At 47.1% G+C, this 71,382-nt stretch overlaps 1 protein-coding gene and 1 long non-coding RNA gene across 3 annotated transcripts; both read left to right on the top strand.

The window, feature by feature from the left end:
- The first annotated feature begins 30,471 nt into the window (after positions 1–30,471).
- Positions 30,472–34,303, top strand: FOXA2 (forkhead box A2). The gene is made up of 2 exons (XM_054985622.1): positions 30,472–30,558; positions 32,197–34,303. The coding sequence occupies exons 1-2, from the start codon at positions 30,472–30,474 to the stop codon at positions 33,478–33,480; spliced, it is 1,371 nt and encodes a 456-aa protein (XP_054841597.1). The 3' UTR covers positions 33,481–34,303.
- Positions 34,304–40,133: 5,830 nt separating this feature from the next.
- On the top strand, positions 40,134–63,738 carry LOC129333748 (uncharacterized). Of its 2 annotated transcripts, XR_008597447.1 has the most exons (4): positions 40,134–40,381; positions 45,344–45,556; positions 47,931–48,110; positions 63,007–63,738. It is a non-coding gene; the product is annotated as an uncharacterized LOC129333748 (long non-coding RNA). The 2 variants fall into 2 exon arrangements; XR_008597446.1 differs by lacking the exon at positions 47,931–48,110.
- Positions 63,739–71,382: the final 7,644 nt, after the last annotated feature.

Below are 71,382 nucleotides of genomic sequence, written 5' to 3'. Positions count from 1 at the left end.
ATGTTTGCTTCATTTAATTGCACACACATCCCATCTAAGATGCTTTCTCACTCTGAGAAAGAATCCCTTTAAATGCAAAGAATTTTTATTTGAGGGAACTCCTTGCTACTTCAATCGGGGCTGTTTGCTCACATGAATGAAGATCCAAGAGCCACGACGAACCATCTTTTGCTTGAAAATAGCTGCTTGCTTTCCTTGGGTATTCTTGGATACAGCTCCATCTCTGAGGCCTTTGAGATTCATTTGCAGGCAAACACATATGACAGCCTCCGAGCCCAGGACCAACCAGGAATGCCACAGCTGCGTCCTGCCCGGGGAGGCATCCCAGTTCCCTATTTGGTTGAGGAATGTTTGCCATCACCATGGGCTGTCGGCAGCAAAAACGATAGTGCGGCCTGACCTAAGTCAAAAGTCTTTGCCATGAATTTCACACAGGCCAAGAGAAGCTTTGGTGGGTCCTACCCTGACAGATTGATTGATAACCTGCTTGTTGGACAAAATTGGCTCCCAAAAAGGCCTACCAAGGATAGCTTCAGCAACAGTAGTAAAAATCAAGAACACAAGGTGTACAGAAAATGCAGGGCCCAGCCATACATAGTGCTGTAAAGGAACTCCAGATGTGTAATGTAACACTTCAAAGTTACTGTGGTGGTGGGTGCATGTGTGTACAGGGGCGGCGCAAGGGTTTACTACACTCGCGGCCAGCCGGCCGGGCGCCCCCACGCGCGTGTGAGCGCGTGCGCGCACAAGCACTCACACCGGCCTGCATGATGACGTCACACGTGACGTCATCGTGGGAGCGCACACACCGCCGCCAGCCCGATTGCTGCGGCGGGCAGCGTCCAAGCTCTCCCGCTCGGTTGCCTGCACCGCCACAGATGCCTGCCTGTGGTGGCTGCGCCTGGCTGGGGGCTTGTGCTGGCGGCGGCAGTGGCGCGGGGTGGGAGGGATAGGAGGCTGGTGCTTTGTGGCGCGCGCTCCCGCCCGCCGCGCCTCCTCCGGCACTCCCTCCGGCACCCCGCACCTGTGGCCACTGCCTACCTGGCCTCAATAGGCCCGCCGGCCCTGTGTGTGTATACGTGGAGGGAGGGAGACCTGGACTTATGACTAAATCTGGAGGGGAGCCCCACTGCCATTTGGAGTTTGGCCCTTGAAGAGCAACAAGTAAGAAAAGAGTTTAAGCCGTCTCATTTGCAAAAAGAACAGATGTGTCAGGCTATGAATGACAGGATGCAGCAGACAGATCTCTGGACCATTTGCAGTAAGACACAAGTTCTTAGTCAAATGGCTTTTATTCAGAAATCAGATCATTTCCATATGCAGGTACATAGGACTACTTAGAAGCAAGTCAGACATCTAAGCAGCATGAGTAGAAGTTGACAGGAATGACATCATGTGAGAGAGACTTCTCTTTTACCCTTCTAGTTTACTCCTTTCTCCCCCCTCCCAACCGTAAACAATACTTTGGCGTTCTCTTGGTATGAGAATGTTTCACATATTTGTGATATCACGATGAGTTACTAGGAAGCAAGACACAGCACTGTCTGGGAATGAGCACAAAGTCATAAACACTGGAAGCTGTTACAGTCCAACAGATAACCACCTGTGAAAGCCTGAGAAAAGAATAGTTATGACACTAGCAAAGTGAAATTGAGCTATAGCAAGATACACTGTGTTCAGCAGAACATAATCAAAATTGGCATGGATGGAGTTCAGACATGACAAGATGGCTGTGTTGGTCCATTGCAAAATCCACAACCTCCCAACAAAAACCATCTTTCACAAGAAGCAAAACACGGAAGCCCTCTCACTGAACATATAAAACCCCAAAGCGAATCAAATGGCTCTGCGATGCCAAATGGAATGCACAAGTCTTAAAAAGTTGACAGCAAAGGAAAAGTGTAGCAATACCACCCTTGGAAGAGGGGTTTTCCATGTATACCACCCCTTCTTCCACACAAGTCAATGGCAAAATATTTGCGAGGGTTTGCAATCAGGAAATGCATAGATTTATTTACTTCATTTATAGCACCTGTTTCTACACATTGGGGACCCAAAGTGACCTACAACATTCTTCCTTCCTCCATTTTATCTTCAAAATAAAATAGCTTACGTTGAGAGTGCACGACTGGCCCAAGGTCACCAGCAAGCTTCCATAGGAGATTTGTACCTGGGACTCCCAGGTCCTCGTGTAAGCACTATAACCACACTGGACATACTGGTGGCTTCCCTACAAACGGAGGTATTTGTTACCCTAACTCCTCTGTCAACTGGAGTAAGGCGGGCTTTGGCTTAAAACTTTCAGATGGTTTCTGGTTTGTTTTGACTTTTCTTACAGGCTATTTGTAGAACATGTGGCAGAGCCAGAGAGTGTCCTGGCAAAGCACTCCTCTCGCAAGCAAAGCAACAGATGACCTTGTCCACTCTCCCGCTGCCAGGGATTAATCCTAAATTCAACTTGAGAGTAAAACTGCAGGGAAAGCATGTCTGGGCTTCAACTTCTGAAAGCCGTCAGGGCATAAGAATGACCTAGGAATTGGGACCATTGTTCCGCTTTTGGAAGTGACGAGCTGTGCGGCCCTGAGTTGTTCATAAGCAGGATGTGAAGACAACAAGGCATCAGTGACTCAGATATATGGCCTATGATCATGGAGGTTCCATTCAGCTGTTAGTCACTGATAGCCTCTCCACCAGGTGTAGGGAGCAATGTGTAGGAAGACACTTTACACGGGGGCACTCAAGGGTAGAGAGATGCAATGTTAGCCGGGAAGCATAGTCCAATTTCACCTCTCTACATGAGGGTAATTGTCAGTTTATGGAATTCAAGTTACTCTGATTTCATCTCCCACCCCTTGCTGCAAGAACTCCAAGGTCTCTTGAGTCAAAAGGGTCTTTATTGAAAGATTATATTCACAGTACAGGTGTCCATAATAAATCCAAATGCTAGAGAGCTTCTGGCTGAACACAAGGCTTTGTTGAGAATGACGTGTTAGTTACATGTTACAATATATCAAAACCTCCTTTTCATTCCCCCCCATCTGCCCAGTCATAGCAGAGGCCTGGGAAGGCGAGGGAAGCTCCTCCAAGGTCGGTGGTTAGTTCAGATAGATAAAGCCGCTCTGGGAACACAGCTGCCTCCTGTGAACCTGTAGACAAACAACTCTGGGAAAGTACAGTTGTGAGATACATCAGAAAAGCTATATGGTCATACAGTGGATAGTATGTCTGACAGTAATTTTAAAAGACAGAGCGGGTGGAGATCGCTCCTCAAAGGGGAGGTGAAATTGACAGAGCCTTCCGGGAGGCGAAGATGAAATTAACAAACCCTCTGAGAAGCAATCTCCGCCAGCCCAATCTTTTAAAACTACGTTTCCCAGCTAACATTGCGTCTCCCTACATTTGAGCGTCCCCGTGTAAGATGTCTCATGTAGAGAGACTCCATGAATTAGTGTAATCCATTAGCAAGGAAGAGACTTTCAGTGTAATCCTAAAAAGATTTGCTCCAGTCTACGCCCATTGATTTCAGTGGTCTAAGACTGGAGTAACTCTATTTAGGATTGCACTGTTAAATGAAGATGAACGCTGGAATCCTCAGCATTCTTAGTTATTTATTTAGAAAATGGGGGTCCTGCCGACCCAGACCTGCTTGAGGAAGCTCACAACTAAAACATTAAAACAGAAAGAAGCAAATAATAGCAAAAACAATAAACTACAGATCGTATCAATACAAACACCACTACCCCAATCAATAAAAGCATGTGAATAAAGAGAGTCAATCAAAACAAGCCAGGGTATAAAATCACATAAAGAGAGTCATCTAAAATGATGCTGATAAACTGTCCTCAAGGTAGGAGTAGACTATAAACAACTAAAATAGATGGAACCTTGTTGGGATTTGAGCAAATGACCTACAATCAGTCATGAAAAAGTTAAATTGTTGTTCTGTTTAATTAGTTAGTCAACTAGTTTGCATAGGACCACTTAGCTGTCAAGTTAAGCCATAGAAAGGGGAGTCTTTAGGCTTAACGAAGAAGATCTGGGATTCACTGTTGGGCAACCAGTTTATTGGGGGGCAGCTAACTAGCTACTTATACTGAAGGTTTATTGCTCTTTGTTCAGAGTCTTAGAGCCAAGCTACAAGTGACGAATGACACTTGAAGGCAAGTGAACAGACTCAGCTGTATTCCTCCCTGTTCACTTGCACTCCGCTTGGGTTCCACTTGATCATGTAGTGATCAAGTGGAGCACAAGTGGAGTGCAAGTGAACAGGGAGGAATACACCTGAGGACCAAGCTACAAGTGACGAATGACACAGGTTGGACACTTGTCAGCTTCCCTCAAGTTTTGATGGGAAATGTAGGCATCCTGGTCTTGCAGTTTGGCTCTCCAACTAATGTCCAATAGACTTTTCAACTGTCATTTGTCCAACATTCTGCCAAGCTGCCTACATTTCCCATCAAAACTTGAGGGAAGCTGACAAGTGTCCAACCTGTGTCATTTGTCACTTGTAGTTTGGCCCTGAGTCTGTTCACTTGCCGTTCAAGTGTCATTCATCACTTGTAGCTTGGCCCTGAGTCTGTTCACTTGCCGTGTCATTCATCACTTGTAGCTTGGCCATGAGTCTGTTCACTTGCCATTCAAGTGTCATTTGTCACTTGTAGCTTGGCCCTATGTCTCAGTCTTTGTTTTCTCTCTAAACTCAGTACTAGTCTGACCATCAAGATGTAGCAGCCAGTTAGTTAGCTGTTCTTTATTTTCTCACCAATGTACGCTTTATCCTAATATGTAGTAAAGTATTTTTCTAGAGCTAAACACTGGAGTCTTTCTTTTATTCTACTGCACAATAATTTACTCAGCTAATTTAAAATCCTACACACCTCTTAGTTAAAAACCAGGGTAAAGAGAAAAGTTTTGGCCTGGTGCCTAAAGGAGAGCAAGGTAAGCACTAGCAAGTCCCAAGGGCATTCCAAAGGAAAGGGGCCACCACCAAAGAAGCCTTACCTCTGGCCACCATGCACCATGTCTCTGCAGGCTGGGATACAGAAAGCAGGCCTTGAGGAGAGGATATCAGCGAGTGGGCTGGACAATATGGGGGGAGGTAGTCCTTACTTGGAAGTCAGTGAACGCAGCAGGACCAACTTCCAAATGATGAATTAGGCTCCTCCTCACCAGAGGCACTTCACAGCCATCTGGGCTCTGAGAAGGAGAAGGAAAGGGACCTGCAGCTAGAAGAGTACTCTTGGAATATGCTTGGGAGGCGATGATGTTGACAGAAGGCCCCTTTCCAGTCACCTGCACGGAGTGTGCCATGTTTGTTTTCCTCCCGGAAGAGAAGATGGACTTCACTTGTCAGAAGTGTAAGCTGGTCAGGCTTTTGGAGGAGAAGATTCAGAGCCTGGAGGAGAGGATCACCACCCTTCAGGAAATCAAGGAAGGGGAGGATTTTATTGAGAAGAGCCTGGGGGCTCTGCACAAGCATGAAGAAAGAAGTCCAAGAGAAGAATCGATTTCATAGAATCGTAGAATCGTAGAGTTGGAAGGGGCCATACAGACCATACAGACCATCTAGTCCAACCCCCTGCCCAGTGCAGGATCAGCCTAAAGCATCCCTGACAAGTATTCATCCAGCCTCTTCTTGAAAACTGCCAGTGAGGGGGAGCTCACCACCTCCCTAGGCAGCTGATTCCACTTTTGAACTACTCTGACCGTGAAAAAGTTTTTCCTAATATCCAGCCGGTACCTTTGTGCATGTAATTTAAGCCCATTGCTTCGGGTCCTACCCTCTGCTGCTAACTGGAACAGCTCCTTGCCCTCCTCCAAATGACAGCCTTTCAAATATTTAAAAAGAGCAATCGTGTCCCCCCTCAACCTCCTCTTCGCCAAACTAAACATTCCCAAGGCCTTCAGCCTTTCCTCGTAGGGCTCAGTCTCCAGACCCCTGATCATCCTCGTCGCTCTCCTGTACACCCTCTCGATCTCCCTCCTGAGCCTCCTCTCAGTTCTGCAATACAAACCGGAAGATGTGGGCTAAGGCAACACACTGGTCCACTGGAGCTCAAGAATCATTTTGAGGTGCTTGAGAAGGTGATGGAGATGAGAGTGGAAGGAGAACCACAAAAAGCTGGAGGAGGGAGTGAAGAGGGTATGGGGCCAGATGGAAGTGGAAGAAAACAGAAGGTGTGGTCACTGGGGACTCTCTGCTCAGGGGTATGGGACGTCATGTGTCCAGGCCAGATCCCCTACTCCAAGAGATGTGTTGTTTGCCGGGAGCCAGAATTCAGAATATTACAGACCAACTGCCGAAACTGATCAGACTGACTGATCAGTACCCGTTTGTGCTGGTTCACGTGGGAACGAATGACACGGCCGCAAATACCATTGCAAGAATTAAAAAGGACTATGAAGAGGACTTGGAAGGCATTTGAAGATAGTGGGGGCACAGGTGGTGTTCTCTTCTATCCTTCCTGTCAACAGAAGAGGAATGCAAAGGGAGCAGACTATACTCAAGCTGAATCGTTGGCTGAGGTGGTGGTGCCGGCAGGAGCGCTTTGGGTTCTGGGACCACGGGATAAGTTTCCTTAGAGAAGGCCTTCTAGCACATGATGGGCTTCACCTCTCAAGGTCAGGGAAGAAAATGTTTGGAAAGAACCTGGAGAGCTTCATCAGGAGAGCTTTAAACTGATGCCGCAAGGGGAAGGAAACGATCAACATGGGGATTTCAATGAAGAAGTGATAACAGTGGAGGCCCACCTGGGTAGGACAGATCAAACAAAGGTACAAGGCTACAAGGGCCTCTATACCAATGCCCAAAGTATGGGTGATAAAGACGAGCTTGAGCTTCTATTGCAAACAGAGGGCTACGATATGGTAGGGATTACTGAGACTTGGTGGGATAATTCCCATGACTGGAATGTGGTAGTGGATGGGTAGAAGTTGTTCAAGAAAAAACAGAAGGGTAGAAGAGGGGGAGGAGTGGCATTGTATGTGAGGAGAGGGCTTGATTGTCAGCAAGTTCTGGAGAAAGTGGTTGACAGCCCAGTGGAACGTATATGGGTGGAAATAAGGGGAGGAAGGACAAAGGGCATTGTTGTTGGAGTCTGCTACAGACCGCCTGACCAGGGAGAGGAAATGGATGCTGCCCTCCTGGTAGAGTATCCAGACATCAGAACCTTATAATTATGGGTGACTTCAACTTCCCCAATGTGTGCTGGGAGACAAGCTCAGCAAAGCAACAAGACTCATGCAACTTCCTGACCTGCCTAGCCGATAACTTCCTTTTTCAGTGGAGGAAGCTACAAGGGGCTCGGCCATACTAGACTTGATATTAACCAACAGGGAAGAATTGCTAGATGGGGTGAAGGTGGTGGGGACCTTAGGGAGAAGTGACCATCTCCTCCTTGAATTCTAGTTGCTCATAGGTTAGATTTTCGTAGGGCCGACTTCAATGAACTCAGAGGCTTGATGAGAGTCATTCCAGGGGAGTGTGCTAGGAAAGGAGCGAGTGAAGGGTGGGCCCTTCTCAAACAGGAGCTTTTGCAAGCTCAAGCCCTCACTATCCCAGCAAGATGGAAACATGGTAAGGGCTCCAAGAAACCATTGGGGATGAACAGAGAGCTCCAGAATAAGCTAAGGGAGAAAAAGGAAATGTTCAGGAAATGGAGAGAAGGACAGACCTCTAAAGAGAAATATATGAGGGTTACAAGGTACTGCAGATCAGCCATCAGAGAAGCCAAAGCTCAGTATGAGCTGGGTCTGGCCAGGGGGGCTCGCTACAATACAAAAAACTTCTACAGATATGTGAGAAGCAAACGCAAGGTAAAAGAGGCAATTGGACCACTGCTGGGAATGGAAGGATAAACTCTGATAGTGGACAGAGGAAAAGCAGACAGGCTTAACGACTTTTTTGCCTCTGTTTTCTCCCTGAAGAACTTGAGCCCATCTAGAGATGGTACTAGACACGAGAGGACACCTGGGGGGCTAGTTGACATTGACAGAGAGGTTGTGGAGAGGCCCCTGGCTGCACTGGATGAATACAAATCCCCTGGGCCGGATGGGGTGCACCCAAGAGCGCTCAATGAACTTTCTAGAGAACTTGCAGAGCCTCTGCCCATCATCTTCAAGGCCTCCTGGAGGACTGGGGATGTGCCACAAGATTGGAGAAGAGAGAAAATCCCAATCTTTAAGAAAGGGAAGAAGGATGACCCGGGAAACTACAGGCCGGTCAGTCTGACTTCTGTTGCTGGGAAGATATTAAAGCAGATTTTAAAGGGATTGATATGTAAGCATCTGAAGGACCGCTTAGTGATCATGGGAAGTCTACAAGGTTTTGCCCCCAACTGATCTTGTCAGACCAACCTGGTTTCCTTCCTTGATCGAGTGACGAGCTTACTGTATCATGGGAACTTTGCCGATGTGATTTACCTGAATTTAATTAAAGCTTTTGATAAGGATCCCCATGACATTCTAATGGGTAAATTGGAAAATTGCGGACTGGACTATAGGACAGTTCGGTGGATAGGGAACTGGTTAGAGGACTGCACCCAAAGAGTGGTGGTCAATGGCGTTTCATCCGATTGGAGGGAAATGTCCAGTGGGGTGCCACAAGGCTCAGTTTTGGGCCTGGTACTTTTCAATATTTTTATCAATGATCTGTATGAAGGAGTGGAAGGGCTGCTCATTAAATTTGCTGATGATACCAAATTGGGAGGAGTGGCAAACACCGAAGAAGATAGAGTTAAAATTCAGCAAGACCTGAATACTCTAGAGGAGTGGTCGGTTGTGAACAGGATGCAGTTCAACATTGATAAGTGCACAGTATTACATCTGGACCCCAAAAATGTGAAGCACTAATACAGGATGGGGGATACACTTCTGGGTAGTAGTGTATGCGAAAGAGATCTTGGGACTATAAACTATAGTGGACTATAAACTAAATATGAGTAGTCAGTGTGATGCGGTGGCAAAAAAAGGCAAACTCAGTCTTGGGTTGTATCAAAAGGGCCATTGCATCGAAATCGCAGGAGGTCATAGTCCCTTTCTATACTGCCTTGGTCAGACTGCACCTGGAGTATTGTGTGCAGTTCTGGAGGCCTCACTTCAAAAAGGATGTGGACACAATCGAGAGAGTGCAGAGGAGAGCGATGAGGATGATCAGGGGTCTGGAGACTGAGCCCTACAAGGAAAGGCTGAGGGCCTTGGGAATGTTTAGTTTGGAGAAGAGGAGATTGAGGGGGGACACGATTGCTCTCTTTAAATATGTGAAAGACTGTCATTTTGAGGAGGGCAGGGAGCTGTTCCAGTTGGCAGCAGAGGATAGGACTCCAAGCAACGGGCTTAAATTACAGGCAGAGAGGTACCGGCTGGATATTAGGAAAATCTTTTTCACGGTCAGAGTAGTTCAAAAGTGGAATCTGCTGCCTAGGGAGGTGGTGAGCTCCCCCTCACTGGCAGTTTTCAAGAAGAGGCTGGATGAATATTTGTCAGGGATGCTTTAGGCTCATCCTGCATTGGACAGGGGGTTGGACTAGAAGGTCTGTGTGGCCCCTTCCATCTCTGTGATTCTCTGATTCTGTGATTCTGTGAAATAAATGTTCATAGGTATCAGTTGCAGATCCCACTGAGGCAAAGGAACTAAATTGCACAGTGAAATGTACAAGTCTTATTCCTTTCAATACAGTCAAGAGCAATCAAATGTGTAACTGTTCTTAAGCTCACCATTTTAGGCTGAGTGGTGTTTTTTTTCCTCCTGCTGGAAGAAGAGTGAGGAATGTCTTCCTTACCAGCCTTTCAAAAACTCAGTTAAGGCTTCCATGGAGATAGAGCAAGATGTGTAACCCTGTTAGTCTGTCTGTAGCAAAAGAAAAGAGCAAGAGTCCAGTAGCACTTATAAGACTAACAAAATCTGTGGTAGGGGGTGAGCTTTTGTTAGTCACAGCTCACTTCTTCAGATACTATGATTCACAAAAGCCCATACTCTACCACAAATTTTGTTAGTCTTATAGGTGCTACTGGCCTCTTGCTCTTTTCAGTTAAGACTGTCCTCTTTTACTTCTGTACAATTGCATTATTCATACAATTTCTCATGCTGAATGAGTACCTTGTTTTTATTCTGTGATCCCCTTTGAGTCTTGGCAAAGTTGTAAGTAAATTAAATAAATAAATGTCAGTGGCTTTTTGCTGATTGCTGACTGGGCATTATTAGCCAGAGGCATCAAAACCTTTGTGGGGGGGGGGAATGATGGGATCATAGCATTGGAAGCGTCTTTATAGACCATCTAGTCCAACCCCCTGACCAATGCAGGAACAGCCTAAAGCATCCCTGACTAGTAGCAACAACAACAATAATAACATTCAATTTATATTCCGACCTTCAGGACAACTTAACGCCAACTCAGAGTAGTTTATAAACGGTGTTATTATTATCCTCAGGACAATCACCCTGTGAAGTGGGTGGGGCTGAGAGAGCTCTGAGAGAGCTATGACTGACCCAAAGTTACCCAGCCGGCTTCAAGCAGAGGAGTGGGGAATCAAACCTGGCTCCCCAGATTAGAGTCCTGCCGCTCTTAACCACTACAACAAACTGGCTCTCTAGTTTTTGTCCAGCTGCTCCTTGAAGACTGTCAATGGGGGTGGGGACACCCACCACATCCCTAGGCAGTGATTCCATTGTTAAATTACTCTTAACATGAAGTTTTTCCTAACATCCAGCCAATACCTTCTCTCCTGTAGTTTAAACCCATTGTTTCGCATCCTATCCTCTTCTGCCAACAGGACTAGCTCCCTTCCTTCCTCTAAGTGACAGCCTTTTAAATACTTAGAGGATTGTATGTGTGTGTGTGTGTGAGACAGAGACAGAGACAGAGACAGAGACAGAGACAGAGACAGAGACAGAGACAGAGACAGAGACAGAGACAGAGACTGTGCTGTGCTGTGCTGTGCTGTGCTGTCCATTTTGGGTGATTCTTAGTAATGTTTCTTTTGGTGGTGGGTTAAGTTTTAATGATGTCATGTTTTTAGTATTTAGAGTATTGCAAGTTGTCTTTATTATTTTGGAAAGGTAGGCTAGAGGTTTTTTAAACATTATTCTTCCTCATATTCTAAGTTTCTATGTCAAATGAGACATACACTGCTATTTCCCACCTATGAGTTAAAGTGCTGCAAGTGCTCCTGCTGGTGTGTCAAGTGGTCTTCGTAACTTTCCAATCAGTTGTGACTTTTAATTGAGGATCATTGCTACTATCAGGCTGATTAAAATGTGTTGGTTTGTATTTTAAGTATTCTACAATATCAAAGCCACTGTGAGATTGTCCTGCGTTTCCCCTCTCCCCATATACACAAAAGCAAACACTTGGTTTATGGACCTTAAAGACTAAGGCTAAAATCCTAAGAACACTTTCCTCAGAGTAAAGCCCAGTGAATAATAGGATACTTATTTCTGAAGAGCCCCATGGCGCAGAGTGGTAAGCTGCAGCACTGCAGTCCAAGCTCTGCTCACGACCTGAGTTCGATCCTGGCGGAAGCCGGGTTCAAGTAGCCGGCTCAAGGTTGACTCAGCCTTCCATCCTTCCAAGGTCGGTAAAATGAGTACCCAGTTTCCTGGGGGTAAAGTATAGATGATTGGGGAAGGCAAACCACCCTGTAAAAAATCTGCCAAGAAAACATCAAGATGCAACGTCCCTCCATGGGTCAGTAATGACTTGGTGCTTGCACAGGGGACTACATTTTCCTTTAGCTTTTTCTGATTAGACTTGCTGTGCAGGTCTACTCAGACTCCTGCTTCAAGCTATTCAACAAGGCTTGCTCCAAGGGAAAGAGTTCGTAGGATTACATTGTAAGATAGTGATGTACAGTAGTTAGAACATTGGTCTAGGAAGGCCAAGAATTCATTCTCCACTCTGCTGTGGACAATTGCCAGGTGGCTTTAAACTAGCTACACACTCTCTCTCTCTCTCTCTCTCTCTCTCTCTCTCTCTCTCAGTTTATCCAATGCTATTGGGCTCTAGTCTACCAAAATTTCACAATAAATCTCATAGGGAGCAATCATGAGCAGGTTTACTCTGAAGCAAGTCCCATTTTATTGAGGCTTACTCCCAGGAAACTGTTCTTAGGTTTTCAGACATAGTCTTTAAGGTACCACAAGATTCTATTGTAACGTCAATAGGCTTTGAAGGGTATAACTATGTTAAGGATCACACTATAACACACAGCAATTTACTAACTTACCCTACTTCATTTTCACATTAATTGCTGTTCTGTCTCAAGGAGTGGGAAAAAACCCTCGCTCTATATTTATCAGCCATGCAAACTTTCGTTACTCCGACAGGTTTAGATAAAGTACACTTGCAAATGAGAGTAAGATTATGAAAAGTTGATACTTGGAAAGCACCTGCCCTCCCCAAAAGAGATTGGTTCAACCAACACTTGTCAAGGATTAGCAGAACAAAATATACCATTCAAGGAAGTGGCTCTTTAACATTCAAAATGTGCCACAAGATAACACTGTCCTGGGATGAGCCTGTTAACTTTACATTTTTAATACCAAATCTTTTGTTCCGGACCTGACACCAGCCGCCTGTGTTTCGTGTTTACCTAACTAAATGTGTGAGACGAGAGCATCAGACATGTGGAAGTCATGTGGGATACAGTAAACAGGCAACAGATGGATGATATTTATTTTGTTTTGGAGGCTTTTCATAATTTTTCATAAGTTCCAATAGTCGTTTTGCTTATAGGCTATGCAGAGACAGATTACACACACACACACACACACACACACACACACTTTATATTTCCTTCTGAAACTCTATTAAGTATGAAACATCTGTTATGGAAATCAGTTGAATGTATCGTCCAGTGGCCTTGGAAGCTTATCAAAGATTTCTCAGTGAAAAGATTCGTAAAAGTGGACAATATGCCCCAAAGGTCAACTTTCCCACAGTTTAGTCACTGTGTGAAAGAGGATGCTGGACTAAAAAGACTACGGATCTGATCCATTAATGCTCCTGTTGTGTTGTTACATTCCACTGACCCTCTGCTTGCAGTATTCAATAGAAGGTAGATGTTGGTTGTGACCCAGAGTATAGTTCATACATTGTGCTTCTAAGGAGTCCAACGTCTGCCTCTGGTGAAATTGTGCATGTGCTCTAGAATGCTTCCCAGGTTGCAAAGATTCTGCGCCAAACTGATGTATTAAATGTTCCCTGGGAGAGGAAAAAAGTTTGAAAACCTCTGCATAACAACATTTGCGGTCACTGTTGTAAGAGTGTGGATGGATGTACGTTAAAAAAAAGTGATGAATGGAGTGGCGGCCATGAGTGTAGGTGGCTTTAAAAGGGGGTTAGACAAATTCATGGAGGAGAGGGTTCTACTAGCCATGATGGGTAAAGGAAACCTCCATATTCAGAGGCAGTAAACCTCTGAAACCCAGTGCTAGGAGGCTGCATCTGGGGAAAGCCTTGGCCTCCGTGCCATTTGTTGGCCTTTCAGGTCAACCAGTTGGCCTCTATGAGTCTCTCTACACAAGTGACAACTGGGTGAGTGTTTGTCGAGTGTAGGGAGATGCACTGGTAGCTGGGAAGCATAGTTTTAAAAGACAGAGCTGGCAGGGATCGGTCCTCAGAGGGTTTGTTAATTTCATCTTTCTCCTCCCTGAAGGCTCTGTCAATTTCACCTTTCCAGACTGTGAGGGATCACAACTAGAGGGCAGCAGGAAATGAAAATGGGCTGGAGCTGTCTTCCAGAGATGGGCTGATGTACCTGGAGATGTAATAATGGGCTGAGGTTTCCTTTATGTAATTTCACAGCCCCTTTCAAAAGGGACAAAATGGCTCAAATGCTCAAAATACGTACATTCGGATGATCTTCTGAGCCAGCAAAGAGGAACTTCGGATGGGAGGGGCCTCCAGTTTCAGACATCACACGCTCTGGTAGTGCCTTCCTGCAGTAGAATTGCCACTTGTTTGTAATTATTTGTGGCTTGTTTCTGCTTTAGAAGCTTTTTTTTCTCCTAATAAGAAGAAAGTGTATTAATAAATTATTAGTGGTTAGAATTAATATGGATGGGGTTTGCCCAGATTTTCTCATAAGAACTGAAATTTCAGTGGAGAACACTAAGATGCTACATGAATAGGGTTTCATGATTCATGTTACAAAGCGCTGGTGTCCAAAATGTGACCACCACAATGAGTTTTGATCAAATGTGTACTGGACATTTAGTGCTTGGAAGGAACTTGATTCCCAGCCACACACAAGCCTGATTTGGATTTAACTGTGGAATGTGAGAGCATTAGCACTGTCCCCCATGTGCCACTTTCCTGACTTGGAACGGCTTTGGGCATCTGCTGTTTGCTTTGTTAGAAAAACTTACATGTAGCTATCAGTACATGTAAGTTTCCTCCATGGGGCAAATAGTGGCTGCTTTGGGCTGTTTGTTTGTTTGTTTGTTTGTTTGTTTGTTTGTTTGTTTGTTTGTTTGTTTGTTTGTTTGTTTGTTTGTTTGTTTGTTTGTTTGTCTTCTAGCCCACCCTCCCTACAAGTGGACTCAGAGTGGGTTACAGCAAGTAAAAATATATATTAAAATCACAATAAAACCACATCAATTTTTCATAAAAAACAGCCCCCGAGACAACGATTAATACAACCCACCCCTGCCAATAGTGCACAGGGAGATGGGGGAAAGGAAAGGAAAGGAATAGTTGTTACACTTCTCTGCAACTCATACGGAGGCTGAGATTATTATACAGCCCCCCCCCCGACAAGAGACTGGTAGGGAGGCTCACCAGATGGACACAAGACCAGCCTCAACCATATGCCTCGCAGAATATCGCAGTCTTACAGACCTGCCAAAAGGTTAAGAGATCTTGGTGGGCCTGAGTATCTACAGACAGAGAGTTCCACCAGGTTGGAGTCAGGACCAAAAAGGCCTTGGCTCTGGTCAAGCCCAGCCAAGCCTCCCAGGGGCCACCAATAGGTGTTTATCAGCTGATCTAAGCACTTTCCAGGGTACGTATGATGAGAGGTGGCCCCACAGGGATCCCAGTCTACTAAAGACTTTATAGGTCAAGGGATGCTTTATAGATAGGGATGCTCAAACACCCACCACTTTGTTGGTCATGATCAGGGAGTTAATTTTTCAATGGATGGCTTGATAGTTAAAGCACAGTTTGAGCCAGCTTGTCAGGTTGCTTTTCACCTCTTGAAATGGTTCAGCCTAGTGCAAGCATTCACCTTTTGCACATGCATGTTCTCACATAGCCCCAGTCCAAGTCTCTCCCTCCCCCAAAGGCTTGTCCTCTCTGCTTGCTTCTGGGCAGCAAATTGCAGAAAACTAGAAAAAAAGGAAGTGTGCCACAACCACGGCTGATATACAATTCTACTAGAAATCAACAATTATACATTCTTAAGTGGATATTTACTTATACAGCTGTTTACAACAATAAAGAAAGAACAGCAATATGAAGATTTATATACAAAGAGAGGCATAAATAGAAAATTTCCAACACAATATATAATGTCCAATATTGTATAGTTTTTGATGGTTCCAAGCTGCTGGTAAGTCAGCTGGAGGGTCGTCTCTTTTGACCACGAAGCCGTGCAATCGCGATGCCACGAGGGACAGGCAAAGTCGGTTGTGAAATAAACACGGACCGGTGGAAAGGTAGGGTGGCAACGAGCTATGCCGGCCCTATCACGCTTTGCTTGTTTCAGAGGACTCCTTCATCAGGCCACCAGTTCTATAAGTTAACAATATTAATTACAATAAAACTACAACATCAAGAACCCGAACTCATGATTCTTATGGCTGAAATACTTACATCGATTTTAAACAGCAAAGGATTCAAACCATGCAATCTCTTGTATAGTATCTTGCAATAAGTGCAACGGTGGAACTGACATGCCCTTAGACTACTTTATACTAAAAGCTAATTAGTAAACCTTCAATCAACTAACTTTGAATAATTTAATCCCCTTAGAAATATTAAAGGTACAGTATAGTTATACACCCAACATTCTACCAAAGCATTTATTTATGGAAAAAGTGCAACAGTGCAAGGAAGATCCTATTAATTAATTAATTCTGATTTTTAAAAAAATTCATTTAATAAATATTTTTGTAAAAGTTTTTCAAAATTAATTAATTAATAATAAATAATTAAATTCTGTGTATATGTCGGATTGAGTCCTTTGGAGGGAATCTTTTACTCCTAATTCACAGCTCATTCGATTAACTACATTTTAGGTTGATGAGAGGGGGTCAGAACAGGAGGGGAAAGGGGAAGAAGGGAAGAAGGAGACGATGTCATAATTTACTAATTATAAAAACCATTATAAAAAGCTGAATATTCAATCTCATTATTTAGGCCGTGAGGAATCATGGTCTTTAACCTAAAATCATGGTCTTTAACCTATACATTAAAAATATATAGGTTAAATAGTGATGTAGAGACTGGATATTTGAAATATAGAAGAATTTGAATATGCTTAGAGTAAGAGATATAATATATATATGATTTAGAAGAATATAGTTGAGAACAATTTAAATAATAAGATGGGTTAAGGGTTGGAAAGCTGTTGGAAGTCTATAAGGAGGGGGGAAAGGGGGGGATTGATATAATTTAGGTAAGATGGGGAATGTGTGTAATATTGAGCCAAGAACTCCCAGACCAACGTCTACCCCTGTGGTACTAGCTACCTGCCCCATCTTGCCTGTGTGGCATTTCTCTCGTAATCCCACCTCTCTCCTGTGGTTTCTCTATTCCTCTAACTCATAGAACAGAACGAAATTACAAAAAAGACTGATGTGCTTGCTGCTACCAGAAGCTCAAAGTTTAAAATTAAAAGTTATTTAAGTCATGGGTTTTTCCCGGTGTGTTTAAATGGCAGAACACTTGTTTTACTACCCGTTACACCTTCCAACTTCATTTCATGAATTCGAAAGCTCTGTTCAATGTTGAATCTAATTATAAAGGACTTGGTTAGAGTGTTCTTTAAATAACTGAGCAAATATTATATGTTGTAATTGTAGTAATTTCCACTTGGTTTCTACTGTCCAAGGAGATGCCCATGGATTCAGACTGCCCCTTGTTAGATGGTCTCTACAGTTCAATGTTTGAGTATAGAACAATTTCCAGTATTCTTCTTCTCAGAGGCACATGTTTTAGGAAACAAACAATCATGTCCCATGAAAAATGTATTGCTTGTGCCTGAGGCACAGATTAGTTTCTGTTATGATCAAATTCTACTTTTTTAGTCAGTACACGTCTTCTTGCCTTTCCATTTATTTTATAGCTTTAGTTTTTTTAATTGCATTTATTATGTTTTATGAATATTGTAAGGTGTTTTGAGGATCCTAATCCATTAAGTGGGATACAAATAAAATCTAATACATAAATATATAAAACTAGTAACAAAAATATAATGGGCTCTAGAAAACTGATTCAGCGGGCTCCCTCCTGGTGGCAACTTGGCTCTTCACAGTGGCCTCAAGGCCAGAAACATCAGCAATGCACCTGCGTGAGGATAAAAAGTGAATCATTGTCAATACGCCTTGCCTTTTATATAGTAGGATAAGTCAGTGTTGCATAGCGGTTAGCACATCTGACTAGGATCTCGGAAACTCAGGTCAAATCCCACACTCTACTGTGGAAGTTTGTTAGCAAGTCTTCCGGAGAACAGTTGTTGCCACCTCATCTCCCTCTCAGCTCTCCTCACTAATGGCTTCCCATCAGCTGACTCAGCAAATCTTGGCATTTAAACCAGCCAATCAAGAGAGGACTACCATGTCCTAAGTCTGGGCAGCCAATCGCTGGTATCATCCCACTCCACTCATAAAAGTTGGAAATCTTCCTTCAGCCTAAGGAGCCTTCATGGTGTCAGGCTATGGGTAACAGGCTATGGCAGATAGACCCCTGTACCATTGCAGCAAGAATACCAGGCTCTTGGTTAAATGGTTTTGTTCAGAAATCAGATCATTTCCATAGATATATCCATAGGATTACTCAGAAGCAAGGTTAGCTACTAAGCAGTAAGAAACAGGTTGACAGGAATGGTAACATGTGGGGAAATCCTTCCTCTTAACACACGTTTACTCCTTCCCCTTCCCAACAGTAAAACAGGACTTTGGGCAAGAACTCGTCCTGAGAACATCTCACATATTTGTACTATCAAGTCGAGACGCTGAGAAAGCAAGAGATCAAAGCTGAGACATAGCAGTGCATGGGAGTGAGCAGTATACAGGGTCGGAAGCACTGAAAGTTTCTACAGTCCGTTAGATAAGGCACCTGCAGCTTCAATAAGCCTGTGAAAGAAACAGTTATGGCATTGGCAATATGACATCAAGTTATAGCATGAAACATTGGTTCAGAACAACAGGTCAGCATTAAGTAGTGGCATGGATGGGGCACAGACATAACATTCTGCCTCCCCAAAGATGGTCCCTCTCCTCAAGGGCCAGGTTTGTCAGGATAACATTTGCGGAAGTTTGAAACAAGTCTAGGTGCATTCATATGGGATTGTTCTACCCAGTCCTTGTAAGATTCATCAAAGTCTTTCCACCTGACTAGGTAGAAAAGTTTGTTGCGCTTTACTTTAGAATCCAGGATTTCTTCCACTTCATAATGAATTTGTCCATCTGTCAGCATTGGGTGTGGGGGCCCCGTTCTGGATGCCATTGGTCAGGTGGGGGAGCCTTTTTCAGCAGGCTGAAATGGAATACTGGGTGGATTCGGTTAAAATTCTTGGGGAGCTCAATTTCTACAGTTACTTCATTACTTAATTTATTTATAGGAAAAGGTCCTAAATATCTCCACCCCAATTTTTTGCTAGGTTGCTCCCCTTTAATATTTTTGGTGGAAATATACACAAAGTCTCCTGGTTGCATTTTCCATTGTTCAGAGCCTTTATTGTCAGCAAATTTCTTATGGTCCTCCTTAGCTTTTTCCAAAGCTTTTTCCCATTGGGAAGTCAAATTAGTCCACCATTCTTCTAGATCTCCTGGCTGTTGGGACCCAGGGATTGTGGCAAAAGGCAAGGCCTTTATATCCATGTACTATTTTAAAAGGAGTAGCTCCTGTAGAGCTGTGTAGAGTTGCTATATGCATATTCGGCAAAATCAAGAAAATCAATCCAATCACCTTGTTGATAGTTAATGTAGCATCTTAAAAACTGTTCCAGCACTTGATTTGTGCGTTCTGATTGTCCATCGCTCTCGGGATGATAGCCGGAGCTAATTCCTTGTTCAGTCCCAGCAACTTTGAGAAGCTCCCACCAGAAGTTGGCAACGAACTATGGGCCTCTGTCGGATATTGCCTTATTAGGAAAGGAGTGCAGTTTGACCACGTGTTTTATGAACAGGCTGGCTAGTTTCTTGGCTGTAGCTGTTTCTTAGCTGTAGCTGTAGGGATTGTAGCACATGGAATAAACCTGGCGCTTTGGTTTCTGTGTCCAAGGAATTTTGTAGAGAGAAGCGTTCACCATGTGAACCCCCAACCTGCTAGCTCTCTGCCCCCTTTCCTACATCTGAACAGGATATTTAATGCAGTGTTGTAATACAAATATGGTGCATGAAAGCAACCTGAGTATTGTACCATGAAACGCTGGGTTTTAATGCTACTGCCACAATCCATGGGGTTAGAGGCCTTGTGCTCTGTTGTGGTCATTTGGTGAGATGTTGACAATTTCTACTACAATACCGCCCTCACTTTCTGTAGGTGAGGGTTAGGGTTATGATACCATTACCTTATGTCAGAGTTTAGAGGCCTTCAGTCAGAATTAGCAATGCTCTGGCTCTTTGGCCCACTAGCTAGTCCTGCTAGTCAATATTAGCCTTCTGGCTAGTCACTCCAAGAATCTGGTGGAAAGTTGCATTATTTCCAGAATTTTCTGGCATCAAACCTCTCATTAGAACCAAATCAATCCTGTATTAGAAAAGGGGAGCTCAGCTCTTAGAAAATAACCATACCTTCACTGGGGTGGCCTCATTCCCTGAGAATGTCCTTATTTAGATTATCTGAAATGGTTTTATCAATTTTTTTCTCCTCTGAGCTGATAATCAAAGCTATTGTAACTGTTGCTGCATTCTAAGGCTTCGCAAATCGAAAGGCTCGGGGTCAATGGCCTGTCACCCCCAATTAGAGAATCTACAGGAGCCAAATTAGGAAACACGCCTGCCTGAGACCTGGGAGAACTGATCTAATCACAGCCGGCCATACTGGCCTGCATAGACTAATGATCTGACTCAATATAAGGTATCTTCATGTGTCCTTGTATTTATTTATATGCCGCAGCGCTCTCTCTGCAAAGCAGGCTCAGAGTGGATTACATCAAGATATAAAAGCAGGTAGCACAATAAAAACAATTACAATTAATAAAACCCAGCAGCACTCACATTGCACCATTCCTTCACAACCAAAACCCATGGGGTGGGTGGCAAACAGACAGATGTTATACAGACTGGGGGGACAGTGTCCTCCTCCTGGCAGGAGGCCGGTCAAATAAGGGGGGGGGGTCCTCCCACCTCAACCACCAAATGCTTGGTGGAACATCTCTATCTTACAGGCCCAGCAGAAAGATAGTAAATCTTGCGGTGGCCATGTTTCCACAGACAGAGAGTTGCACTGGGTCGGTATCAGGGCCAAAAAAGCCCTGAGCCTGGTTGAGGTGAGATGGACCACCCTGGGGCCAGGAACCACCAAGAGATGTTGGTCTGCTGGATGAAGGGTCCTCTGGGGATCATAAGGTGAGTGGTGGTCCTGCAGGTATGCTGGTTCCAATCTGCTAAGGGCTTTAAAAGTCAAAACCAAAACCTTGAACTTGATCCAGAACTCCACTGGGAGCCAGTGCAGCGGGCGCAGTATCGATGATATATGTGAACAGAAAGGGGTTTCAGTCGAGACATGTGCTGTTGCGTTATGGACCACTTGCAACTTCCAGAGCAGGCCCAAGGGTAGCCCCATGTAGAGCAAGTTGTAGCAATCTAGTCTAGAGGTGACCATCACATGGATTACAGAGGGTAAGCTGTTTGCTGAAGCAGCAAAATAAAACAGCTCTCCAGAAGTACCCTAAAGACTATCAAAATGTTTTCTAGTAGAAGCTCCTGCAAACCAGAACTCACTCAACTGGATGGGGAAAGTGTCTAATATGTAATTCTGTTCTACTTCTGGACCACCCTAAGTAATTTTTTTTGAAAGCAAGTCTGATTCTTAATAATACCACACTTTATTATTCATTATGGTATTATTGCAATCAGCTACATCAAATTTTAATTTGGGTAGAGTAAAACTTCCTCTGTGTTTTGGATTTTGGTATAGACCAATGTAGCTACCTACTTTTTCAGCACAATACTAAGCAGAGTTACTCCAGTCTCAGGATGGAGCTGTTTGTCTACTTTTTCATTTCCCCACTATTTCTCTCATAAAGAACAGAAAAAAAGTTTTTCAAGTTGCATGAAACAGAGATATTAGCTCACAATGCCATGCCTCGAAGCTCAAGTTCCATAACCATCCTTATTGCTAATTACAGAAGATCAGTTTTTACAGAAAAAAATATTTCTGTCCCTTAACTACTGTCTGACTCCTGTGAATTTAACTACTGTCTGACTCCTCTGATTTAACTGATTGGTTTAAAAATATCAGTAAGTCAGAGAGACCACAACCAATTAATGATTTCCAGACTTTAGCACTGAAACAGGAAGTATTGGAGAAGAGAACTTGAAATCAGAAGATGTTGGAATGGATTCAGTGGGAGGCAGGGAATTTCTTTACATGAAACATTTTCATGGGAGGCTATTTAAATGTCTAACTGGACAAGTTTCACCTGCCTGCCTCTTTCTCCCCTGATATTAAACTAATATGAACTACATTTTTATCCCCAAACCTTTAAAAAGCTAATCGTGGACTCTGATATCCAAGAGCTTCGAAGCACCTGGAGAGATATCCATGATCTCCCAAGTCTTTAGCGGCAAGCTGTTTGGAGTGGGGGATAGGGGTGGGCTTTGTTTCCTGGCAAGAAATTAGAAAATGAATGCTGACAGAAGCAAACCTCAATTTTCTCCCAGTGGTTAATCCACACACCAATGAGATCATGGGTTTCTGTATCGCTGCTGAGTCCGTTCTTTCCTGAAAGTTCAAGGTTTGTTAATCACTTTGTAATTTCTACCCCCCTCCTCCAAGGATGCTCCGGCTCTTCCAAAGAGAGGACTAACCCTTTATTCCACTCTAAGTGTTTATTGAAAAGTAACAAGGATGTGAAGCTGTAACAGGATTAATCAGTCCCTGGGTACCATTTACAGGAAAGCCGTTATGGATTCTTACCCTTTGCAAAAGAGACCCCCGCCCAGCACGGTCACACCAATCTGTAGATGTGGATCTCAGAATCACCGTGAGTAGCTGCAGGAAAGAAAACAGAGATTAACACCTCCGGGAATCCCTAGGAACTCTGAAAGGAGGCACTTCCTCAATAAGAAAAAGGGGTCTTAGCTTGAGACTTCCTGGTGCAATTGTTTCGTTTCTTGCTCTTGCTGGGATCCTTCTCCTTGACTGAGAAGATTTGGTGGGATTTTTTAAAAAATGTTCGTATGCATTGAAGGAAAGACTTGTGAGTGACCTCCCAAATCTGAATGAAATCATCCATTGCTGGATCTTCATTGGAGGAATAAAGCCTCCAGCCTCCTGGTTTTTAGAGGCTGATATATCTGTACTATGACATAGAGTCAGTCTCCCATGGAAGAGCAATTTACATATATTCAGTCAAGCCACACTTTGGCCATTTAACTGACATACTTACATTCTTCTCTTGCAAGATATTTTCAGGGTAAAAGGTGGTGGGGTAGAATTCTAAAGAGTGCAAGTTGGCAGCCCTGGAACCAAATTCTGTTTTCTAGCACCACACTCATTTCTGGCTCCTCCAGGCCAGTTGGCAACAAGAAATACAAAGTAGATAGCTATGTGTTATCGTTATATGTGGTGGTGGAGAGTGCCCTCAAGTCATAGCTGACTTATGGCAACCCCTGGTGGGGTTTTCGTGGCAAGAAACTAACAGAGGTGGTTTGCTGTTGCCTGCCTCTGCAATTCTGGTCTTCCTTGGAGGTCTCCCGTCCAATTCCTAACCAAGGCTGACCCTGCTTAGCAGCTGAGATCTGACCCGATCAGGCTCACCTGGGCTATTCTGGTCAGGGTGTTATTGTTATATATTGATGGGGAGAATACTTTGCACTTTCCCCAGAGTACTGTCTTCACCTGCCTTGATATTCAAAGCACAAATCTAGTGGGTCTTTTAGGAGCTATTGCTCTTCGAGTGTAGACCAACACAGCTACCCACCTGAAACAGACGACCCTCAGCTCAGCTCTATTAAGATCCTCCCAAAGACACTCTCCCTGAAGTGGTGTATGGTGGGGCTTAAAACTGCCTGGATATTCTGGGTCGGATCCAGCCAGCTTTTTCCACTCAATCATACCACCACCACCCCTTATTACAACACCATCCTGTATAGTTTTTGTCCCCAGCAGGGTCTTTGAAATGGTCAAAAGGATCCTCACCTCTCTTTTTCATCATAGTCCAAGCTAGATGAATCTAGCCCATAGTATCCCCTCAGAACTTTGGCCCACTGCAGTGAAATGCACCTTTTCTGAGCTGTGAGGTTTGGGGGTTTAAACCTGTCTGAGCATTACGCCTCTTCAGTATTTCATCCCTCATCTCTGGTCATGTTTGATTACAAACTCATCCCCGCTGCCCCACCTACTTTTGAGGGAAATTTCTCACTGCAAACAGAGAAGACAGCCCAAGAGTAGCATACATCACATTTGATATTCCACCCACTGCTGTCAGGGCTGACATTAAGGAGCAGAAGAAATAAGCAAGGCAGGAGCAAGGAAGAAAAATCCCTGGATCAGAGCAGATGAGAATGAAGTTGGCAAGTGAGCGGTTAGCTGCCTTGCAACCTTCCCCTCCTCAGCCCTTCTGAGGCAACAGTATGGTTGCCAGCAGACCGGGGGGAAGTGCCCTGTTCCTTTACTGAATGTAAATAGGCAGCAGAAGCTTTTCAAGATAGAGAGGCAAATAACACCCCATTAAGCCTCTGTTCAAGAGACAGGCCATTTTTCTTTAGGCAGTTGGCAACCTTACAACCAAGTGAAAGAACAGCTTGCATGTTTCCCCTTATATCTCCCCAAGGAAAAGCGCTTAAGGCATAACTCCACCTCAGTTAAGGGGGTATTGCCCTCACATGCCCCCAATAGCTCTACATATCCCATCTATCCTTTTAAAAACACTTAGCAATAGGAATTGCTAACTTGCACAGACCTCACAGGGGGTAAAAGAAACACATTGGAGCTTTCTCCCCTCCATCCCCAGTCCAAATTTTTACAACAGGTATTTTATGGAGATGGGGGAATTAGCTCCCAGTGGAAGGAGGCTTATTTATTTATATCATTTATATTCCACTCTCCCTGCACGCAGGCTCAGAGTGGATCACATCAGAGTATAAAAACAAGGTAGCAAAAGAGATAAAACAATTCCAGCTCATAAAACTCAGCGACATTCATATTGCACAGTTCCTCAACAACTAAAACCCATGGGGCAGGTGACTAGCTGTTAGATGTTCTTCAGACCAGGGGGGGGGGGGCCATTTCCATCTCATGGTGGGGTAGAATTCCTGGGGTGCTGGGCCTACTGAACCGTTAGTATTTTGAAGTCTCATGAACATTTCACTGCCCCATTGAATAGACTCAGGCTTTACATAGAGGTCTAGTTCTTGTTTGGTACTTGTGACGCATGATACTAGTCTTGATGGTGGTAAATTGATTTTTCTTCATTCCTCCCACTGAACTATGTTAGCAGCTACTTTGGGGAGAAAGGTGGGGGGAAATGTCCCGTCTCTTGAACAGATGCTTAAAGGGATGTTACCAGGTGAGGTGATTGACAGCCATGCCGCCGAAGCTTCAGCTGTCCAGGACATTTTTCTCCAGACCTAGTGGCAATCCTACTGCAGTGGCAGGGGCCGTGATGCAGGATGGGGTGGGTGTACTTTGCTGGGAAAACAAAGTAACCTGAACCAGCCCTGAACTTTGCAGCCTACACCTATTCGTGGGTGTTTATGGCTTTAGAGCCAGGGTGGTAGACTCTGGAAGACCCAGGTTCATATCTCCACTCTGCCATGGAAGCTCACTGGGTGAGCTTGGGCCAGTCACGTTTGCTCTCAGCCTAACCTACCTGTCAGGGTTATTGTGAGGATAAAAAGGAAGGCAGGGGGAGGACAGAACCTGCTTTGGGTGCTTATTGGGGAGAAAGGCAGGGTATAAATGAAGCAAACAAATAAATACAACAGAACAATCCTAGGCAGGTCTTTTCAGAAATGACTCCAATTTTGTCCAATAAGGCTTACTCTCAAGAAACTGTTCCTAGGATTAAAGCTCAGGTCAAGCCCTCTGCTGGATGGCAGGTAGAAAACCTTGGGAGGCTGGGAGTGCATTGATTCCTGCCGCAAAAGCCTCCTTTCCAACGCTAGCTGGCCTTGCTGGGGAGAGGGGAAGGCACCTGGCTGATCGCCGTGAGGCTGGCTTGCCTTGAATGGCCCCTGGCTGTGCCTGAACAATGGCAGAGACCTAGGCGCTTCCCCTCCAGAGGATCGCCCTTTTCCCTGCCGATCCAGGTGCACAGAGCTGGCAGCGGCCCATTTCTTTAGGCCTTTATTTTGTGGAGTTTTACCCCACTCTTCCTCCGAGGTGCCCAGTGTGGCACGCAAGACTTCCCCCTCCCCTAATTTAACCCTCACAACAACCCTGGGGGGGCAAGTGAGGCAGAGTGAATTTCATGGCAGGGGTTGGAACTGACACTTCCAAGACCCCTGGATGGGGGGAGGGTCCCCTCCTTCCCAGAGCCTTAAGTAAATTGTCTGCCGTGGGAGGATGAGCTCATGGCATGGGCAGAAGCAGCCCAGCAAACTAAGTCACCGGATTTCTTCTGAGTTTTGCCAGCTCCATCGAAACAGCTCCCCAGTTAGAGAGGGCTGGGGAAAGAGAAGGGTGGGAAGCAGATGGCGCCTGGCTATTACAGCCAGGAGCACCACAAACCTCGAGATAAGGAGGCACGGCTTCGTGTTCTTCAAACAGAAATAGGAGGCTAAAACACAGGGGCCCCTCCCCATACACACGCAGTCGTGGAGAACTGCGCCTGGACTGCGGTTCTCCAGCCATTCCTGTCTTCGAGGGAATTGACAAACAAGTTAAGCAAGCGGCATCAGCTACCTGCAGAGCATGCCGTTTCGGTAGCTCCGGATCCCTTCCGCTGAGAAAGCCTAATTGATGCCCCATCCAAGAGTCACTGGAAAAGACAATCCTGCTGGGGAAAGTGGAAGGCAATAGGAAAAGAGGAAGACCCGACATGAGATGGCTTGACACAATAAAGGAAGCCGCATCCTTCAGTTTGCAAGACTAGGGTAAGGCTGTCTTGACCTCCAGAGGAGGCTCTGGAGGTCATTCAGTGCATGGTGGTGGAGAGTGCCGCCAAGTCATAGCTGACATGGCCACCCTATGCGGTTTTTAAGGCAAGACGCTAACAGAGGTGGTTTGCCATTGTCTGCCTCTGCAAAGTGGAGAGTGTCCTCAAGTCATAGCTGACTCATGGCAATCCCTGGCCTGGTTTTCATGGCAAGAGACTCACAGAGGCGGTTGGCCATTGCCTGCCTCTGCATCCCTGGTTTTCTTCTGCAGTCTCCCATCGGATTACTAACCCAGGCCAACCCTGCTTAGCTTCCAAAGTTTGACAAGATCAGACTTGCCTGTATCTGTACACAAGACCTCTTACACTCAAATGAAGGAAGAGACAATGCTAACCAGGAAGAGTAGTTTAAAAAGCAGTTTAAAAAATTCACCTCTCTACAGAGCCGGCAAAGATCGCTCCTCAGAGGGTTTGTTAATTTCCTCTTTGCATCCCCCAAGGCTCTCTCAATTTCACCTCCCCTTCAAGGATGCAAGAGGAAATTAACAAACCCTCTGAGGAGCGATCTTTGCGGGCTCTGTAGAGAGGTGAAATTAACAGGACCTTTGGTTCTGGCAGGTCAGAGCCATTAACCTGCGGGGTCTCCATAAGTCAGGAGCGACTTGATAGCTCATAATATGTAGTGACTCATTGATTGCAGACGAGGCCAAGCCATGAAATCTCAAATGCCAAACCCTGGAGGGCACCCCAGCCTGTCCCTACCAGCAACATAAGGATAATGATACCGACATGCTTTGCAGGGTGCAGAAGGGGGGCAAAGTCCTTCGGACATTGAAAAGCCCAGGAACCTTGCGGAGAATTCCTGCACAGTTCAGAGACAGTGACAGTTGCGCAAAGCTGAATGCGCAGCCAGAGTCTTTCTCTTGGACAGATGGCAGCGGCGTTCAGGCCGGCTCGGCCCCTGCTGCTTAGCTAGCACTTCATCTCGAACAACGAAGAGTCTTGTTGTATCCGGAAGATGGTGCTGAACAGCCCACTTCCTAGAATCCACCAAGTCTCTCCAGAAAGTGGTCAGAAAAGGGGCGCACGATGGTTTTAGGCCCCCACCCGTCGGTTTTTTAAGGTGCCGCAAGATTCTCCTTTTGTTTGGCCGAAGCAAGCTGACCCAGCCGCTCCTCCGGTGCTTTTCCAGAATGAATCTGGATCTGGATTGGGCCCAGAATCCGTTTTCCATGCCTCAGAGCATGTGCAGAAAGAGGTGGTTCCCCCTCCTAGCTCTGGGGTCAGAGATCCCAGCAGACAGCCGACCTGTTTGTATGTCAGGCCTCCTCGAACCGGGGCCTTCCCTTCAATACCCAGCGTGGACACAATCTAATCAGAGTTGATTCGTTCTACTTCGCTTTCGTTTCCTTCTGAGGAGTTAAGGGCGGCCTACACGCTTCGCCCCTCCTCCATTTATTCTCACAACAACCCTGGCATGTAGATTCGGCTGCAAGAGAGAGGGTCTGAGTCAGTTTCATGGCAAGCTGGGCTTTGAACTAGGATCTCTCAGGTCCTAATCCAACATGGAGACCAGACACCAAGTAAAGGCGCCTGCACTTCTCCTCTCTCCCTCACAGATATCAAGCTTGATTTACTTTGGCTGGATAGCGCCCCACGGGCCAAGCATTTTCAAGTTTCAGCATTTCTGCAACTCTGTATCGGATCCTTGCTAATGCTCTGTCTTTGTAAACTCGTGTTTATTTACCCCGTGGCTTTGTTTATGGAAATGTCCTTGATATTGACTGTTCTAATCTCACACTGCATAATCCGCCTTGAGTCTCAGTGAGAAAGGCGGATTGCACATACATACATACATACATACATACATACATACATACATACATACATACATACATACATACATACATACATACATACAAAGAGTTATCACTGAACACAGTGGGCTAGTTTTCAGCACAAGCCTCTGAAAATTAATGGGACAAATAAAATCTGGAAGCACGTTTAGATCCTGTTGGCATTCAAGGGGAGGATCCACGCCCATCCAGACGTGCCGCGGGAGATGCGTGTCCGGAGCCCCAGAGAATTTTTGAAGTGCATTTCTGAAGTCTGGTTGGGCCCTTCGGAAGTCCCACAGGAACTGACGGCGCTTAATGGCGCTTCTCACCTAACTCGGTGGACTTACTTCTGAGTAAACAGGATAGGATGGGCTCCGCAACTCCCTCCCCATCTCTCAGGCCTGGCAGGCACCCACCTCCCCAGCTCTGCCCTGGCACACCCCAGCTCCCTGGGCGGTTCCTGCCCCTTCTGCCCTTCGCCTTCCCTTCTCGCTGCCCTGGCTTGCTGTGCCCGCGCTGCAGACGCGGCTTGGGTGCCCTCCAGGTGGTTGAGAGGAAGCCCTGCCAGCAATCCTTCAGCGGCTTTGCCTTGAACGTTTGTTGCCGGCCTGGCTGGGTGACTTTCCAGGCTGTTTGTTTTAGTTACGAAACGTTGCAGGTCACCGCGCGGCTGCGTGTAGGAAAAACCTGCCTGGCTTGGGACAGAGCCTGGTGCCAAAAAACTCGGCTTTGCTCCCCCCCCCCACCTGTTTGGCCGAATGAGCCCCTTCAAGAGCCCGCTGTTCAGCTCCTTGGTTTAGTTCTCAACAGATGCTTCTGGGAGCCTGCAAACCATTTGGAAAGGTGGCCATTTTATTCCCTTCAGCAGTCGGGAGACTAAGGTAGACTGCGGCTGCACATCAAGGCTCTACTAAATTGTTGTGGCTAATAGCCCTGGATACCACGATCCTTTTTTAAAAATCTCCTGAAATCGTTAGTGAAGTGAGAAGTTTAATTGCCACCCCCTCTAACCCCCCCCCCCCACATCGCCCAAGCAAATAGTGTGCAAATAGAACAGGGATTGTTATATTCCTGTCAATGTCCAAGGATTAGTATTGGCCCTTCGGTGCTTCTGAAACGCTCCTCAATCCAGCCTCTGCATCGCTCGATTCTGGAAAGGGAGGTTCGCCCCGATACCTATCTTCCCATCCAGTCTGTCCCATAACACCATCTAGCCTAAGCTAAGCACCTGAGGCCCTCTGCGCCCTCCTAGACTTATTTGCTGGGACGCAAATCCTAGTGATTTCGGTGGGGTTGACTTCCAAAGAAGCGGACAGAAGAGGCGCATCTGACCCAAGCTTTGCTCTCCTGTGGAAAAATGAGGGAAAGATAAAACGCGCTTCGCACTCCAGTGGCTGGAGAGGTACGGCTAGGAGACCTCGAAAGGCCTCTCTGTCTGGCTCTGAGCATCTTGATGGTCTCTAAAGTGCCACTGGGCTCAGATCTCCAAAGAATCACACACCCCAGCCCCGGACACACACACACAAGACGTCCAAACGACTGCGCAGCGTGGAGAAGTCGCAATGCTATCGGAGACCTGCTCTTTTCCGGCTCTCTTGGAAGGTTTCGCTGCACCTTGGGAGAAAACGTTGGTGGAGGGGGCAGTCCCATGGGCATTCATAGGCTAGGAACTGTGGGATTCGGGGCGAGAGGGACTCTTCGACGGGGACTGGAGGGAACGGAACCCCTGTCCGAAACGGCGCAAAACGGCGCGCAAGACTGAGCGCAGCGCCGCCTTGGAGTTGCTTATTCAAATCACCTGCCTGGGACCCGGGGATTGGAGGCCAGCCCGGCGGCTGGCGGCCTCCAGCAGTCCGGCGCCCACGTCACTGCACCACTTTGCTTCCTCCTCCCTCCCTCCCTCCTCTCCCTCCCTCCTTCCTCTGCCTTCCCTTCGCCTCCAGGCGACTCTCCTCTGCCAAACCCACCCAAGCAGGAGCAGGAGCGATCGCGAGGAGGAACAAACCCCAAGCAGACCGGTCCCCCCTCCCCCCGCCCTACACACACATAAGAGGGAGGGAAAGAAGGAGGGAAGGAGAGAGGGAGGCGAAAGGGAGGGCTGCCGAGGGGGGTGTTTTCCTTTCCTTTCCTCCCCCCCCCCTTTTTTGGGTTGCTCTCTCTCCCTCTGCCGTCGCTTGTTGTGGCTGTTAAATTTTAAACTGCCATGCACTCCGCTTCCAGTATGCTGGGAGTCGTGAAAATGGAAGGACACGAGCACACGGAGTGGACCAACTACTACGGCGAGCCGGAGGTAAATGGCAATTGGAATCTGTTTGCTTGCGCGCGTGTGTCTTTCTCTGTTTGTGTGTGGGTCCCCCACCCAATCCCCAAGCCTCCACCTTCTGCTAAAAAATAGGACTCTCTCTCTCGTCTCCCTCTCCCTCTTTTTATACAACACTGTGTTAGCCTTGAGATAATATTAACTTTGTGATCAAATATTGACTTGCGAAGCCTCCAAATCCTTTCGCCATGCCTAGCCGCGCTATCCTAACAAAGTTGTGTTTGGCAGGGAGAGGTTGGGGGTGGGGGGAAAGAGGAAGGGCGTTGGGGGGTTATAAGAAGCCAGGGGACAAGGGGAAACAGTTAGTGCTCGCATCCAGAAGGTTTAGAGAGGGGGGAGCGAATCTCCAACCCCAGCGAGACTCCTTTACTTAAGAGGAGCTTTCCTAGGCTTCTGATGTGTGTGTCCCAGAGCCGTCTTTGGAACTCCGACCCCCTCCCCCAACACACACCTTTCCCCTCCGTCCAGGTTGCATCTCGGGTCGGCTCTTCCACTGCAGTCAGCGTGTCCCTGGTTTTGAACCGGTTTTAGCGCTCAACGCATTCAGGGCCAATCAACCCCAACCGATTTCCTCTGGTTTGGGTTCTATGTAGGACTGGGGTGGGGGTTGCCAACCGCGATCTTTCGCACACTTGTTGGGCAGGCGGGTTTTGCGCGCAGCCTGGGCAACTCCTGAGGACTGGAGCTGGGAAATTCGGGCCGAGGTCGAATTCTCCCGAACGGAAAGGCAAAACAAAACAGATCCCCGAGCGTTTTCTCGCTGAACCGGTTTATGGTTTAGGGTTTGGTTTCTGATCAGGCTGCTGGAGGGTTAGCAAAGTTTTTTGGGAAGCAAATCAAAGGGGACTCGCTTCGGATTGGCAAGCGAACCTTTCGGGGAAACGGGTTTGCCTGAGTCAGTCCAAGAGAGGAATGCTTGGCAGTTGCGGCGAGATCCATTTCGGGTTGGGATGTCAGTGCCAGGATCGGGACCCGCGGCCAGCGAGTATTAAAGGGTTTTTAAGTCCCCATCCTGGGCTCTGCGCCCCCCAGAAGACGAGATGCTTTACTTGGGAAAAGCCCGTTGAAACCAAAGCGATTTCCTTCCACTGGATTCGTTTTAAGACCTGAGAGCGATCGCCGGCCCACTTAGCTGCTCTTTGGATTTTTGGTTTGGAAGTCAGCGGTCTCGATCCCTTCTATGGGTTTCGAAGCCTGGTTTGCATCCCCGGAGCTTTCCTCCCAGTCGCGGGCCGCGGGCCCGATCCAATGGTTTCAAAGCCCTTTGGTTGGGCCGATGATCTTAGGCATTTCCTCTTGCCCGATTTCAATTGGACTTATGCCCACATAAGCGCAGCTGGCCCCGGGGCCGGAGCTGGCGCCTGGCTCTTCGCTTGACTTCAAAGGGCCTAGATTCCGGCGGGCTCTGTGCTCCCCAAGCCCCCTGGCTTTCATCCGGAGCGGCTTCCGAGCCAGCCTGGCTCGGGGCTGCACAGAACCTGCCCGTTGCTTTCCGGGGCTGCATCGCCCGGCCCCGGCGCTGGCGGGGCCGTCGCTAGGGAGAGGGCGGCGGGCGCGGGAGGGTGATCCGACTAACCGCCGGCCTCCTTCCTCTTGTCGCCTCTGCAGGGCTACTCGTCCATGAACGCGGGCCTGGGTATGAACAGCTACATGGGCATGGCTGGCATGGGCGCAGCGGGCAACATGACGACGGTGGCAAGCGGCGGCTCCATGGGCATGTCCTACGCGGCTGGCCCGGCGGGCATGAGCCTCTCCCCGGGCGCGGGAGCCATGGCCGGCATGGCGGCCCACCTGAGCCCCAGCCTGAGCCCGCTGGGCGGCCAGGCCGGCTCCATGGGCGGCGCGTTGGGCGCCTACTCGGCCTTGAGCCCCGTCGGGGGCGGCGGCGGCGGCGCCTACGGCCAGGCGGCCGGGCTGGGCCGCTCGCGGGACGCCAAGAGCTACCGCCGGAGCTACACGCACGCCAAGCCGCCCTACTCCTACATCTCGCTCATCACCATGGCCATCCAGCAGTCGCCCAACAAGATGCTGACGCTGAGCGAGATCTACCAGTGGATCATGGACCTCTTTCCCTTCTACCGGCAGAACCAGCAGCGCTGGCAGAACTCCATCCGCCACTCGCTCTCCTTCAACGACTGCTTCCTCAAGGTGCCGCGCTCGCCCGACAAGCCCGGCAAGGGCTCCTTCTGGACGCTGCACCCGGACTCGGGCAACATGTTCGAGAACGGCTGTTACCTGCGCCGCCAGAAGCGCTTCAAGTGCGACAAACCGCCCGGCGCCAAGCAGCAGCCGCCGCTGCAGGGCGCTTCGCCCGCCGCCTCGGGCGCCCCGTCGGGTCAAGGCAAGAAGGCGCCGCAGCAGCAGCCGCCCCAGCCGCCCCCGGAGCGCGACTGCGGCCCCGAGTCGCCCCACTCCAGCGCCTCGCCCTGCCAGGAGCACAAGCGCGCCCTGGCCGACCTGAAGGGCCCCCCGGAGCCCGCCCCGTCGCCAGCCCAGCAGCAGCAGCAGCAGCAGCAGCACCTCCTGGCGCAGCACCACCACGCTGGACTGGCCCACGAGGCGCACCTCAAGGCTGAGCACCACTACGCCTTCAACCACCCCTTCTCCATCACCAACCTGATGTCCTCCCCCGAGCAGCAGCCCCAGCACCACCCCCACCACCCCCACCCGCCCCACCCCCACCACCCCCACCAGCCCCACCCCCACCACAAAATGGACCTCAAGGCCTACGAGCAGGTGATGCACTACACTGGCGGCTACGGCTCTCCGGTACCCGGCAGCCTGGCCATGGGCTCGGTCACGAACAAAAGCGCCCTGGAGGCCTCCCCCTTGGCCGGAGACCCCTCCTATTACCAGGGAGTTTACTCGCGGCCCATCATGAACTCCTCCTAACGGGCCTGCCCCGCCTCTCCCGTGGGGGCCAAAGGGAAAGGGGAGATCAGGACCGCCCGAAGAGGCCCCGTCCATTCCGCCAAGGACTGTCCTTGTGCCCCAAGCGACTTTCCGCCCCCCCCCCCCCCGCGAAGTCGAGTCGCTCTCCCATCCGACGTGAGAATCCGGCAGAACAGAGGAGAGGCCCCTTTGCTCCTTCACGATACTCGAGCCTGGTTTTTAAAGTAATGATTTTTTTTTAATAGACTTACTACGGGGAAGCCCTCAGACCCAGCGGCTGACCGCCGGGTCCTCAGCGAGGGCGATAATCCCCCGAAGAGAGGTCGCTGTCATATTTAATAGACGTCGCTGTCTGTCAGTTTGGCTTCTTTTCTTCTGTCCCTTTCTCTCCGACGTCAGGAAGAAAAGGAAAAGGACTGAGGAATAGCAAGTTTCCCATTTCCAGTTTTCCCCCCGCAGACACAGGTCTAATTTTATTTCCTTTGGAGCTTTTTTTTTAGGCGATTCCTTGTACGTTTGTTCCTTTATTTGTTTGTTGCTGGGAGTTTAAATATATCTATTTTGAGGTGTGAAAGCGACACGAATATAAGTGTGTGTAAACCGATGTTAGAGTTTAAAACGGATGATCAAAAGACTCGTAGCGTTGTGAATACAAAACGAAAAGAAGAAGAAGAAGAAGAAGAAAGGACTTTTAGTTTGTAATTGAACCCAGGAAGGTTTGATGTTACCGAGAGAGTAAACAACTCGGATCGCATTAATTTATCGTTTCTGTACGTTTTATTTATGGCTTATAAATGTGTAATCTGGTAAGGACCAGCCAAATTCTCACAAACCTATATTAAAATACTATTGGAGATCTCTCCTCCATCCCTTTTAACTTTTTAAAAAAATCTTCATTTTTCCCTCTGGTGAAATATATCATGCAAAGGGATTTGGAAAGGTTCGTGTCCATTCCAAATATCCCTTGTTGCCTTTGTGCTTACTGTACTTGAGACGGACTATTTTATCAAATACAATCTTTGACGGGAAACGGGCGTTTTAGCTTGGCCTATATACAGAAGGCATCGCAGAGGGGGCGAAGCTTTAGTGCATAGCAAAGCCCTTCGGTCTCTCCTTCCCTGGTTCGAAGCCTAGATCCTAATTCCGTGCGCCTTTACTCCGAAGCAAGTCTTAGGCATCTTCTTTAGTGGGAAATAAATTCTACTGAATTCAATCGACTCCTTCATACCCAAACATAGGTCAGATATTGGGGTTTAGCGGGAATCCAATAGGCTTTACTCTCAAGTAATCGTTGCAGTTTATGCGCATTAATTCTGTTTCCGAGTAAAGGTGCCTTAGATGGGGCAGCAAGTCTTTAGTTAAGTGTACGCTTTCTTGGGAGTAAATCTCATCGAACAGAGGGGTGGTCTTAAAATTTCCCCTGCTGCATAAAACCCTCGTGGATTACAGTGGAGAGGGCTACCACGGGTGGATGGAATTTGCCTATGTATGGGTGCAGTACGGCGATTCCTTATGCACCCCCAGGCTCTGTGCCTTCTCTTGAGTGACTAAGCCTCGGTTAACAAGTTAGTACCGATGCTATCAGCCCCCCCCCCCACACACACACATTCTTTTTTAACAACCACTGAAATGATTTCTCCTGGGGTCACGATCCGCTTAAGGGAAGAGACTTAATTAATTTAATTAATTAATTAATTAATTAATGTAAATGGGAGAGCCTTTTCCAGGAAGTCCAAAGGACTTTAAAAGCGCTGCTTGCTCTTGGGCGGATCGCTCCCCTAACCTCCTGCCCTTATGTAGTACATTTTAAAGTATCCAAAGTAAATTCTCCCTGTAATCCTTACAACAACCTTGTAAGGTAGGTCAGTAGCAACCGCATACAGCGGGGGGGGGGGAGTTCGTAGTAGAAAGAGCTGAACCAAAACCACCCATTCAATTCGAGGCAGAACTTCAGACTTGAAACAAAATAGTAAAGAGTCCAGTAGCACCTTTAAGCAACTTCATTGTAGCATAAGCTTTCGATGCATTTGACGAAGAGAGCTGTGGTTCTCGAAAGCTTATGCTACAATAAAGTTGGTTAGTCTTAAAGATGCTACTGGACTCTTTACTATTTTGCTACTACAGACTAATACGGCTAACTCCTCCGGATCTCAGATTTGAAACAAGATCCTTTAAAAATTTAAAATATGTTGTTAGTATTTTGTATAAGGGGACAGGGTGAAATTCTCTGGGAAGCTTGAGTGCGGGGGCGGGGGAGGACGGGTGGATCGTGCCCTGTCTGAATGCTCCAAAGCAGAATGCAGTAAATGCAGTAAATCTACTTCCAAATATCTGTGCAGACAATTGGAAAACTACTCCCAACCAGGTTTTGCTGACCTTCTTGATTCGAATCCTAACCCCAGATAACATCTTTGGTTTGGATTGGACTGGCTCTGACTGGAGCGCGATTCCAACACGGGTCTGCCGCTGGGAAATGCGGCTTTTTTTTTAAGCTCCCGCACATAAACGAGCGCGAAGCTGTCTTTTACTGAATCAGCCCATGAAGGTCAGTCTCGTCTGCTTGGACTGGCAGCGGCTCTCCAGGGTCTCAGATAAAGGACTTTCAAGTCTCCTACTGCCCTGTCCTTTTCACTGGAGATGCGGGAATTGAACCGGCAACCTTCTGCTTGCCAAGCCAGTGCTCTTCCACTCAGCCGCAGCTCCTACCCTCTTCTGACCCCCCCCCCTTAGAGTTTCTGGGACTAGAAAGAACGCGGTGTCTGTGCGTGTTTTCTTGCGCCAGGAACGGAGAAGGGCTCCAGGAAGAGCGTAACTCCGGAAAGGGTCTATTTCAGGCACCAATGGAGTGGAGGGGCAGGGGGGACACGCAGAGAGCCGCTGGCCAGCATAGGATGGGCTTGGCAGCAGGGACAGGAAAAGCAGGTTTCATCTCCCTGGGTCCAAGCCAAAGAATCCGAAATTGGTTCTGTGGGCCCTCTGAGGCAGCGATTTGAGTGTTCGGTCCTGTGCAAATCTAACTGGAAGAGCCAGTTTGGTGTAGTGGTTAGGAGCGGCAGGATTCTAATCTGGAGAGCCGGGTTTGATCCCCCACTCCTCCAATTGGAGCCAGCTGGGTGACCTTGGGTCAGTCACAGCTCTCTCAGAGCTCTCTAGCCCCACCCACCTCACAGGGTGATTGTTGTTGCCGGGATAATAATGACATACTTTGTAAACGCTCTGAGTGGGTGTTAAGTTGTTGTGAAAGGCAGTATATAAACGGAGAGGTATCATCATCATCATTAATATTATTATCATTATTGAAGAAGAAGAAGAAGAAGAAGAAGAAGAAGAAGAAGAAGAAGAAAGCACCACTGAACCGGGGCGTATGCCTGTTTTCGATTAAATATGTATAGGATCGGGTTGCGCTAGAATCATTAGGGCGCAAAGCGAAAGCAAGTCTCCAGATCATTTTAACAGCGTCTGGGACTCTCCGTCTCCTGGCGGATGTTAACTAGCTTAGCGAATTTTTCCTGATTAGATTTGCATTTTTCTCTGGATGAAATCAGGCTTCTGGCGTTTCCTGGCCCCGCAAAATCCCCTATCCAATCTCTGCCTAGTGAGGAGATCAGCTCATGGCGTCAGAGGCCGTAGTCTCCGGCCTCCGGCGAGGAAAGATTAGGCTGGACTGGACCATCTCCAAGGTGCCCCAAGACTTTGCTTTCTGTTTGCTGCGACAGACTAACACCCCTCTGGAGTCCTTGGGAAGCGTGTGCCTTAAAAGGGAGTAAAATCAATTTTATTGATTTTATTTTATTTAAGGGAGTGGCCTGTCTAGGTCCTGCCCTGATCTTCTCTTCTCTTGCAGGAGGTTTGAGGCTGCAACCCAAATAGGGAATTAAAAATCCCTTGAGAAGAGGAGCACCGATATCCCTCGGAGGCCTGCCGTGAGCTGGGCGCATGAAATTAACGCGTCTCTTCCACACCTGGCAGGGTCCAGCTAGACCGATATTATGCAGAGGGCGATGCGACACTCCTTGGAAGGGGAGGGAGTTGGCAGGGCCTTAAAGTGAGAGGGAAGGTGAAATTGAGAGCCCTTCAGAGACTAGCACCTTTCAAGGAAATGACCATAGGACTGCGAGTTTAAATGGGCGCAAATTCCACAACTTTTACAGTGCGACCCTAAGAACACTTCCCTAGGAACAAGGCCCATGCAGTAGCCTTGGGTAGGATTCTGAGTAGACTTGCACGGAACAAGTGTGCACGGAACATTTGCTTCCCCCGGTTTCTGCCGCAACCTTTCAGTGTCAAAGACAGATGTTTATTCAGAATTAGATGCTGGGTTTTTTTCTTCTTCACTGCATTGAAATCGAAGTAAAAATACCTTTAGGCTCTGGATACCAGTTTCACTGTCGCCGAAACTGGTGTTCTTCTAACTTCCTCAGAGATGAAATCTAAAATATCAGCAGCGGATTGTTCGGCCTTAGGGCTGGCCAAACACACGTGTACACCACAAAACAACCTGCTGCTGAACGTGGGTTAATCTCCCTGACCTTCTCATATGGAGATCCTCGGTTTATATCGTAGTCTGTGCCATACACACATGAACTAGTATTTAGCCAAATTCTACTCCTGGTAGTTTCCTCAGTGCATTAGTCTTACATCACGGCTACTACCCATCTACTTTTCTTCATGGACGCAAATTTCATGGAACTTTCATTTCAGGAACATGCCCCTTGGTGTACTGGTAGTGGCTTTATATGCCATTCTAAAAACCTACCCTGCTTCCCCCCTGGAGTTGAAAGTGGCACCCACAGAGATCCCAGAAGATCTCCCGGGAGTATTGATCAAACCCAGATAGCATTTAGGTGCTCTCTTTAGTTTCGATTAAACATGTTGAAAGCAACAGAGGGAGGAGCCAGAGACTGGGTGCATCTGACACAGAGTCAAATTAGCTGGCTCCGAACTGGCCGACCATTCCGAAAAGCTGGTCGAACCAGTCAAGCTGTTCGGTTTTATTGGGTGAGTTGAGGCAGGAAAAAGCACTAACCAAATCCACGCAGTGGCATCTTGGGCCCCACACCGAAATACAGCCAGGCACACATCCTTGTGAAATGACAGCCCAATCAGGGGAAGTGGGTCAAGGAATGTGTTGGCAACACCCGACCCGCCGTTCTCAAAGACAGATCTGTATTTCTCCTTAAGTCGTAAGTTCCTCAAATGTACAGAAAGGTGGGGGGGGCGCGTGCGTGTGAGAGAGAGATGTGGTGATGAATTCTCCAAACCAACAGTAGTAGAACACCTTTTATTAGGAGCCGGTAATAACTCAGGCACGAGTGAGCGAGCTTTTGGCTGTGAATATGGACTGCGGTGGAAGTTTTCTCCTTTCGCCAGACAGCGCAATGCCAAGAGCCCACCCTATTTTTGACATGTACACCCTCGCCTGTCCTTTGCCAGCGAATGATAGAAACGAGTTGACGTTTGCCCTTTTGCTTGGACTGGGCGCTTACGGCTCAGCTGGCCAGCCTGAGTCTTAAGACTTGCCGGTAAATGTTAACATTAGCCGAATGTTAGATCCGGCTGTAATCATATCGGAAAATATACATCCCAGTCATTCGTCGCCTCTCCCCTTCAGCCCGCAGCAGCCTGGTTGATTTTATTCCACTTTGCGTAAAAACCAAAGGAAGTGCTACTGATTCGGGCGTTATCATCACGGCGCGATGTCTCCCTGACGCTGAGATTCAGTGGGGCCAAAAGTTCCAGCCCCAACATCAGGTGGACTGTGGAAAATAGAGATGAGGGGGAGGAGGAGGGGGAGGAGGAGAGCTCAGTCAAGACAACAGATCGGGCAATTTTTTCCCACTCCTTTACAGACTGACTTTTCCATGTAAGGAAATAAATGTGAGAATCCCGTTGTTGTTGCGGTTAATCCCACAAAGGCAGGATAAAGCAGGCACCTCTGAAGAAACGAAAGGGGCGGTGGGGAGACCCCGTCCCCCCTCCCCGGCCGGCTCGCCCTCTGTCCCGCAAGGACACACACGTTGTGAAGCAAAGCGGAAAATGGGCGTTCATTACCACATAAAAGGCCCCCGTCGCGCAGGAGAATGGAGGCCCGGGCCGGGAGCGCTCGGGCGGACAATGGGCCGCGAATGCGCCGCTGCCTCTAACCTGGCCGGCCGCTCCCCTCGCGCCTGGCTCCCATTGTGGGACGATTGTTGGAAACTACTTAGTCGTCTCCCCCTCCGCCGATGCCGGGCGAGCAGAGAGACCTCGACCCGAAAGGCGCGGACAAAGGAGGGCGGAAAGAAAAAAGCAGATCCGGGCCGGTGTGTGTGTGTGTTGTGTGTGTGCCTGCACGTTGTCATTATGTTGCCTGCCACGGGTTCGGAGCCCTCCTTCGCTTTCCTCTCCGCCTTCCCTGATTGGCATCTCCTTGACTCCTTGCTCGGGTGTCTCGGCGGAGGGGGGGGGCTACAAATCGACCCCGCTCTTTGGACCCCCCTTCCTGTTGGTGCTTTAAGTGGCAGCGCTCTGCGAATAAACAAAACCAGTAAACAAATCATCATCAGCATCAACACAAGAACATATCCTAACGCCAAATTCCAGGAGGGCAAACTTTACGCAACACGTCAGACTTGGGTAAATTTACACAGATATTAGGGCCGCTGTGCCTCTGTGTGTGCGTGTGTGTGTGTGAGCGGCTTTCCTAGGTTCCTTTAGAGCCATTGTGCTTAACTGAATTTTATAACGCTGATCGATATCTTGGTAAAATATTCATTTTTAAACTAGCGGGCAGTGAAATCTTTGCTTTGTGCTAAAGTCAACAGTGGCGCCAATAAAGGCAGCGAGGCTTTTCCCGTGGAGTTGCAGACGGCGGGCGGCGGGCCGGGCATCGCCGGTGCGCTCTGCGGCTCCTGGGCACCAGGTAGGGAGTGGGGGCTTGTTATTATTTTTTTTACGGAGGGTGTGCAAGTATTTCTGGGAGGGGGCAGGAGCTGGCCGGAGTCCTGTCCGCTGCGCCTTCTCTTTGGGAATCGGGCCCAGGGAAAACAAGGGCACCCTCCTCCTTGGATTTCACTCTCTTTGGCGTGCTGTGAATCGAACTGAGAGAGCCAGACATCAGCAGGAGAGTTTGAGTTTCAGTACGCAGTACTCCCCCCCCTTTACGTTGGGCTGCCCCATTGCGCCAAGCTGGGGAAGAAACTCTCCTGCCTCCGATTTTCAAAGGGTCTCTTGCTCAGCCAACCAAGATTAGCCTAGTTTGAGAGAGAGGGAGAGAGAACTCAGCCCAGGTAGATTTACTTGGGAGAAAGTGCTGCTGAGTTCAGTAGGGCTCCCAGAAGCATACACGTATGGCTATTGTGGGAAACTCGAGGCAGGAATTCACGGACCTTTGCTCTGATCCAGCCAAGGCACAGAATAGCAGCCGGTGTCCTTTGTACAGGCGACCCTTACCGTCCCGAGCCTTCTGCTTCCCAACGACTTTATTTCCCAGCAGTTGGTGAACAGGCGCTGCCCTCTTTGTTCTTGCAATAAATGCCAAATTGTCCCAGACACCCCCAGGGTGTTTTTTTTAAAAAAAATCTTCAAGCATCCCTTGTCCTATCCCTTGTCCTTTTTAAGGGTGAGGACCTTTAAAAGATCTCGAAGGGCTGGGGAGGGGCGGGGGGACCTGGAACCTTCTTTGCTTAAATGATAAAAAGGGAAACCCCGAAGAAAGCAACTAGAACTGAAAAGGCCACTTTGGTAGATAGCTGGACTTTGGAAGAATGAAACAAACAAAAATGGCCACAGGTCTTGGGCCCAATCCACTGGACATTCTCCTGCGCAAGTGCCCCTCAGAATGAATGGGAACGACACTGCTGCCCTCTTCCCATTCATTCCAGTGAGGCTTGTGCAAAACTTCCAGATAGTGTGCCGTGGAGTTCGGTTCAGGAAAGGACTCGTTCGGAAGTCAGATTGAAATAGGGGCTGAGTCCAAGCTCTGTATGGCGCTTGACGCATTGTGGGTCCAAAATGGCCCTTAATGTTGTTAGTAGCACAAGTTGGTAGGACTAATAGTATAATTTCCCCTATAGAAAGATCGCGCTCTCTCCCCCTCTCTCTCCATCCGTATTCTTTCCTCCATCATCACTGAGATAATTGTATTGAAGTGCTCAATGCAAGTACAAAGAGCAAGATCCAGCCAAAGCACATTTCTGTCTCATAGCCCCTGGGACCTAGAGGTGCTTAATTTTGGCTGAGCGACTCTCCTAGAAAGTGTATAGGCAGCAATAGTACTATTAACAAGGGTGTGTTTTTACTCCAGTCTTTATCTCTGTGCGTTAGACGATTGAAGATGCCAATTTTACAGATATGACAATTGAGGCTCAGGCATAATGATCCCTTTCCAGGCTCAGCTAAGGTTCAAGTATCTCCACTCGTTCAGCTTAGTCAAAACCAAACGAAACCAAAACCTCAATTTCTAAAACACTAAGCAAGAGCTTGCCTTTTTTAATCTAGGAGGATAAGAGGAGAAAAAAAGGAGGAAAGAGGGAAGAGGATAGCAGGTCACCACACGCCTTCTTCGAGGAAGCCAGTCTCCCTTGCTCGGGTGTATATTTGACTTCATGCCTAGCTGAATTTAGCTTGCAAGAAGATCTCTCCACCCCCGTTCTCGATTTATCAAAAGAATGCAGCGTTCCTCTTTTGGCCAGCGGACACCTTCCGTGGGGCCCACAGATTCAGAGAGACGGGAAGCGGTTCCAGGGCTCTTTGCTTGGAGACCGACAGTCAGAGCCTTCGATTCCCCCAGGATGGGGGCCGAGGAGGGAGGGCGACGTGGAGGTGTGTGTGTGGGGGGGGGGGGAGAAGATCCTCCTCTGATTTCCCCCTCCATCTCACTGACGTGACAGCTTATATTTCCCGAACAAGATGGGATCGCAGCAGGAGGCACAGAGAGGCTAATGGTTTTTCAATAATTAATACTCTCTTCGCCCACTAGTAATGCGGCCTCTCGGATTTGTCAATTACTTGTCATTAAACGGGTGTCTATCCACGTCCTTTGATGGAAGGCTGCGGGGAGAAGGGAGAGGGGGGAAGAATCCCCTCCAGCCCCAGCTCCCAAGAAGGCGGCGAGAGCCACGCAGGCAGGCAGCTCTGCCCCCCCCCCATGCCAGGAAGCGAGCGCTTCTAAAGAGATTTAATCTTCCAAATGGGCAATTTTGTGCTTCCGATGCTTATCCTCCTTCCTTCCCGCCTCGCCGGCCTTCGAGAAACAAACAAGTAAATAAACACACACGTCTCCACCCGGGGTCCAGGCAGACATCAAGCTCCAGGTTAGGTTGCCAACTTTTTTCCTCCCCAACTGGCACAGCAACTGCAGCCTGATGCAGAGAAGGCCAATAGCTGAAGCCTTTGCCTGCCAGCTTAAAATTTTGTTAACCAAGCCGTATCTCCTTTCACTGGAAAACGTTTAGAGGAAACAAAATCACCTCTCCTTGTGTGTAATAGGGGTGTAACTGCTAAGGTAACACCAACATGTATACGCATGCGAACCTTTGTGATAGAAGGCTCTCTATGCAGCCCTTGACATAAAGTTATAAGCAAAGGAGAGGGGCGCCTACTCTGAGGAGTTCGTCGTCTATGGGAAGGATCCACCCCAACCGAAGCCCTTGCAAATCTCTTGGATTTCTGGGGACCGATCCAGAGCCCTTTGGAGGGGACTTTGGGAGCTTAGCTCAAGCGGATCAGGTTCGAGGCTTGATCCGCTTCCGGGCTGGGAAAGCGCCCAAATCCTGGCAGGTTGGAGGCAGCCCAATACCCCTTCCTCCCTTGGAAGATCTTCTCCGGCTGGGCTGGGCCCTCCAGCGCGTGTGGGAGGGCAGAGAGCAGAGGTCTCCGGCCGCAGGCGGCTCGCAAAGCATTTCTCCGGGGCAGGGAGGAGGACGGGGGAAATATCGATCGGGAGGAAGAAGGTCCTCCCCAGCCACTCGGCGCTGCATTCCAATGGCGGGGGCAGCGCTGAGTTGCAGAGGAGTCCAGGAGACGCGGCTGGAGGGCGGCCACGAAGGCGCAGGCCGACCCCTCCCGGCCCCCCTGCCTCCCTGCACCCGGGGTGCTTCCGTTGCTGCCTTGCCAAGGCGTCCTGGATGCGATGGAAACACACACACACACCGCAGCTTCACTTCGCGAATTGTGATTCTGGAGGATTTTTTTCTCCTCAGTTGAGCAAAAGGATCCGCTTATAGCCAGCTATCTAACACTCTCGTTTGAAATACCTCTGCCTGGATTTATAAAGACCTTTTCCCACTCCTGGTATGAGAAGAAGGAAGCGTTGACTTTGGAAAGCTCATATCCTGGAAATCCAGTTGGTCTTCAAGGTGCTACCAGACCCGAATCATGCATGCCAACCTGTCTCCCCACCCCCTTCCTCTCCCTTCCGGGAGACCACTGTAAGCTGCCTTTGACCCTCTGTGAACGCCGGGAGAGGTTTGCCCAGGGAATTTATAGGCCGGGGTTATGGTTGCCGTCTGGCCTGGAGAAAAACGTCCTGCCCTTTTAATAGAGGCTTAATGGGGTGTTATTTACCAGGCAGTGCTATTTACTCCCATGCCAAGAAAAGCTTCAGCCACTCATTGCCATTCACTATGCCTGTGTTAAAAGGGACAAGATATTTTTCTGTAGGCCGGCGGCCGATCGATGGCCCTCCCAATTCTCTGTCCCTGAGAACACGAAGGAAGGGGCTGAACCCCTGAGGTTGGATTTCAGTGCTGATCTGGTTGAGGATCGCAGTTTTGGGGAGGGAGACCTTTAGTTCGCAGACAGCCCGAACCTCTACAGGTTTACTCGGAAGTAAATACAGTTTACTAGAACTGGATTTCCTTCCATAGCCCTATAGAGTCACCTTTACTTAGCAGTAAGTCCTGCTGATTTCTGTGGCGCTTAGTCTGCACATTTACTCGGAAGTAATTCCGAATAAACTTCTGAAACTCTGGCTTCCCAGCGGAGATCTTCTTTAGGATTGCGGCCAAATAAGTTCTACTGAAACGTATGCGGTTTTTTTTCTTCCTAACTTGGAAATCTAGGCCTCTGGAATGTAAGAAGGCTCAGGAGTTCTCTCCTTTAGGAACTGGATCAGTGGAACATTAGTTCAATATTCCTCAATTTTTAAGGCTTAAAAAAACTGAATAAAATTGCCTCAAAGGTGACTTTCTCCAAAGTAAAGGTCTGGGGGAAAGGGGGGGGGCTTCTAAACCAGTATATGCAAACGCGTCCTTTTCAGAATACCCTGCGAGCTCTCTTTTCTATCTGCCATTCACAGTTGTTATAGAAGGGCAGAAATCATTTAATTGTGCTGGCCTATTTTCTTCTGCTGCCTTTCTTTACTTCCCTCCCTCCCACCCACCCCAAACCGACACCTCTTTCTCTGTTGTGAGCCTGCTAATGACATGCACCGAGGGGGCTGAAAGACAACCAGACATCAAAGCACAAAGAAAATGACATTTCCCGCACTTTGATAAGAAAGTCACACTCCTAAGGGGTTGGAAACAGACCCGCCCGCCGCTCAGCGCGCTCGCATCTGCCCAAAGATTTGCAAAATGCACGCTTTAGGAATAGGGGACCCCAGAAGACTGCAGAAATCGGGTGTGTGTGTGTGTGTGTCGAACAACACCCCCAAAAACATGTATTGGGGATAATGGAAGCGGCGCGGAAAAGGAGGAGGAGGAGGACACACGCTTGGGGCTGAGATGGGGCTAATTATTGTGAGGGGTAACAAGGCGAAGGAACACCCAAGTCGAACTGAGCCGTCTCCTGGGAGACTGATGGAGACCTATTTTACAAGCTGTAATTCCGCTTTTAGACGAGTGGAAGCTAAAGTCAATTCACACCCTCTTCTTTCTTCCAGAAATATTCCTAATCCTGCCGTTCAAGCGGGGAATTCTCTCCCCACACGCAGAATTAATCTGGAAACTTCGTGGAACCAAGTGTGATAAGAGGGACGGGGTGGGGGAAAGCCACCGCCGATTTAACCCCCACCCCGCAGCAATGCCTTGCCGCCCACTCAGTAAATATTAAACAGGGAGAAGCGTCGTTTGGTGATTTATCGTCCACCGATAAGGTATTTCCTTAACAGATCCATGGGCAGTTTTGTGAAGAAGAAAAAAGAAGCCCCTCGTTTAACAACCCCCCCCCCCCCCCAGTCTCTGCTAGCTGCAGCCCTCGGTTTCGCCTAGTCTGGAAACAGGGATCTGCGATGTTGCCATATCCTTACAGAATCATCAACGAAAAATGAAATTATGTATTTGTATTTTTTTAATTCGGAAACCAAACCAAAACAAAAGAATCCTGCGCAGTTTTGGCATCTTAAATCTCTTCGAAGCCTACAGGAAGCTCGCGCGGGGTCGACCAAGCTTTTGCAAGCTTACTCTTAAATAAAACGCTTTTATTCCAATGTGATTCCACTATGAAGAAAGTTTCATTGAACGCGTTGTACTTACAAGGAAAACCTTTGGGATCGGGTAATATGCTTCCCAAATTCTGTAAACAACATTTGACTAATTTCCTCGAAATATGAAGTGAAATCCGTTAAATCCATTTATTTCGGAATTAAAAAAAAATAAAAAATACCTCAAACTTTTCTTTATGTGGACTCTCTCCAGCCTTTTAAATTTTAGAAACAGGATAGAATCTATATTTTACATTTGTATCAATTGCTTGCTTACTTGATTATGATCAAAGATCAAAAGAAATCATTATATATGTAAGCATATGGATGGATGCATTTAAAAAGTAAGCGCCTCCTTGCATTAATTTCTCTAGCTCCTCATACGAAAATGTAAAATGCAAAACTGCATCAATTTATGAGGAAGGAGCGTGAACCATATTCTGGAGGCAGCTTTGAAGCTGAAGGCATTCCAGTCATTTAAATCGCGATGGACTGTTATTGATACTTTCCTAAATTGTTGCTTATTTAGAATTCAGCTGCCCCCCATCCCCCCATGCAGAAATCTTCCCTGCAAAAGGGGCCATTTACTTTTATAGAACAATGGGTAAAAAGCCAACTGTGCAAGAATGAGAATATTCATTGGACAATAACAGATTAAAATACTCTCAGATTCCAATTCCGCTGCAAGGAAAGACTTTTCTCCCCCGCTCTCTATTCGTTTGGCGTTCGCTTCTCCAGGAGATCTTCCACATCCAACCGAAGAAAATCCCCTGATGAAACTGATACGAAACGCGTAGGACAGAAAAGTCCCAATCCCTTTTTATCAGGGTTGAAATCTATTTTTTTTTAAAACCTGTTCTCCTTCTTGCACCGCGGGCTCTTTGCCCATATTTGTTTGCTGACTTTTCCAGCCGAACTAATCCTGCCCTTGTGCCTTCAACAGCGGGTGCACTTGCCGGTCTATGCAGTGGCCATAGATCGAGGGGGAGAATTGGCAGTCCTATATAGGCGAACTAGGGTGTGGTCCGGGGGTCTCCCAGCTATCCATCTTGCTGCCTTGAAATACACTTGCAGCACGTTTACTCAGCGCGAAGTCCCTACGAGTTTAGTGGGACTGCTTGGTAAGGAAGGTTGCATCTGCAATCTCGTTTGAAAACGAAGCAGTAGCTGGTTTGTTCTGCATCGCCGCTGCCTCCACAACCAGCAGCCCAGCAAGTCTGGTATTTTCTGGGCCATCCACGGGCAGAACTTCGAGTCCAGGGGGGTGGGGGGGTGGCTCAACTGTGAAACTGAGACAAACGAATCTATCTGTTCGTCTATTTCGCGTTGGTTTAATAACAGAACAACATTCGATTTATATACTGCGCTTCAGGACAACTTAACACCCACTCAGACCGGTTAACAAAGTATGTCATTATTATTCCCACAACAACAATCACCCTGTGAGGTGGGTGGGGCTGAGAGAGCTCTGAGAGAGCTGTGACTGACCCAAGGTCACCCAGCTGGCTTCAAGTGGAGGAGTGGGGAATCAAACCCGGCTCTCCAGATTAGAGTTCCGTGCTCTTACACCAAACTGGCTCTAACTGGCTTTAGAGCACTCCTACTGCATGCTTACTCGGAAGAAAACCCATCTCAATACCGCTTACTCCCCAGAAAACAAGCGCGAATCGAGCTGCACGTCGAACCGTGCCTTTTTAAGCTTATTTTCCACTGAGGATGGAGGGGAAAGGTGGGGGAGCAGAAACGCAGCAAGAAGTCTGCTCTTATCTGTCTCAGAGCCCCAGGACTGGTAAAGTTTGCCTCGGGGCTCCTTCTGATCCTGCTATATCTAGCCCAAAGTAACAGCGATCCCTTGATGTTTGGTCAGTGCAGCTTGTTTCCACGTGAGCCCGCCAAGGGCCGAGGCCTTAACAAGGCACACATTTAACAGGGTGGTGTTTTCCTTATTTTGTATTTATTGATGTTTGGAAAATTTGTGACGGCCCATGGCTATAGACAATAAACTCTTTTGGTACTTATTCTGTATTTATTCGTTTGCTGCTTTCAGCGTGCCAAGTTCTTTGCAAATAATTCTTTACCGATGTCAAGAAAAGTGGCCCCGATGCTTCCCATTTTGTCAAGTGTGTGTGGTGTTCGGGTGGATGGCCTCCACTGTTTTCGTGTTTGGGGCGACTCAGTTCACCGAAGGTTGCTTTCAGCCGAAAAGATCTGCTGCTACGAAGTGCAGGTCAGTCACTCACGGATTCTCTGCGGGGTTCTGAGCGGCGATCTATCACTCCATTTACTCAACAGTCGTCCGGTCAAAAGTCAATGGGCTTCTTCAGGAGTAAAGGGGTTGCGGGGCTGAAGGTTTCAGCGGCCGCTCACCCACAGCGGGAACACAGTTGCTTTTTCGAGTTCCAACAACGGGTTAAAACCGCAGCCCTGTTTTGAGACTTGCTGTTGTTGCGAAGATTTAGGGAAGTTTAGCTGGAACGTTTTTAGGATCGTCATGCGCCTCCTTATAACTGGAATTTATAAGAATTTCTGCTATGTAGGAAACTGGGAGTATTTGTTTCCAAAAAACCTGCGCTCCACATCTTAATGTGACCTGATAGTAAGGCTGCCAGGCGGTTGGGTTTCTTTTTTCCTTGCCCTGGCCCCGCTCCAGTCCCATGTCTTCATCAGCAGGCTCAGGGCTTACGCGGGAGAAATATTTTTCTGGTATTCTTTGAAGTGATGTGAAAAGTCCGACTTTCAGATAGTTGCTAAAGGTCCAGGAGAGTTGACAGCGACCTAATTGGCTTTAAAAGTGGCTCGGGATCCTTCGGTTCTGTTATTGGGGCCGCGTGGAGAGTCTCTAGTACAGGAGATAGATCAAGATGGGAAGCCGTGTTAGTCTGTCTGTAGCAGTAGAAAAGAGCAAGAGTCCAGGAACACCTACAAGACTCGCAACATTGAGGTAGGGTATGAGCTTTCGTGAGCCACAGCTCACTTCTTCAGATACCAGACTCACAGAAGCTCATGCCCTACCGCAAATGTCGTGAGTCTTATAGGTGCTCCTGGACTCTTGTTCTTTTTTAAAGGAGGGATTCGATTAATTAGCGCCCATCTGCCAGGCGAGCCACCCGCTTTGCTAGAACTGCACAAGGGCTGGCCTGTGCCCCAAAGGGAGCAGCTGCTGCAACCAGGGACGTGGGTTAAAGCGAGGAGGTCTCATCCTGAGCAGCTTAGAGCAGGGATTTCCGAGTTCCAGAAGCGCCGTTTGGGTCTGAGGGCTCCCCAGCTTCAGCTCTGGAAAGCTCAAAAGCCCTTTAGGACCACAGTAAGATGCCCCGATGCCCTTGGCCCGTCCACTCCAATACTGTCTCTTGCGATTGGCAGCGCTTCTCCTTGGGAGGTTTTGAGGGCAAAGCAGGGGCTTGGTTACTGGGCTAGCCCATCCCCCTTGAGAAAAGAAAGGGAGCTCAAGGGGGGGGGCTCCAATGCGTCGATTTTCGCAGCCTGTAAGGGGTCCGTTTCCACCGGGATTCCCATTAATAAATCCGGAACAACTACCATCGAAGGAGGGGCGGATTCCTATTGACAAATTTTCGTTTTCGCGGCTAAACGAAAGGATGGTTCCTCCTTTGAGCATGCGGAAGAGCACGAGGCGTCCTGTGCAGAAGTGGCTTTGACAGCTTGCTGGCTTGAAGGTTTACTCGGAAGTAAACCCGACTAAACTCAGAGCAGCGCCAAGGCTTTCCGGACCTAAACGGCCTGGAGTGCAAAGGGGACCAAACGGAGAAATCCGGCCTAGGGCTTGGCAGGATTTTGTCTCCGTGAAGTCCACGCCGCATTGGACGGCACCTCTCCCCAGAGGCCTTCGGGGTCCTTTGTGATGCCCTCCTCCCCGCTTTCCTCCCCGGCAGCATCCCAGAAGGCTGCCGGGTCTCCTGCCAGGGCAATCTGTCGCCGATAAGCAGCAGCTCGGTTCTCTCGCTTATCTCGGCTGACATCAAGCCGCTCGACGCCGTTTATCTCAGGTGCCTTTAACCTGCCCTTATCAGCCGGCAGGACTCATTTAGGGAGCTCCGCTCGGTAACCCGAGACGCAGCTCCACTGATTGTCCAAAGCGTCCTTCGCACACACACCCGCCCCCGGCTAGGCTCAGTAAACATCGCCGAGTTTTCTGCCTTCCCCCAGAGCCACTTGCAACGAACACCTCGCCCGTGGAACGACTCCTTCCAGACGCCCAGAGACCTCCGAAGGACTGGGGAGGGGACTGGGGGGCGAGGAGCAGGCAGGCAGGGGGACCTCCGAAGCTGGAAACTCCTCGCCTGCCAAGAGGTGCGAAGTTCGAGGCGCAGAGCGGAGGTCTGGAGTTTACTTTCAGGCCGCCGGTTTAGAAAGAAAACGTTGACATCTAGATTTTTTAAAAAATATTTTATTTATTTATTTTTGCAAAAGTGGAGGTGGTTGGAACACGCCAGAGGGCTCTCCAGGGCCGGCAGGCTCAATCCTGCACCCCCTTGCCTATTGCCTTCGAAGGGCCTTAAGAACACAGCAAGCGCATTGTCAAGATAAGGCCCGACCCAGCCTCATTTTTCAACACTGAAAGCTAAAAAAAATCCCAAAAACACTCCCCCCACCCCCACCCCAAGCAACACTGTATTGTCGGGTCGTGCGGATCTCGAAGTAGGGTTGGCAACCAATTAAACATTTTGATTAATTAATCTTTTAAGCTGATCATCGATCGATTTGCATATCCTCGGAATCGCAGCATGGGAGCTTTTTAATGGTGGGTATTATTAATGATGGGGGAGGAACAGCTTCGACTTCTAAAATCCATTCTGTTCCACGGAAGAAGTCATTTTAATATCTTCTTTCCCCTTCTTCCTGGAAGGGACTCGTCAGCGCCGCCCGGCCCCCTCCAAGGCACGCTCCATCCCCAGGCCTGCAGCTTCCCGTTTTCACTTTCCTTCCAGGTTTTTAAAGTCAGCCGCGCACGTAGGGCCTGGGGTGTTTACTTGGAAGTAAGCCCGGCTGAGCTGCTCTCTCCTAGGTGTGTTTCGGGTTGCAGACACCCTCGATTAATCTACCCCTTTCAGCAGCTGAGACAGATTCTGAACGGACCCTTACTTGTGAGTAAAGCTCCTGGAAATCTGAGGGGCTGCAGAACAAACGCAGGCAGATGCGGCTGTCCAAACTGTCGAAAAATCAGGGGGATTTTTAAAAACTGAATTCTCCTGCATTGGTTCGGCTCCTCGGAACTGGGTTTTTGGAAAAACCGCTGGCAGCTTCGGACGCAAAACTCCGAGAACAAGCCCGGTTTGGCTTTCTGAACGGTTAGAAAGCAGCGGTGCAACTAAGAGTAACTGCTCCGTCTTCTTGAGCAAGTCTCACGGAGGAAGTCGGGGGCGGAACATGCGTATGATCTGGTGGGAATCTGATCCTCGGAGCGAGGTCAGACTTACTGGGCGATCTGAATACGGAGGTAGGCGGCATGTCTGCCAAACACGTTTCCCAGTTTGGAAACCCCCTTCCGGCTCCAGCTAGACGCTTCTTCTCCCAGCTCCAGGAAAAATGGACGGGAGATGTTGGGTGCAGAATTGGGAGCAACCAACAGAAGGCCAGAGAGGTCGTGGATCCTCCAGTAGCGGGGAGTTCCGCTGTCCACGCCCACCTGTGATCGGCTTTCTTTATACAGAGGACTAAATAGGCCAGATGCTTCAACGCTAGACGAAGGCTGAAATCCTACGCATGTTGGAGACAGCCGCTTGGAAGACAGAAGGACTTACTGCATAGGATCGCATAGTTATGCGTGTCCAGGGTCCTGGCTAGAGGTTATGGGAAACAAGTCCAACTGAATTCCATGTGACTGGCTACCATGGTGGAAGGAATTCCAACTCTGCAGGGGCCTGAGGACGTAGCTCTCAACCCAACCTCATGAGATCTAGCACCATGTGCCACTTGTGCAAAATAAGAACTGGAAACTAGATCTGCTGAATAGCTCGCCTGTACAGCAAATAAGCAGAAATGACACATTTTTACTATTTTACTTCTGCGGAACTCAAGAAGGTGCTACGAACTGAGAATCACGTGGTAGGGTTAAATAAGTCCCCAACGATAATAACTAGGTAGGCTTGGTGACCCACCCTTAAAAAAAAAAATCTATATAGCTATGCCGAGCTTGCAAACAGAGGGCTATGATATAGTAGGAATGACTGAGACTTGGTGGGATGATTCCCATAGCTGGAGTGTGGTAGTGGATGGGTACAAGGTGTTCAAGAAAAACCGGAAGGGTAGAAGAGGAGGCAGAGTGGCATTGTATGTAAGGAAAGAGCTTGATTGTCAGCAAGTGCTGGAGAATGTGGTTGACATCCCAGTGGAAAGTATATGGGTGGAAATAAGGGGAGGAAGGACAAAGGGCATTGTTGTTGGAGTCTGCTACAGACCACCTGACCAGGGAGAGGAGATGGATGCTGCATCCTTGAACAGATTGGTAGAGTATCCAGACATCAGAACCTTATAATTATGGGTGACTTCAACTTCACCAATCTGTGCTTGAAGATAAGCTCAGCAAAGCGACAAGACTCATGCAAATTCCTGACCATACTAGACTAAATAGTAACCAACAGGGAAGAACTGGTAGATGAGATGAAGGCGTTGGGGACCTTGGGGGGAAGTGACCATGTCCTCCTTGAATTCCAGTTGCTGTGGGGGGCCAAGGAAGTTCGTAGCCAGACTCGTAGGTTAGATTTTCGTAGGGCCAACTTTGATTAACTCAGAGGCTTGATGAGAGTCATTCTGTCAGGGAGTGTGCTGGAAGGGAAAGGAGCGAGTGAAGGGTGGGCCCTTCTCAAACATGAGCTTTTGCAAGCTCAAGCCCTCACTATCCCAGCAAGATGGAAACATGGTAAGGGCTCCAAGAAACCAATGTGGATGTACAGAGAGCTCCAGAATAAGCTAAGGGAGAAAAAGGAAATGTTCAGGAAATGGAGAGAAGGACAGACCTCTAAAGAGGAGTATATGAGGGTTACTAGGCACTGCAGATCAGCCATCAGAGAGGCCAAAGCTCAGTACGAGCTGGGTCTGGCCAGGAGGGCTCGCTACAATAAGAAAAACTTCTGCAGATATGTGAGAAGCAAACGCAAGTTAAATGAGGCAATTGGACCGCTGTTGGGAGTAGATGGAGAAACTCTGATGCAGGACAGAGAAAAAGCAGACAGACGTTTCTGCCTCTGTTTTCTCCCTGAAGAACTTGAGCCCATCTAGAGATGGTGGTAGACACGAGAGGACACCTGGGGGGCTAGTTGACATTGACAGAGAGGTAGTGGAGAGGCACCTGGCTGCACTGGATGAATACAAATCCCCTGGGCCGGATGGGGTGCACCCAAGAGTGCTAAAAGAACATTCTAGAGAACTTGCAGAACCTCTGTCCATCAACTTCAAGGCCTCCTGGAGGACTGGGGATGTGCCACAAGATTGGAGAAGAGTGAATGTTATCCCAATCTTTAAGAAAGGGAAGAAGGATGGCCCAGGAAACTACAGGCCGGTCAGTCTGACTTCTGTTGCTGGGAAGATATTAGAGCAGTTTTAAAAGGGATCGATCTGTAAGCATCTGAAGGACCGCTTAGTGGTCTGGGGAAATCAACATGGTTTTGATCCCAACAGATCTTGTCAGTCCAAACTGGTTTCCTTCTTTGAACAAATGACAGCTTACGGGATCGTGGAAACTCTTCTTGATGTGATTTACCTGGATTTCAGTAAAGCTTTTGATAAGGTTCCCTATGACATTCTAATGGGTAAACTGGAAGACTGTGGAGTGGACTATAGGACAGTTCAGTGGATAGGGAACTGGTTAGAGGACTGCACCCAAAGAGTGGTGGTCAGCGGCGTTTCATCAGATTGGAGGGAGGTGTCCAGTGGGGTGCCACAGGGCTCGGTTTGGGGCCTGTTACTTTTCAATATTTTTATCAATGATCTGGATGAAGGGGTAAACGGGCTGCTCATTAAATTTGCTGATGATACCAAACTGGAAGGAGTGTCAAACACCCAAGAAGATAGATTTAAAATTCAACAAGACCTGAATACTCTGCTGAAGTGGGTGGTTGTGAACAGGATGCAATTCAACATAGATAAGTGCACAGTATTACATCTGGGCCACAAAAATGTGAAGCACAAATACAGGATGAGGGATACACTTCTGGGTAGCAGGGTATGCGAAAGAGATCTTGGAGTAAGAGTGGATTGTAAACTAAATATGAGCAGTCAGTGTGGTGCGGTGGTAAAAAAGGCAAACTCAGTCTTGGGTTGTATCAAAAGGGCCATTGCATCAAAATCGCAGGTGGTCATAATCCCTCTCTATACTGCCTTGGTCAGGCCGCACCTGGAGTATTGTGTGCAGTTCTGGAGGCCTCACTTCAAAAAGGATGTGGACAAAATTGAGAGGGTGCAGAAGAGAGCGACGAGAATGATCAGGGGTCTGGACTGGAGACTGAGCCCTAGGAGGAAAGGCTGAAGGCCTTGGGAATATTTAGTTTGGAGAAGAGGAGATTGAGGGGGGACATGATTGCTCTCTTTAAATATTTGAAAGGCTGCCATTTGGAGGAGGGCAAGGAGCTGTTCCAGTTGGCAGCAGAGGGTAGGACCCGAAGCAATGGGCTTAAATTACATGCACAAATTACATGCACATGCTGGATATTAGGAAAAACTAATGGGAGAAAAGTATGATACCCCTGAAACCAGCTCCTGGGTATGTTTACTCAGAAGTAAGTGGCTCTGAATTCTAGGGCATTTCAGCCAAGCCAGTACCCTCAATACTTCTGCTTTGAGTACTGAGAGGCATCGGGCCTGGCTTTTGGAAGCCACCGGGAAAGCAAGTGAAGGTGAATCCTTGGTTCTTTGCAGCTGGAGCGCCTCGCAGAAGGCCGAGGGCTTTAAGGATGTGCTCCGTCTTGCAAAAGTATTTTTGCAGGTGGAGCCTGCTGATAGCAGCACTGGCAGCTTTGGGAGGTGATTCTGGAAGCGCCCTTCCCCCTCCCAACTTGCTCAGGGCTGGTGGACGCAGGCGGGGAGCCACTGCCGGGTGCGGTGTTGACACTGGAACCCAAGCATGAAATTGAATCTTAACAAAAGGCTTTATATATATATATATATATATATAAAATGAGGCTCAAGTCAGACCGACTCCCTCGGTAAAGCTAGTACGTGCTACCTTGTGCTGCCTGCTGTCTAATGTCAGTCCTAGAACTGCTTATGTTCTGTTTCAGCATTTCTTCAGCTCAATGTTGGATTCCTGCTAATGCTCTGTCTTTGTAAACTTGTGTTTATTTACCCTATGGCATTGTTTATTGAGATGACCTTGATATTGACTGTACCAATCTCACATTGTGTAATCAGCCTTGAGTCTCAGTGAGAAGGGTGGACAATAAATAAACAAATAAAGCACATTTAAAACGACACTCTTAGGGTGGGAGTGAATCGCAATGGGCTTACTTCGGACCCCAGTATAGGGAAAGGGTGCAGGCCTCATTGGTTTCAATAGAAGAGACTGAAGGGGGGGGGGCTGGAGAGAAATCTGGTCTCTGAGTAGGCCCCGAGTGCGCTGCAACGAATCTTCCAGGCAGGCTCCTAGTCATGTCCTTCTAGGGTTTTCCCTGAGCGTATTTTTCCTGCAGGCCTGAGGCAAGAGTCCCTGCGCAAAAGTGACAGAGAAGGCCCGTTTTAAATCGTGGGCATAGGTGTAAACTACGGGGGGGGGGCTGAGGAGCTCGAGACCCCCCCGGATTTGGCCAGAGGGGGCTGAGCCCCCCGGCAACCAGTGAAGTATATGGGGGCTGAGGGGCTCAAGCCCCCTCAGATTGGCCAGGGGAGCAAGCAGTGACAAACTCACAGGAGGGACTCAGTTACAATGGCAGATGAAGCACAGGACTGTCCACCCTTCCTATTGTATCATATTACAATTTCCATTATTCTTTGGGGCTTTGTTCCTGTTTTTTGCTCTTATGTATTTCTGTGTTTATTAAGAATTTATAGTTTTAAAAAGGAGTTGCAGTTTATATAAACAATTTACAAATAAATGTTACAGAAGAATTAAGATACTCTGATGGAAAATATATGATTTTGAAAATCAGGCTTCTGGAAGGCAAGATTTACACACTAGCAACAATATATGCACCAAACAATGCAAGAGAAAAAAAGTTATGAAAATGTTTTCCAATCCATTTTTGATTTTCAAGAAGATAATGATCTTCAGAGACATGAACGTGGTAATGAATCTAAAAAAAAGATAGGTGAAAAAAAACCAAGGAAGGCAAACTTCCCAAAAATGTGTTTAATTATATGGAAATGTTACAAGTGGAAGATGCTTAGAGGATAAAAAATCTGAATACTGGTGGAGGCTATACTTTCTTTTCTGACAGACACCAAACACATTCAAGGATTGATATGTGCTAGATATTTTAAAAAACAGAGTTATTTATATTGTTTACTCTTTGTTTTCTTTTTCTTTTGATATAATTATAATTGTGCTATCGTTTTTATTTTATTTTCTCTGTTCTGCTTATATTTATAAAAATACATTTTATATTAAATAAGAATTTATACACTGCCTTAAAATATCTATGGCTATGGCTCACACTAAATAGCTTAGTCCTTAACCCTGGCTGGCTGCACCCACTTTCAATGTAGCAAGGGTCAGATTGCAAGGCCTCCATTGGACATAATTGCAACATAATTGCTTGGCTCCAATTTACATTTGGAAAACAAAACAATGGTCCACAGACTGGAAACGTTCAGTCTACATTACAATTCCCCAAAAAAGGGATGCCAAAGAGAACAGCAACTATCGAACTATCATGTTAATTTCCCATGCAGCCAAAGTGATGCTCAAAATTCTACCGTAAAGACTGTCACCATATATGGAATGAGAAATGCTGGATTTCAAGCTGGTTTCAGAAAAGGAAGAGGCACCAGAGATCATGTTGCAAATTGATTATGGCTAATGGAATGTACCAGGGAATTCTAGGAGAAAATCAGCCTGTGTTTTATAGATTACAGCAAAGTTTTTGTCTGTGTGGATCATGAAAAGCTATAGAGATGGTTAAAAGAAATGAGTGTGCCACAACATCTGATTGTTTTGATGTACAACCAGTACTCTGGACAAGAGGCTACTGTCAAGACAGAATATGGGGAAACAGAATGGTTTCCAATTGGTAAAGGTGCCAGACAAGGATGCATATTATCTCCTTACCTGTTTAACCTCTATGCAGAGCATATCATAAAGAAAGCTGGATTAGCTCTAGAAGGTGGAGTGAAAATTGGTGGAACATTAACAGTTTGAAATATGCAGATGACACCATGTAACTGCCAGAAAATAGTGAAGACTTGAAATGACTATGATGAAGGTTAAAGGAGAAAGCACCAGAGCAGGATTACAACTGAAAATCAAGAAGACAAAAGTAATGACTACTGAGGAATCACACAATTTTAAAGTTGAGAATGAGGAAACTGAAATTGTCCAAGATTTTTTATTCCTTGGCTCAATCATCAACTAACAGGGAGACTGCAATGAAGAACTAACGAGATTGAAACTTGGAAGAGCAGCTGTGAGGGAGCTAGAGAAGATCCCTAAAGATTAAGATGTCTGTCTGGGAACCAAGATCAAGATAATCCAAACTGTGGTATTCCCCATTACTATGTTTGGATGTGAAAGTTGGAGAGTGAAGAAAGCTGACAGGAAGAAAATTGATTCATTTGAAATGTGGTGCTGGAGGAGAGTTTTGCGGATACCATGGGCAGCCAGAAAGTCAAATAAGTGAATACTAGATCAAATCAAGCCTGAATTCTCCCTAGAGGCTAAAATGACAAAACTGAGGCTATTGTACTTTGGTCACATCATGAGAAGACAAGATTCTCTGGAAAAGTCAATAATGCTAGGAAAAGTGGAAGGCAGTAGGCAAAGGGGAAGACCTAAAACGAGATGGCTTGACTCAGTAAAAGAAGCCTTGCCCTCCAGTTTGCAGGATCAAGACTCTTGTAAATGAGCGTCCAGGAAAACTTAAGAAATGTTCCTCTACAGGCTTTTCTGTGTTGACTTTCATAGTGTCAATTTTGTGACCATTAGTTTTATCCTATACCCATGGTATGTATATTTGTAGATCTTAAAGTGACTGTCCTAAAAGCGAATTTCAAAAACAGGACACAGCAGAAGATCACTGAGATACCACTATAACCACTGGCCAACTCCCACCTTTTTCTAGGTTTGGCCCAGCCGGGGGGGCATTGTTAGGGGGGTCCCCATGAGTGTCCAGGTCCCCCTAAAATTGCGAGGAGCCCCTCTTTAAATCCCCCATAGCTCCGCCTCCATAGATGGTGGCAATGGAAGCCCCTCCCTGTGATGTCATTGGCTCCTCCCTATGATGTCACTGGGCCCCCAGTTCTTTTAAGGATCGGATATAGCAATGCCTCTGGCCCAGCCCCAGCCCCCCCCCCCCCGAAATTGGAATGTCTACGCCCCTGATCGTGGGTGTATATTTTAGCGGCTGTGCTTCGTATATTCCTATTTGGATGGGGGGGGGGGCAGAGCGATCCGTCTGTCTTTTCCTGGATGTGCCTGGAAAGCTTAGGACGAAGGAACGCAGAGGCCAGACCGGCCTGCCGTGGCTTTTCTTTATGGGGTTTGATCGCGTTGCAATTCGAACGGCCGAAATGCCAAGTCGTTTTCCAAACCGGACCCCAGTGCAGTAGGGAAGAGGGGCGCAGATTGCCCGGACGAGTTAGGAATGCAACCACATGCCACAGGCTATTGAGAGTATCTCAGAAAGAACGCCGATTTTTGTCTTTCTTTCTAGAGAGATTCCATTGCATGTACAGGATGCGACCGCGGAGTTGGAGGGAGCCTTCCGCTTCCGCGAAGTGCCCAGAGATATTCTCCTTGGGCCCGGGTTTTGAGAAGAAATCCCAGGCTCCAAGGAAACTGAATCCTCAGGCGTGAAAATTATTCCTCGCGTTCCCCTGACATACGGCCATTCATTTCCCTGACATTCGTTTCCCCACCAGCCTCACGAAAAAGTCCCAAACTGGCCACCTCACGGAAGTTGCAGGAACCGCTCTGGGTGGGCTTTTTCTTCCGAGCAGGCGGGGCTCTCTGTTCAACAGCGGCAAACCGTCCCAAATGTTTTCCCCACCCTGAAATCATAGGGGTTCACTGTCAAGACCACGCCCCTTTCCCCGAGTTGCATTTCGTGGGCTTCCTTGAAGATTCGTTTAGGACCTCAGAGAATTCGTGAATAATCATGTAATTGAATCAATGCGGCGCTCCGAGCGTCCTTCGCACTTAGCTCAGGCGCTCCCAGTCCTTTGCGGAAGACACAAAATCCCCTCTTCCCTTGACTTACCTACTAACTCCTCTCTGTGTCCGCATGTGTGAAAGGGAGAGGACGGGAAATTAAAATTTCGTTTTAATAAAGAACACTAGACAATTCACCCTATGATTAATGGAGAATTTACTCGATTAAGTTGGCATACATCTGCCTCTCAATAAAACCCGCTTTTGGTAGAATAAAATCTTGTTTCGGGCGAAGCAGGTTGTAGACAACCTTAAACGATCTGGGACCCGAGGTTTTTTTGTACTAAAATTAACTGGGATTTCTTAACAATGGACTTCTGGATGAAGTCAAGGAGACCTTAATGGAACGAGTTTTCATCCATTAATCTACTGAACAATGCAATGCAATGAACAAGGGGAATGCACAAATATTTATTATACTTATACACCGCTTTCCTCACCAGTGGGAACCCAAAGCTGACCCTAGACCGGTCCTCCAACCTTTACACTACGCTGTGCAAAGGTGTTATTACAAAGATAAGATCATTTCCGCTTATGCTGAATTGGTTATCCTCATAAATAGTGGTATAGGAAGGCCGGTATGGGAAGGACAGGAAAGCAGGAAAAACCGTTGTAATTGTTGAACTGTCACGAAACTGTCCCCAACGTTCCCCACCCGGGACAAGGCACAGGCAGTTCTCCCGAGCAAGCCGTGAACGGGAAGCGACCGAAAAGCTGGAGGACTGCTGAGGCGTGCGCAAGAGATCTTCTCGGAGGCTTGAAAAGCAAAGCACAACAAAAACACTGCGGGCATTTTACCATTCCTCCGAAATAACACAACACCACCTACAAGCTTCCTATTTATGATTGTGCTTTGCTCAGGGAACGTCCCAGCTGTTGATTGTATTTTCTATTTTCACTTGCACTGTGTGATCCGCCTTGGATCTCAAACAGATGATGGTGACGATGATGATGGTGGTGGTGGTGGTGAAGAGTGCCCTCGAGTCATAGCTGACTTATGGCGACTCTTGGTGGGGTTTTCACGGCAAGAGGTTAACAGAGGTGGTCTGCCATTACCAGCCTCTGCAACCCTGGTTTTCACTGGAGGTCTCCCATCCAATTCCTAACCAAGGCCGACCCTGTTTAGCTTCTAAGATCTGACAAGATCAGGCTCACCAGGGCTATCCAGGTCAGGGCAATAATAATAATACATCTTTACTACTACTACTACTACTACTACTATTATTATTATTTAGTGCGGAGGACTGTGTTTCTTTTCATATCCCTCTCTCAAGTTATGCAGGTTTGGGGGCGGGGGGGCGGGCGGGCAGGGCGGGCAGAGAGAGACAGAAAGAAAGAGTCTTTTCTCTTGGACTCGTCTTGATTTCTCTTAACTGGCCCCCGGAGAGCCGCTCTTGTTCCCAAGCCTGTTAAACGGCGACAGTGAATGACGGTCGAGTTTAATTTAATTTGCCCGCCTCCGCCTGGCTTCAACCACATCGTTAATCTTTTCTCTGCATGGCCGCGTCCTCACCCGGGCAGCTCGGTGGCCGCCTCTCGCCTGGGCCCCCTTCTGCCAATGGAAGGGTCTTTCCATGCCAGCCCATTGCTTTCCTCGCGTGTCCTGGCAGCAGCTTGCAACACGCTCGTTTGGCACGCGGGGAGATTTTTATGCGGCAGAGAGAAGCATTTAGCCTTGTGAGAATGCTGGTGGCGAAGGGGCCCGGCCCGGAAACAGCCAGTGGGCAGCACCAAGTCTGCGCAGCCAACGAGCCTCCATAACAGATCTTCGTAGCGTGGCTACGAAGATCAAACCAAAGGGGGGGTCGAGGTCCGCAGAGGGTCTACGAACTTGCGCTGCTGGAGCAGAGAAGAATAGTGCGAAGAACCAGTTCCAGTCCGTTCAGATTGGCAACAGAGGGGCACTTTGGCACCACCCAAGGGGCGTGTTTTAAGACAGAAAGGAGGGATGGAGAACGCCCTTGCTTACCCCGAGGTAATTGCCCGGGATGGCCTTGTAGCCTGGGGGATCTGTTCCTATTGCTGGTTTAGAATTCACCTAACCCACGAAAGGGCCACTAAACCCTTTCTTTCCCCACCCATGGCTTTGCGGCACCTGGTGACAGCTACTAGCCAGATGCCCCTGAGAGTCATAAGCACGGCATAAAATGATGATCACCCCCTTCTTATTTGCCCCTGATATTTAGAGGTACACTGAGTTGCCCTTTTTGTACCTCGGAGAATAGACTTCGATCAGCTTCCTTGGTTTATTTGTTTTTAAAACTATCATCCTCACAACCACACGGTTTGGAATGGTAGCTAAACATCTGCAAGCGATCTTGGCTGCACCAGTTCCTTTTCTATTGTTCCTCCCCCCCCCTCCTGGAGGAGTGTTGGTGAATGAAAGCAAGCCCAATTTAGTTTCCCAACCCATCCATGGTGGAAAGATCTCTCCCGCTCTCAAAAAGTGTCTCAGGTCCCTTTTTTGTTTTATTATTTATTTAGGGCTTTTATATCCCTCCTTTTCGCGGAGCTCAGGGTGGGTTACATCACCCATCCTCCTTTCATCAGTTTACCCTCGGCCAACCCTGTGAGGTAGATTCGGCAGAGAGAGAGACTCCAGGGTCATATTACACCCATTTTGCAGCAGCTGCACTGGCTCCCCATCGAATTCCGGATTGGGTTCAAGATTTTGGTTTTAACCTTTAAAGCCCTAAACGAACTGGGACCAGCATACTTGCTGACCGTCTCTCCCTGTATGTACCCCGAGAGCATTAAGATCAGCAAACAAGAACTTACTGGTGTCCCCGGCCCCAGGGAGGCCTGGCTGGCCTCCACCAGGGACAGGGCCTTTTCAGTCCACCGAACCGGGTAGAACTCTGCCTGAGGACACCCACCTGCCAGGATCTTATATCCTTTCAGTGGGCCTGTAAGACAGAGATGTTCCACCAGGAGAAAGGTTGAGGCCAGTCTTTCATCCTTTAGGAGCCTTCCTACTGGTCTCCCGCCAGGAGGGCAACATAACCATCCGCCTTCCTATAAGCACAGTCACCAGTGTATTATAAACTGTGCCCCACCCCACCCCTTTGTTCTGCTTGTTTTTATCACTTTTGGGGAAATTGGAAGGGGGCACCATCTTTGTATTTTTTCTGGTGTTTTCTGGTTTTAAATGTAATTATATATGTTTTAATGCTCATTGAGCATTTTATTGTAACCGCCTTGAGCCCGTTCACCGAGAGGGTGGGCTAGAAATAGAATAAATAAATAAATTCATCCAGCTTCTACGGCCCTGTGAGGATTTGAACCTGGGTCTCCCAGACCTACCCTCTAACCATTACACCAAACCCTTGTTCTTCCAAGCAGCGAGGAGGCACGTTGATAAACAGTCCTACCTATTCTCACTCAACCAAGGCATAGGAACGGATACTAAATACTAATCTGTGTATCAACACCATCAAAATCATCAACTTCTGCAGCAAGGTGTTTCAGGGCTTTAGGATGCATTTCCCTGGACCTTTCAGACCAGTTCAGCCGATGCTCGCCACTCCTAAATCCCGAGGCGCCCCACCTGCCCCACTCGCCCCCTTGAAACCTACGGGGTTTGAAAGTGCGTAATCTGGGCGGAATCGCACCTCTTCTTTCTCTTTCCGGGGAGTCGGCTTTTCCCGGGAGAGCTCCTCATGTCTGGGCTCTCTGGTCCGGCGCTTCCGGAGAAAGACGCTCTTCCAAAAATTGATTCCTGTTCCCTTCTCACTGTTCCTTCTGCGGAGGAAAAATGCTCTTTCGATCCATCCGAACGTCAACTTTCGGGTGTTTTTTTTTCTCTCTGCAGGAACTTCTCTGGTGAGATTGCCCGGCCTCCTCTCGAGAAATTAAAGGGAAGCGGAAATTTGACCAGCCCGAAAAAGTAATCAGATGCGGACGGAACTAAGATCGACCACTTTATTGCCCTCTGGCCAGTCTCTGGGCCCCAGAGATGGATGCGGCAAGCTGCGCTTCGCCTCCAGTGCAGCGGCGTCCCGGGAAATTGACATTCTTGTCGCTCGCCTTTGTCTGATTTCAAAGCAAACAGAGGGAATTCGGATCCCGCCGGCGCTTCGGGACTCCGACACTTCCCGATCGTGTCTAGGCTTTGTTTCGAACCGCGGGGCGTTAATCCTGTAAACGCGGTTTAATTAGCGGGAAGCTAATTGCCACCCGCACTCGTTCATCTTGTTAGCAATTGGCCTGACATTCCCGAACCGTTCTCTGTCCTACTCCCCATTGAGAGAGGTAAAAAACTAGGCATGGGCTTGTATTTCGCTCATATTTGCACATGTACCGTTGAACCAAGACTGAAACATGTAAAACCAACTTATTAGTCAGCATCCTGTAGTGTCAGGCTAGGATCTGGGAGACCCAGGTTCGAATCCTCCTCTGCCATGGAAGATTGCCGGGCAGCTTTGCTAGTTACACATTCTCAGCCGAACTTACTTCACAGGGCTGTTTGTGAGGATAAAACGAAGGAAAGGAGAAAGATGTAAACCTTTGAAAGCGGGGAATAAATGAAATAAATAAACTTGTGGTGCTGACTATACATCGGGATGGACTGACCAGTTTTGCTAATTCTCTGTCTTTGATTTTTTTAAAATCTTAAAACACCCTTAGCTTCTTAAATGTACACAGCATGCCAAGATCTCTTAATAGTTAAGACGGAATTAATCCTAGTTAAAGGGATCTAAGGCATACCCTCTAGCTGAAGAACACAAGAAATGGCTCCTTGGATCAAAAGCCCACAGCCAAATATTTTGTAGGGAGGGGCCTTATGGACAGAAGGGGGATGGAGAATCACTAAGGAGAAGCCAGCAAAAGAACAAAGACAACCATCAAAGATAATCAGAAACCAAAATATTCAAAAACCAGTGGGGGTACATTTTAACCTTTCAGGACTTTCAGTTGCTGACCTAAAAGTAGCAGTTATCCTGCAGAGGAATTTCAAAGGGAGGTTAGAAAGAGAGACTGCTGAATTGCAACTGATAATGAAGCTCAAGACAGTGCAGCCACCTGGACTGAATTGAGACCTAGGCTTCCTGTCTCATTCCCAGTTCTGATTTCTCCACACCCACCACCCCTCTGCATACCCCATCCTATTCCATCACGCCTGCCTTTGTCGTTCACCAGCTATTATCATTTGGCTTCTGTAATCACTCCACTCTCCAAGGCATAAGGACAGATGGACTCACATTCTAGCTGTATCTGAAGAAGTGAGTTGTGGCTCAGGAAAGCTCACACCCTACCACCAATTTTGTTAGTATTATAGGTGCTACTGCTCTCTTGCTGTTTTCTATTGTTACAGACAGGCTAACACGGCTACCTATCTTGATCTATCTTCAATTATCTTTGGCCTGTATTTAGCTGTGGTGAGGGAAAGAGCTGCCATGTCCCAGCTGACTCATGGCTACCCTATATGGGATTTTCAAGGCAGGAGAGGAACCAAGGTGGTTTACCATTGCCTGCCTCCCTGCACTCCTTTTGTGGTCCCCTATACAAGAGCCGCTAACCAGAGCCAAACCTACTTAGCTTCCAAGATCTCACAAGATCAGGCTAGTTGGGCCATTCAGGTCAGGGCAAATTAGCTGTACTGAATGTTAGTATTTTAATTCCATAAGCGCTCCATGGGTGCCATGTTTCTGAATGTCCCAGCACTCACTAGGCACTCTGGAAGGGAAGGGGGCGACTGATGTAATAAGCTGAATGCTGCCTGCCTGCTTTTCCTTACAGAAACAGGAGTCTTGTGGCATGCTAAAGACTAACATTTTTAATATTAGTAGAAGAGTTTGTAGTCCGGAGCCCACTTCATCAGATGCAGGTAGCAGGTCTTACTAGGCAGACATTTATTTATACCCCAGGTTATTGCTACAACAGACCACTGTGGCTTTTCCTCTGAAATTATCATCATCATGCTTTTCCTTATGACCCTACAAAGTAAAAAAGCCAGAACTTTCCCTACAACTTGAAAATTTTCCAAAATTGTGAAAACTGAAAATTTCAGGAAGGGATCTGAAATATTCTTGAGGGGCCCAGGATCTCAAACCCCCACCTCACCTGTGACTCAGGGCCTGGATCCAGCATCCTTAACAAGAATCTCACAAGGCTGTAGGTGATGTGTAAAAAGAGCTAGGGTTAAAATAAAACAGTCTCTGGATTCACCTGAAGGTGCACCAGGCAAACCCTGTATGGCTTGGATCTTATGAACAAGTTCCATGTGCATTAGACAACTTCTGCCATGGAACATGTTTCCTCTTGCACTTTCATTTGCACAAGTTCAATGGGGGGGGGGGTTTGTGTGTGTTTTTAACCAGTTATCCAAATGGAGATTGCTCACATCAGTAACCTAGGAGCAAAACAAGACATAATATCAAAATATCTTTATTAATTAACATCAAATATTACCAATATATCTGATATATAAATTGCGTAAGGACAGGCTGGAACAAATCCAGATCAAATGAAACCAACCACTTATTTCAAATAATAACGTACAATCAAAGAATCTTCATTCAATAGAGCGCAAATGCCTATTAGTATTGCAGAAATAATACAGTACATTGATAGTAACATTCATCCAAATGAGGCAGTCAGTATTACATCAAAAAAGTTCAATGGGGGGGGGGGTTGTGTGTGTTCATAGGATCTAAGTCAATGAATCACCACCTACAGTCCACATTTGGTACCTGGTAAACATTGCCATTTTTATGACATGTTTTTGTGGTCACTGTTTTGGTCTTGGACATGGTTTTGTGGTCACTGTTGGTAAAACATTTAAGTGGCAAATCCCTATCCCCGGTGAGGAGGTACCATCCAGGAAGGGTGTGATTACTTGGTTTGGCTGATTGGGCCAAGGGAACTCGAGGATGTCATGCAACTGAGTTTATGGAGTCTAGTGATGCTCCACTTTCAACAGAGCCACAGTTCAGATAACTGTGGAAAGGAAATGAGAAAGTAGGAGAAGACTCGACTGGGTGGGGGAGACTAGAATGGGGGAGTCAGATCATTGGCTCATAAACAACAGAGCAACCATTTCCCCACTGCCTTAAACCATCCAAGTTTCATGTCTTCTCCTGGCAGAAGGAGATACACTACTGAAAATGAGCAAACATCCAGTATAGGAGTACTACTATATGGACATATGAACCATTTTTAACTGGTATGTGTTTAAATCTTTAAAACTTTTAAATGCCACTTTCCCACCCAAATAGGGTTCCTGGAGAGGTGAACATCAAAACATTTCAACATCAAAACAGCATTTAAAATAAAGTACATATAAAATAATTTAATAAAAACATATAAACATACAAACACACGTAACACCAAAACTAGGGAAGAGGGCAAAATAATAATGTTTGAGGGCATACCAAACCAAACAAAAATTTCTTCACTCGCTGGTGGAACTGGTGGCACAATTGAGAAGGTTGTTTCTCCAGTTGCCAGCCATCTAGTTTGTGGGGGAGAAAAATATGTCCTTAGAAGTGTTTCATAATGGTGGTGGAAAATGCCATCCAGTTGTAGGCAACTTATGGTGACCCCTGCTGGGGCTTTCAAGGTAAGAGCATAACAGAGGTGGTTCCTATTGCTTGCCTCTGCATAGCTACCTAGCTTCCAAGATCTGATGAGGCTGGGCTAGCCTGGGTTATCCAGGTACAGCATAATACCAGTTTCCTTGAAGTAGGGGAATGGGTAAAATGGTCAGTGCTAGCTGAGTGTGGTCAAGAGAAGAGAGAAAGTAGAGTCACAAGCCCTGAATTCTTCATTCCTGCAAGAATTTCCCCCTACCTGAGCCACTGGGAAGATACCACTGAGCCTGAGTCAAAATTTAGATGTGTAAAACACTGGTTGCATCTTAGGCCGTTTCCACACAGCCAGTTGTTCCCGCCCTTTGCCTGCTTTTTCTGTGTGTTTTACTGAGTAGCTCCAAAAACTCAGCCTCCACACACACTCCCCCAAAGCACTTACCTTGAGCTTTAACGTTGCAGGACAGCCTCCACAATTCTTAGAAAAAGTGGTTTGGGAGAGGAGGTTGGGTACTTTCATCATTGTTGCCCGCCTCCCTTTCAAATGTTTTTTTGCTCTGCACATACACAATATGCTGAGAGCTTTGGGGGAGGAGCTGGGCTGTGACTGGACGTTTCCTCAGAGCGCTTGTCACATGTCCAAGAATGCAGAATGCAGAATGCAGAAGAAGCACTCCATCAGTCCACGGCAAAAGAAAAGTTCTGGGAAAGTGCGGTCCCAGACAAGGTGCCGAAAAAAGGAAACCAAGCAGCCTGCAAGTGTTTTGTGCTAAGGGGAAAAATTCTTAAAGGTACTCTGCATTCAGATTATATTTCTCAATAGCCATCACCCACAATCAACTAAGACACCAAAACAGTCATCCATAAAGAATAATGAACTTTATTTACAATAAAACTCAGATGCAATGCCATGTTCTGACACATGCATAAAGATCAGCCATAGCAGAGAACCTTACATACTTTCCAAAGTTAATTGTTTACAGAAAACAGATAAAATTGTTATACAAAACTAGATATAAACAATTCTTCAGAATCAAATTCTTCAGGAGACATGGAATAAAACAGGCCTGATTGACAAGACTCTCTAATATAAACATGCTCCATGTCTGGTGCCACACAGGAATTTTGGATGTCTTCCTGAGAGGGTGCTTTGTTTGGTGTAGTGGTTACACCAGTTTGGTGTCATGGTTAAGAGCACGGGACTCTAATCTGGAAAGCTGGGTTTGATTCCCCACTCCTCCACGTGAAGACAGCTGGGTGACCTTGGGCTAGTCACACTCACAGTTCTCTGGAGCTCTCTCAGCCCCACCCACCTCACAGGGTGTTTTGTTGTGGGGATAATAATGACATACTTTGTAAACTGCTCTGAGTGGGTGTCAAGTCATCCTGAAGGGTAGTATATAAATCGAATGTTGTTGTTGTTGTTATTCAAGGTAAATTCTTGAGTACAAAGTCAAAACATGAGAGATACTGTCCTTGCAATAAGGCTTTCTAACCTTACTTAACCACAGTGTCAGAAGGAATCTACTTACAAGAAAAAAACTTTTGCCTTCTGTGTGAAAGGTCAACGCCAATAAATGTTCATGCATAGGTCTTTTAGAATAGGGGTCATAGAAATTCCCTAACAGTTCCGTCCCCCCTTTGAGCAGTTATCGGAGCTCACAAAATATAAAAGTTATTATCAAGCTCCTATGAAACCTCCAGAGACAGTTGGAAGCCTCTCTGTAATTTGCTACAGAGTATATACAGTATATAAGTATATAAGTAAGTGTGCTGAAGATCACTTAGTGCAAACACCATTAACAGTCTCTAACCATGGATGGAGTTCTCTATCCTTCCACATTCTATTGTTTAGTGTATTTGTTTCTTTCTTTCTTTTTTCCCCATTGTAATATTAGAGGACTGAAGAGATAAACTGTAAATAAGGTACAAATGATTCTTATGTGAACAAAAGATCTCAGTGTGTGCTGGTACATTAGTGAGGCAGGAGTACAAGACTGCAACGTATGGTCATTACCAGTAACCTGAAATACACTGATAGAGGGGTAATAAGGGGCACGTGCCTTTCCTGTTTTGTGTATGCATGTATGTGCTTTATTCAATGCCCTTATTATTGAATGCTTATTTGGAAAATAGCTATGTAATTCTTGTATTGGATCCTAATACTGAACAAGGGGCAGAGTGGATTCTCATTGTGCTGTAACTCAGTAAATAATCGGGTGAAAGAAGGTGACATCAAGCCACAACTGACTTATGATACTCCCTGTTGTGGCTCTCAAGGCAAGAGTCCAACAGAGATGGTTCGCTCTTGCCTATCTCTACATAGAGACCCTAGTCTTAACTGGCAACCCTAATTAAGTGATCTTTTCTAGATGCTTGGAAATTTCTTTCCACTTTCAGACATGGTAAGTGGAAAGCTTCCTTTTGTTCCTAGTTCCAGGAATGAAACTAGGTTCTTTAACTCAGGGTAGAGGAAGTAAGAATGCGAAGATAATCAATTTAGTGATAATATGCTTAATCATTTTGGGAAGTAGGGGTCAAGAAAGTATGTTCAGCCTTAAAATTTTGCATAACTAAGAAGCTGTGAAGCTCAATGATATTCAGTGATGGTAGCTGCTGTCCCTTATTGTAGCTAAAACCCAACTTCTTTTAGGGAATTGCACAAGATTGTCTAAATGTACAGTGTACAGTGACAAATATGCTTCATGCGATGGGCTACAATCTGGATGATATAATCAGTGTCCAATATAAAGCAATTTTAATAATCCAATTCAAATTTCTCAAATGACAAAAGCTGTCAGAGCTAAGGCTTATTAATATGAAAATTCTTTTCAAATGGCTTAAAATTCTAAAATTCCCTCAAACTTGCATTTTTGGTAGTGTCAAATATAAAGGACAACAAATACATAAACCAGGGGTCATCCATATGATCCCTTTCCCCAACTGAGGCAAACCTGTCAATACTCTCTTGGGCAAACTCATGGCACCTTATGGGGTAAGATAAATCAAAAAGGATGGATGCAAACTGAGATGTCTGAAATCATGGGGGAAAGCCGCCAGCATTCTGTGAGTGGGCCCTCCCTATAAGAATGCGTGGAAACAGCCTTTGATGGCTTCTTGTGTGCACTGTGGATTCACTCTATACTTCCACAAGGCGTGCACCAGTTCAGCGCTTTGAGAACTGGAGTGTGGGGCAGTTATCCTCAGGTCTGCTCCTCCTAACTTGCAGCTGTAGCATCCTGAGACTTATTCTTCCAATGGTCCTTGCAAACCTGTACTTGCAGCAGTTTAAATTCTAAAATCCAATATAATCCCAGTAATCTGCACCATAATCCATATGGTGCACTTCTAAAGCACAACTGAGGTGTGAATGGCAGAAGTCAGGAGCTGCCTTAGCCTTATGGCACCTTTAAGATAAAGGCATTTGCAACAGCAGAAGCTTTCATGAACTACCAGATGCTCTAAGTGTACAGTTTATGCCCTATCATACTAGTATAGTTCCTCCTCCAGGCTATATCAGCACCAAACAGATAAATCTAGAACCAGATTGGCAGCCATGAGGCTTCGTCACCCCTTCCCATAATAATGGGAATGGAGGTGCTGAGAATTCTTAATTAGAGATAAGACACATGAGATACTGAACAGACGCATCCCTCCATACTTGAGAACTGTCATTTTCTGAAGATAAAATCTGTACATTCTGATTTGGGCTAGAAACATAATACAAATAACTGCTGGGTTTTCCATTTTCAAGTGAGAGTAACCATTCCTAAAGTATTTATTTATTTTAAAAATTTGTTAGGTACCATTCTATCTTGCAGGAACTCAAGGTGGCTTACAATATAAATAAAATAATAATTGTAAAATGAATAAAAACTGTTTAAAAACACAATTTAAGACTGCTGATAAAACATAGAACCAAGCACTCTTAAATAAAAAATATCTTCAGCTGCACCCTGAAGATTGGCTGTGAGGTGACCAGGTGCATCACTGTGGGGATGCTGTTCCATAAAGTTGGAGCTTTTTGTTTGTCTTTTGCACCTAGCATGGCCTAACCTAATTCAGTCTGCAACCCTATGCACACGGGCTTGGGGGTAAGCCTGAATGAACGTAGTAGAACTTAGTTCCAAGTAGATAAATGTAGGATCGCACAGCAAGTAACAGTTCTTCTACTCTGTCCTAAGACTATTGCAAACTGCAGGGAAGTGATAATGGACTTTTTCATCTTGCCCAGCTATCAGCTTCCCAAATTCTCAGGCTGAGTAGGAATTCTCTGCCCCCACGCCAATCACCTACCCTCACAAAATTGAGGGCCAGGAGAAAAAAATTGGCCTCCATAATGCTTTAGACATTTCCCCTAGTCTTTATGGTCTTTATCATAGAGATTACAGGAAACTCCCAGAGCATCACCTGGAAGTGACATCAGATTCCATCCTCCCCAGGCACCACCCTTCAAATCTCCCAGCATTTGCCTAGGCAGTGATGGAAACCTACCCAGCTAGATCTTTTTCCACCCAAACTTTTTTTGGGGGGGGATTTATGCTTATGATTCAGTTGGAAGAAAATAATTTGGTATCTTGCTTACCATATTGTGCTGTTTTTATTGGCCCTGTTAAAGACACTGCCTTGGTGTTACTTGGATTTTTTCATTACAGTAT

Source organism: Eublepharis macularius, chromosome 7 (assembly GCF_028583425.1).
Source record: "Eublepharis macularius isolate TG4126 chromosome 7, MPM_Emac_v1.0, whole genome shotgun sequence".
Classification (NCBI taxonomy): Eukaryota; Metazoa; Chordata; class Lepidosauria; order Squamata; family Eublepharidae; genus Eublepharis; species Eublepharis macularius.
This window is presented reverse-complemented; position numbering and strand designations above follow the sequence as displayed.

Excerpts from the sequence above, each read along its gene's own strand:
- FOXA2 (XM_054985622.1), top strand. The coding sequence starts at position 30,472 with ATGCACTCCGCTTCCAGTATGCTGGGAGTCGTGAAAATGGAAGGACAC. Across the intron at positions 30,559-32,196 it reads ACTACTACGGCGAGCCGGAG|GGCTACTCGTCCATGAACGC; the intron begins GTAAATGGCAAT and ends TCGCCTCTGCAG.